This window comes from Rhinopithecus roxellana, chromosome 6 (genome assembly GCF_007565055.1).
Source record: "Rhinopithecus roxellana isolate Shanxi Qingling chromosome 6, ASM756505v1, whole genome shotgun sequence".
Lineage (NCBI taxonomy): Eukaryota > Metazoa > Chordata > Mammalia > Primates > Cercopithecidae > Rhinopithecus > Rhinopithecus roxellana.
The window spans coordinates 56,915,470-56,987,558 of NC_044554.1; positions in this window are offsets into that span (position 1 = coordinate 56,915,470).

Below are 72,089 nucleotides of genomic sequence, written 5' to 3' on the forward strand. Positions count from 1 at the left end.
AGCAGCATGGAGGCAACCGCCCCTATGATTCAGTTACCTCCCACGGGGTCCCTCCCACTACAGGTGAGTATTATGGGAACTACAACGCAAGATGAGATTTGGATGGGAACACAGCCAAACCATATCAGTAATAAGAGAATGAAAGTGGGAGGGAATGATGAAATGACTGCATTAGAAGAAAATGTGGCACATATACACCATGGAATACTATGCAGCCATAAAAAAGGATGAGTTTGCGTCCTTTGTAGGGACATGGATGCAGCTGGAAACCATCATTCTTAGCAAACTATCACAAGAAGAGAAAACCAAACACCGCATGTTCTCACTCATAGGTGGGAACTGAACAATGAGATCACTTGGACTCGGGAAGGGGAACATCACACACTGGGGCCTATCATGGGGAGGGGGGAGGAGGGAGGGAGTGCATTGGGGAGTTATACATGATATCAATGATGAACTGATGGGTGCTGACGAGTTGATGGGTGCAGCACACCAACATGGCATAAGTTTACATATGTAACAAACCTGCACGTTATGCACATGTACCCTAGAACTTAAAATATAATAAAAAAAAAAAGATTATTTCTAATATACATAAACTTTTCCACTTTGAATTAGGCAAGAGGCATCCACAGCCCAGTTCTTGTGAACTCGCAAGCATTGTAGCTTCACTTAATTAATGAAATCACAGAGACTTTCAGCTTGGTATCTGCCTTCTCAGAAAGATCCTAAAAGGGCACGCCTATGTGAAAATATCCTATACCTACAGTCTAATATTAACGTGTGTACATTTTGTTCCAAATACTTTCAAGTTCCGTTTTCCATCTACTTATAGATAAGAACACACTTAAAACGTCTTAGGCATCTTTGACAGGGTATTATGCTTTTGTCATTCATAAAGAATATGCAAAAACAAATTTTAAAGGCAGGTTCTGTCATTAAAACTCTATGGTTAAGAACTGTTTCCACTGGAGTCTTTAGGACTTTTCCTGAAGTTACAGTTAGTCTTATGAATTCACTCTTCCACTTGAAACAAACCAGATATTTAACTAGGCAAGCCCAATCAAGTCCTCTGCCCTTTCCTGGTCATTCTAGGTATGGTTGATATCTCCAGGATACTCTCTCAATTAGGAGATTATTGCATTATTACCTAATTTTATTCAACCATGAACAAAAAGAATTTGTTGCTTCTAAGACATTTCCCCTACAGAGAGTTGTTCCCCATAGAATTGCTAATAGAATTTTCTGTCTAAAGAGTTGATCTTCCAAATATCACATAGGTTTTTTGTTTGGTTTGGTTTTTGGAGCACTGCCTGTCAACAGTGCACCATTTCACTAATATTTTTATTACCTTATTTACATTCATGACCTTCTTGTTGGTGGCATGATGCCAAAATACCCTCATTCTCAGCTTGTCTTTGAAATTGCTCTCTTGTTGACAGTTAACCCCCACAATGAGAATACAAAGAATGAGGCTGGTGGCCCTCTCTCACATTCCAACTTAAACCTTCTAACGATCTAACAATCAGTTCTGCTGTCAGGGATTTTTAAATTGTTATGCTACTACCTCAGTGAGAATACACTCTAGAACCTACACCCTGTTTTCCTTTAATTTTCTTTTAAATTTCATGACAATATTTCTGCAATAGATAGAGCAGTCTCAGATATCCTCACACCAACTCATGCTCATATGCATCAAAAGCCCACATAAAGACACATATTTTAGTCTTTTTGCTCCCTGCCCTAACTCCACCTCACTTCCTGCCAGCCTTCCAATGAAGGGTTCCTGTAACCTTCTGAGAGCCATCATGAGCCATCGCCAAAAGTGCACTTGTGTCACCTTTCCTCTGATATAGCCCTTCTGTTTTCTCTCTTCATATCAAAAACTCTTCTGAATTTATCCTGGAGAGTTGGGCAAGCTATCTGAACAGGCATCTTCTTTAAAGTGCTACTTTGCTCCAGGACAAGCAAATCTGGCACTCACATCCTTTAAGTACCTACTTAAATATCCCCTGATCAAAGAGGCCTCCCCTGAACATTCTTTAAAAACAGCATATGCACATAATATGGTTTGGCTCTGTGTACTCACCCAAATCTCTCTTGAATTGTAGCTCCCATAATTCTCAGGTGTAATGGGAGGGATCTAGTGGAAGGTAATTGAATCATGGAGTGGATTTTTCCCATGCTGTTTTCGTGACAATGAATAAGTCTCATGAGATCTGATGGTTTTATAAAGGGAAGTTCCCCTGCACATGCTCTCCTTGCCTGCCGCCATGTAAGATGTGACTTTACCCCTCCTTTACCTTCCACCATGATTGTGAGGCCTCCCCAGCCATGTGGAACTGTGAGTCAATTAAACCTCTTTCCTTCATAAATTACCCAGTCTCAGGTATATCTTTATTAGTAGTGTGAGAACAGACTAATACAGCACACACACACACAAAGCACTAACACATGTGTCTGCTTCCTCTCTTTACTTTCACCTTGTTTTATTTTTGTCTTAGGACATGTTACCACTGCTATTTTGTTTGTTTGTTGTCTGCCTTATCTACTAGAACGTAAGCTACAAAAGAGCATGAATTGGTTCTGTTCTGTTCATTGCTGTATCTCAGGAACTACCTGTCAGGTAACCATATCTGACAAACTGGTGGCCCTCGATAAGCATTGTAAATGAATGAAGGGTGAATGAACGAATGATGCAACTCAGCTTGGGCATCTGGAAAATGAAAGCGTTTGAGTGAATGATCTATGAGGTATTTTTTTAGCTCTAACACTCTGAAATTTTAATCTATTGATGAATTATCCAATTGACATTTAAATTGTCTATGTCTCACTTCAAAAAAAGATTTAAAGTAGCTGTATTCTCTAAGCTTCTAGATTCTACACTTCTTTTTTTTTTTTTATTATTATACTTTAAGTTCTAGGGTACATGTGCATAACGTGCAGGTTTGTTACATATGTATACTTATGCCATGTTGGTGTGCTGCACCCATCAACTCGTCAGCACCCATCAATTCATCATTTATATCATGTATAACTCCCCAATGCAATCCCTCCCTCCTCCCCCCTCCCCCCTCCCCATGATAGACCCCAGTGTGTGATGTTCCCCTTCCCGAGTCCAAGTGATCTCATTGTTCAGTTCCCACCTATGAGTGAGAACATGCGGTGTTTGGTTTTCTCTTCTTGTGATAGTTTGCTAAGAATGATGGTTTCCAGCTGCATCCATGTCCCTACAAAGGACGCAAACTCATCCTTTTTATGGCTGCATAGTATTCCATGGTGTATATGTGCCACATTTTCTTAATCCAGTCTGTCACAGATGGACATTTGGGTTGATTCCAAGTCTTTGCTATTGTGAATAGTGCCGCAATAAACATACGTGTACATGTGTCTTTGTAGTAGACTAATTTATAATCCTTTGGGTATATACCCAGTAGTGGGATGGCTGGGTCATATGGTACATCTAGTTCTAGATCCTTGAGGAATTGCCATACTGTTTTCCATAATGGTTGAACTAGTTTACGATCCCACCAACAGTGTAAAAGTGTTCCTATTTCTCCACATCCTCTCCAACACCTGTTGTTTCCTGACTTCTTAATGATTGCCATTCTAACTGGTGTGAGATGGTATCTCATTGTGGTTTTGATTTGCATTTCTCTGATGGCCAGTGATGATGAGCATTTTTTCATGTGTCTGTTGGCTGTATGAATATCTTCTTTTGAGAAATGTCTGTTCATATCCTTTCCCCACTTTTTGATGGGGTTGTTTGTTTTTTTCTCGTATATTTGTTTGAGTTCTTTGTAGATTCTGGATATTAGCCCTTTGTCAGATGAGTAGGTTGCAAAAATTTTCTCCCATTCTGTAGGTTGCCTGTTCACTCTGATGGTAGTTTCTTTTGCTGTGCAAAAGCTCTTTAGTTTAATTAGATCCCATTTGTCAATTTTGGCTTTTGCTGCCGTTGCTTTTGGTGTTTTAGACATGAAGTCCTTGCCCATGCCTATGTCCTGAATGGTACTACCTAGATTTTCTTCTAGGGTTTTTATGGTATTAGGTCTAACATTTAAGTCTCTAATCCATCTTGAATTAATCTTCGTATAAGGGGTAAGGAAAGGATCCAGTTTCAGCTTTCTACTTATGGCTAGCCAATTTTCCCAGCACCATTTATTAAATAGGGAATCATTTCCCCATTTCTTGTTTCTCTCAGGTTTGTCAAAGATCAGATGGCTGTAGATGTGCGGTATTATTTCTGAGGACTCTGTTCTGTTCCATTGGTCTATATCTCTGTTTTGGTACCAGTACCATGCTGTTTTGGTTACTGTAGCCTTGTAGTATAGTTTGAAGTCAGGTAGCGTGACGCCTCCAGCTTTGTCCTTTTGACTTAGGATTGTCTTGGCAATGCGGGCTCTTTTTTGGTTCCATATGAACTTTAAAGCAGTTTTTTCCAATTCTGTGAAGAAAGTCATTGGTAGCTTGATGGGGATGGCATTGAATCTATAAATAACCTTAGGGAGTATGGCCATTTTCACGATATTGATTCTTCCTATCCATGAGCATGGTATGTTCTTCCATTTGTTTGTGTCCTCTTTGATTTCACTGAGCAGTGGTTTGTAGTTCTCCTTGAAGAGGTCCTTTACATCCCTTGTAAGCTGGATTCCTAGGTATTTTATTCTCTTTGAAGCAATTGTGAATGGAAGTTCATTCCTGATTTGGCTCTCTGCTTGTCTGTTACTGGTGTATAAGAATGCTTGTGATTTTTGCACATTAATTTTGTATCCTGAGACTTTGCTGAAGTTGCTTATCAGCTTAAGGAGATTTTGGGCTGAGACAATGGGGTTTTCTAAATATACAATCATGTCATCTGCAAACAGGGACAATTTGACTTCTTCTTTTCCTAACTGGATACCCTTGATTTCTTTCTCTTGCCTGATTGCCCTAGCCAGAACTTCCAACACTATGTTGAATAGGAGTGGTGAGAGAGGGCATCCCTGTCTTGTGCCAGTTTTCAAAGGGAATTTTTCCAGTTTTTGCCCATTCAGTATGATATTAGCTGTGGGTTTGTCATAAATAGCTCTTATTATTTTGAGGTATGTTCCATCAATACCGAATTTATTGAGCGTTTTTAGCATGAAGGGCTGTTGAATTTTGTCAAAAGCCTTTTCTGCATCTATTGAGACAATCATGTGGTTCTTGTCTTTGGTTCTGTTTATATGCTGGATTACGTTTATTGATTTGCGAATGTTGAACCAGCCTTGCATCCCAGGGATGAAGCCCACTTGATCATGGTGGATAAGCTTTTTGATGTGCTGCTGAATCCGGTTTGCCAGTATTTTATTGAGGATTTTTGCATCAATGTTCATCAGGGATATTGGTCTAAAATTCTCTTTTTTTGTTGTGTCTCTGCCAGGCTTTGGTATCAGGATGATGTTGGCCTCATAAAATGAGTTAGGGAGGATTCCCTCTTTTTCTATTGATTGGAATAGTTTCAGAAGGAATGGTACCAGCTCCTCCTTGTACCTCTGGTAGAATTCAGCTGTGAATCCATCTGGTCCTGGACTTTTTTTGGTGGGTAGGCTATTAATTGTTGCCTCAATTTCAGAGCCTGCTATTGGTCTATTCAGGGATTCAACTTCTTCCTGGTTTAGCCTTGGGAGAGTGTAAGTGTCCAGGAAATTATCCATTTCTTCTAGATTTTCTAGTTGATTTGCGTAGAGGCGTTTATAGTATTCTCTGATGGTAGTTTGTATTTCTGTGGGGTCAGTGGTGATATCCCCTTTATCATTTTTTATTGCATCTATTTGATTCCTCTCTCTTTTTTTCTTTATTAGCCTTGCTAGCGGTCTGTCAATTTTGTTGATCTTTTCAAAAAACCAACTCCTGGATTCACTGATTTTTTGGAGGGTTTTTTGTGTCTCTATCTCCTTCAGTTCTGCTCTGATCTTAGTTATTTCTTGCCTTCTGCTAGCTTTTGAATGTGATTGCTCTTGCCTCTCTAGTTCTTTTAATTGTGATGTTAGAGTGTCAATTTTAGATCTTTCCTGCTTTCTCTTGTGGGCATTTAGTGCTATAAATTTCCCTCTACACACTGCTTTAAATGTGTCCCAGAGATTCTGGTATGTTGTATCTTTGTTCTCATTGGTTTCAAAGAACATCTTTATTTCCGCTTTCATTTCGTTATGTACCCAGTAGTCATTCAGGAGCAGGTTGTTCAGTTTCCATGTAGTTGAGCGGTTTTGATTGAGTTTCTTAGTCCTGAGTTCTAGTTTGATTGCACTGTGGTCTGAGAGACAGTTTGTTATAATTTCTGTTCTTTTACATTTGCTGAGGAGTACTTTACTTCCAATTATGTGGTCAATTTTGGAATAAGTGCGATGTGGTGCTGAGAAGAATGTATATTCTGTTGATTTGGGGTGGAGAGTTCTATAGATGTCTATTAGGTCCGCTTGGTGCAGAGATGAGTTCAATTCCTGGATATCCTTGTTAACTTTCTGTCTCGTTGATCTGTCTAATGTTGACAGCGGAGTGTTGAAGTCTCCCATTATTATTGTATGGGAGTCTAAGTCTCTTTGTAAGTCTCTAAGGACTTGCTTTATGAATCTGGGTGCTCCTGTATTGGGTGCATATATATTTAGGAGAGTTAGCTCTTCCTGTTGAATTGATCCCTTTACCATTATGTAATGGCCTTCTTTGTCTCTTTTGATCTTTGATGGTTTAAAGTCTGTTTTATCAGAGACTAGGATTGCAACCCCTGCTTTTTTTTGTTCTCCATTTGCTTGGTAGATCTTCCTCCATCCCTTTATTTTGAGCCTATGTATGTCTCTGCATGTGAGATGGGTCTCCTGAATACAGCAGACTGATGGGTCTTGACTCTTTATCCAGTTTGCCAGTCTGTGTCTTTTAATTGGAGCATTTAGTCCATTAACATTTAAGGTTAATATTGTTATGTGTGAACTTGATCCTGCCATTATGATATTAACTGGTTATTTTGCTCGTTAGTTGATGCAGTTTCTTCCTAGCCTCGATGGTCTTTACATTTTGCCAAGTTTTTGCGATGGCTGGTACCGGTTGTTCCTTTCCATGTTTAGGGCTTCCTTCAGGGTCTCTTGTAAGGCAGGCCTGGTGGTGACAAAATCTCTAAGCATTTGCTTATCTGTAAAGGATTTTATTTCTCCTTCACTTATGAAACTTAGTTTGGCTGGATATGAAATTCTGGGTTTAAAATTCTTTTCTTTAAGAACGTTGAATATTGGCCCCCACTCTCTTCTGGCTTGTAGAGTTTCTGCCGAGAGATCTGCTGTTAGTCTGATGGGCTTCCCTTTGTGGGTGACCCGACCTTTCTCTCTGGCTGCCCTTAAGATTTTTTCCTTCATTTCAACTTTGGTGAATCTGGCAATTATGTGTCTTGGAGTTGCTCTTCTGGAGGAGTATCTTTGTGGCGTTCTCTGTATTTCCTGAATTTGAATGTTGGCCTGCCCTACTAGGTTGGGGAAGTTCTCCTGGATGATATCCTGAAGAGTGTTTTCCAACTTGGTTCCATTTTCCCCCTCACTTTCAGGCACCCCAATCAGACGTAGATTTGGTCTTTTTACGTAATCCCATACTTCTTGCAGGCTTTGCTCATTTCTTTTTCTTCTTTTTTCTTTTGGTTTCTCTTCTCGCTTCATTTCATTCATTTGATCTTCAATCGCTGATACTCTTTCTTCCAGTTGATCGAGTCGGTTACTGAAGCTTGTGCATTTGTCACGTATTTCTCGTGTCATGGTTTTCATCTCTGTCATTTCGTTTATGATCTTCTCTGCATTAATGAGTCTAGCTGTCAATTCTTCCACTCTTTTTTCAAGATTTTTAGTTTCTTTGCGCTGGGTACGTAATTCCTCCTTTAGCTCTGATAAGTTTGATGGACTGAAGCCTTCTTCTCTCCTCTCGTCCAAGTCATTCTCTGACCAGCTTTGATCCGTTGCTGGTGATGGGCTGCGCTCCTTTGCAGGGGGAGATGCGCTCTTATTTTTTGAATTTCCAGCTTTTCTGCCCTGCTTCTTCCCCATCTTTGTGGTTTTATCTGTCTCTGGTCTTTGATGGTGGTGACGAACTGATGGGGTTTTGGTATAGGTGTCCTTCCTGTTTGATAGTTTTCCTTCTGACAGTCAGAAGGACTCTCTGTTGGTCTGTTGGAGATTGCTTGAGGTCCACTCCAGACCCTGTTTGCCTGGGTATCAGCAGCAGAGGTTGCCGAAGATAGAATATTGCTGAACAGCGAGTGTACCTGTCTGATTCTTCCTTTGGAAGTGTCCTCTCAGGGGTGTACTCCACCCTGTGAGGTGTGGGGTGTCAGACTGCCCCTAGTGGGGGATTTCTCCCAGCTAGGCTACTCAGGGGTCAGGGACACACCTGAGCAGGCAGTCTGTCCGTTCTCAGATCTCAACCTCCGCGTTGGGAGATCCGCGGCTCTCCCCAAAGCTGTCAGACAGAGTCGTTCGCGTCTGCACCGGCTCCCGCTACTTCCCCTGTTGGTCTTCAGCTGTGCGCTGTCCCCAGAGGTGGAGACTACAGAGACAGGCAGGCTTCCTTGAGCTGCTGTGAGCTCCACCCAGTTCGAGCTTCCCAGCGGCTTTGTTTACCTACTTAAGCCTCAGCAATGGCGGGCGCCCCTCCCCCAGCCTCGCTGCTGCCTTGTGGATAGATCGCGGCAGACTGCTGTGTTAGCAGTGAGGGAGGCTTCGTGGGCGTGGGACCCTCCCGGCCAGGTGTGGGATATATTCTCCTGGAATGCCTGTATGCTTACAGCGCAGTATTGGGGTGGGAGTTACCCGATTTTCCAGGTGTTGTGTGTCTCAGTTCCCCTGGCTAGGAAAACGGATCCCCTTCCCCCTTGCGCTTCCAGGTGAGGCGATGCCTCGCCCTGCTTCAGCTCTCGCTGGTCAGGCTGCAGCAGCTGACCAGCACCGATTGTCCGGCACTCCCTAGTGAGATGACCCCAGTACCTCAGTTGAAAATGCAGAAATCACCGGTCTTCTGTGTCGCTCGCGCTGGGAGTTGGAGACTGGAGTTGTTCCTATTCGGCCATCTTGCTCCGCCCCGATTCTACACTTCTTAACAGTGTCTTCTGTTTTGAAGGATTCTCCCTAAAATCAAATAGGTGCTCAAAAAATTGTAACAATTTTTCAATAAGTCAATCATTGTAGAAAAAGATGAAGGATTAATCTTCATTGCTTTTAACTTCTAACATTTCTAACTTCAATCCTAACTTCTGTTGATCAGGCTATCATCAATTCCAAAAAAAAAAGTCAACACTGACTAATTAACTAAGTATATGAAATATTTATTCTCACAACCACTCTGTGAGGCACTTACTGTTATTAATCCCATTTTACTATTTTACATATTAACAAGCAGAGCCAGAAACTGGCAGAGCGAAACTTGAAACCATAAACTAATGACTTTAAAGTTGGTTTTCTAATGCTATTCCTTGAACCTGCGATTCCATTCATTCCTCTCCTTCTTTTAATTTATGTATTTATTTTGAGAGGGTGTCTAGCTCTGTTGCCAGGCTGGAGTGCAGTGGTGCAATCTCGACTCACTGCAACCTCCGCCTCCCAGGTTCAAGCGATTCTCCTGCCTCAGCCTCCTGAGTAGCCGGGATTAGAAGCACACACCACCACATCCGGCTAATTTTTGTTATTTTTAGTGTAGATGGGGTTTCACCATGTTGGCCAGGAGGGTCTCAATCTCCTGACCTTGTGATCTGTTCGCCTCCTCTTCTTATTCTTAATTTTAGCTTGAAACTCCCCTGTTGCCATTTTTCACCAGGAAGTATAGTATAAGTACTTCTTTGTACCTTTTTCTTTCTTTCTTCATCAGTTCTCTCTTCTCATCTTATCTGACAGCAGTAAGCTTTGATTTTTCAGGAGGATATTCAAAAGACTTGCGCCAAGCCCCAGCCACACCAAACAGGGAGAGAATTTTAATGGAAATAAATGACATTAGGAAATGGAAGTGAATTGGTGGTGTGATTGAGCATAGACAAGTGAACATGCACTGCACCTCATACTGTGGGTGTCTACAGTCGATGAGGCTCAGATCAACACAGGAGGGGACTGGCTCAACTCCTCAATAGCAGTTTGCCTTCAATCTTGAGTGCTAGAGAAATAGAACTAGGGACATATGCCTGCTCTACAGTGTAAGCTGCACTACAAAGGCTCTGCTTTCCTCTGCTTTTACCCATCACCTGGCCCACAATGTGTGCCCTGATGACCAGAGCCTTGGCCAACTCCTTTTTCCCCCTCCTTTTCTCCTCTCACTTTGCAGTAACCATGGCTCTTTTCCAAAAGGCTTGTGTGGTTGTCCAGAGCATCATTATGTTTATATTTTGGAAGGTAGTTATGGCATCAGTGAAGAGAAAATGCTGCAATAAAAAAATAAACTATAAGGCAGGGGTTCCAGTTAGGAAAATAAGAGGCAGATTTGAAAACAAGCTGAACTGAACTTGAGCAATGGCAGTGGAAGTAGACAGGTAGGTTCAATTTTGAGATTCAATAGCAGGGCAGAATAGACACTGCCACCGGTAAAGGCCTCTGTGTCAATGGACAGCAACATGGCTGCCTAACTCAGCCTTCATTCTCAGCCTTGACCCTGTCAGCAGGGCATGTCATCTCTCATCTGTCATTTTGTGTAACTCCTCCCTTTCATTCTCACAACCATGTTCTTCCATTCTTACTCATAACTCAGCTCCCTCTTTTATTCTTTTTAAGAGATGGGGTCTTGCTGTGTTGCCCTCAAACTCCTGGGCTCAAGAATTCCTCCCACCTCAGCCTCCCAAGTAGCTGAGACTAGTTAAAGAGCTGGGCACATGCCACCACACCTGGTTCTCCTTCTCTTTTAAACTCACCTTTATAACTGTCATCAAGCCCTTATGAGGCATCTTGATCACAGCAGGAACAAATGTCTAAGATTTTTGCAAAAGTTTATAATCCAGAATCAATGTGAATCAGAAATATCGTCATTTTGTGTCTTGAGTTTCTTCAATTCATTGTAACCTTCTCTGAATGAGATCTATTTTAAAATCTATGTAGAATCAACTCAAATGCCCATCAATGATAGACTGGATAAAGAAAATGTGGCACATATATACCATGGAATACTATGCAACCATTAAAAAAGAATTAGTTCATGTCCTTTGCAGAAACATAGATGGAACTGGAAGCTATTATCCTCAGCAAACTAACGCAGGAACAGAAAACCAGACACTGTGTGTTCTCATTTACAAGTGGGAGCTGAACAATGAGAATGCATAGACACAGGAGAGGAACAACACACACTGGGGCTTGTTGTGGGGGTGGAGGGAGGGAAGGCTTAGGGTAAACAGCTACGTCCTGCACTTGTATTCCAGAACTTTAAATTAAATTGTAAAACTTCTATGTAAATGTTAGTAATCACAAACTTGTGAATAACTACAATTTTATTAAGAACAGAGTTTTATTGAAAATTATATTGTCATTGAACCATAAGTGTTTATTAAATGTGTAATCTCAGCTGACTCAGGCAGGAATATCAGTCCTGACTCCTCACCTGTTAGTGGCTAATGGAAATAAAAGCTTTGTATTTCTCCACTAGGTCAGGTCCACGGGAGATCCTGAGGATTAAATAAAAAGAAAAGACATTCTTGATCCAATAAGTTTAGGAAATGTTGCATGCCATAATCCCTTCTTAAAGCACCTTTGATATTCACATTAACATCTCAAAGACTCTGGGAAGTCTTATATTAATTACAACTATTTAACAGAGCATTTCCCAAATATTGAGGCCATTAAGGCACTGTTTAAACTTAGAAAATCTATTTAACCTAGCCGTTTCACTACTTTCCTAAGATGGAACCATTTGCCTTATTTTCAACAGAAAATGGTAGAAAAAGCCAATGAGCACAGTTACAAGTTACTCAGTAAAAGAGAATTGTTGCCCCTTAAAAACATGAGAAATATCAAGCCTGTGCCATACATAGATCATTGTTCCATTGATCTATGGCCTTCTGTTGGGAAAAAGCTGAGTGTTGGGAAAAATACTGAGGCAGGGCTTGCATGTCTGACATAATGTCCTCTGAATGTGTCTAGACTTGCTGGCTCCTTGCTCCTTGCTCGCCCAGGATTGATTGTATCTTGGGTTAAAAGAACCTGCTCTCCATTTTCTCAAGTAGCAGAACATGTTCCTTATAAATGCTAAACCACCACAGCTGTAGATCATGCACCTGCCCTTTTGGCCTCCACAGTCTCACTACCTGTTTCTCTGTTGGATTACCAATAAATAGCATGGGGTCCCAGAGCTCGGGGACTTTGCAGCCTCCACAGTCTCACTACCTGTTTCTCTGTTGGATTACCAATAAATAGCATGGGGTCCCAGAGCTCGGGGACTTTGCAGCCTCCACAATCGCGATGGCCCCCTAGTCCCACTTTTCTCTTTCAAACTGTCTTTTTCTCAATCCTTTGACTCTGCTGGACTTTGTTGCCCCCACGACCTGGTGTTGGGTCTGATCACCCCAACATTCCTGGCAGCCCAACGTGGGGTGACAAAGACCCTGGTGAAGGAACACTAGAGTGTGTGAAACCAGAGGACGCTTTATCAAAGGACACCCGAGGACATCTGAAATGAAGCTTGGCAGGAAAGCTGAGCACTCAGAAGAAGCAGGGTAACAATGGGACAAAGTGAAAGCAGACATTCTGCTTATTTAAATTTCTTAAGGCATTTATTACAAAGAGGGGGAGCAAAAGTTAGTACTCAGAATTTGTTATCACTCTTTAGTGCAGTAACGCAGTTTTGCCCATGGTTCCCAGAACAAGGGACTGTGGAGTTGGATGAATGGAGAGAATTGGCAGAGATTTTTAAAAAGCATATAAAGATGGAGCAAAAATTCCAGTCTTGGTTTGGTCAATGTGGGTGCTAATACAAGCAGCTCTTGAGCCATTTCAAACAGATGACAACGCAGATTCAGATGAGGAAGAGGAGGATGAGTATAAAAAACTAACTTCAGATTCTGAATATGAGGAACAGAAACCGGAAGAAATTAAATACAAAAAGGGAAACTGAAAAAAGTATGTTTTACTATCCCCTTGGCTCCACCTGCTGAATTAAGTGAATGGCCACCTCCTCTCTCTCCCCTTAATGGGCGAGAAAATGAATTAGCTACAAAACTTACCACTCCTGTAGTTACAACATCAAAACCTGGAGCAATTGGTAGTACTAAGACCCAGTGGAATCTGAGGCTAGTTTATTCAGAGAGCACCTCAATAAACTGAGGCATTTCCAGCACAGCAGTAGCCTTACAAATGTACAACAATTGTTCCCCACCACAGAAGGCAGTGCTGCTGCAGAGCTTTGCAGTACAATTCCCAACTCCTTACTTCGTGGGGAGCCACCAAAAAAGGTCCCTATGGGAGTCAGGGGGCACTTGCCCTCGAGAACAGTCAGTCTATTACTTGGAAGTTCTAGTCTAAATTTGAAAGGTATCACTGTGCATACAGAAATAATTGACTCTGATTATACCAGAGAAATTCAATTAGTTATTAGTTCCTCAACTCCGTGGTCTGCTTCCCTAGGAGAAAGAATTGCTCAGTTGTTGACATAAAGCTGGGAAGCAGCACAGTGAAAAGAACAGGAGGCTTTGGTAGTATTAATCCAACAGGAAAGGCTGTATATTGGGTTAATCAAGTGTCTGACAAAAGACCCATTTGTACAGTAGACCTGCTGTTGGATGCTTACAGACTGACACACAGGCCTGGTGGGCAGTAGTCCCTGGAAAAAATAAATCATGGGCTGCTTTGCATAGGGCAAGTAAAGTCATCCTCAAGCTTCAGTTTCCTGGTTAACCTGCCTCTGCTAGAGAAAAACAGATTTAATGAGCACACTGGCATGATATGGGCTGAATATGTTCATTGTGGTGTTTGTGGCCTTTATGATGGGAAAGTTCAACCTCTACTCCTACTACATTGGTGCAAAACAAAATGAAACCTTCACAACAGAGTTTTAAGACACTGTTCTGGGCTATATTTGGACTTTCTGAAGTACAATCAGTGGTCATCAACTATAACCACAAATTCATTGAAAACATTGGTTATGTTCTTTATGGAGTCTATAATGCTTCAATGGTCATTGTTTTGCTAAATATGTTAATTGCCATGATCAACAATTCATTCCAGGAAATTGAGGATGATGCTGATGTGGAGTGGAAATTTGCAAGGGCCAAACTCTGGTTTTCCTGCTTTGGGGAGGGGAGAGCACTTCCTGTTCCCTTCATTCTGGTGCTGGGCCCGGGGTCCCTGTTTTATCTCTTGCTGAAGCTTAAAGTGTGGCCTTCTGAGCTCTACCCAAGGTCATAAAAAAGGTTTCCAGGAAAGTAAGTAAAGCTAAGTAAGTAGAGCTAAGTAAATAAGTAGAGTTAAGTAAATAAGTAAAGCTAAGTAAGTAAGTAGAGCTAAGTAAGTAGAACAAAGTAAGTAGAACTAAGTAAGTAGAGATAAGGGAGATAAATAGAGATAGAGATAGATATATATATAGAGAGAGAGAGAGAAAGATAGAGATAAATAGAGAGATAGAGATGGAGATAGAGTCAGATAGAGATAGAGATAAATAGAGATAGAGATAAACAGAGATAGAGATAAATAGAGAGATAGAGACTTGCAGGAACTCACAGGAACTAACAGGTACCACAGGGACAGATAGAGATAGATGAAGACTAGCAATATAAGGTCAGTGCCCTAGAGAAGTACTGACCAGTGCCCTAAAGAGGTACAAAAGTAGAGATTAGCAAAGACTACCAGAGATTTGCAGAGACAGACAAGAACATTGTGAACTGCAGAAATTAGCTATGACTCAAAGGGCAAATATAAAAGGAATAGAGGGGAGGGAGGTAAGGATAAAAATACTCTTTCTTTTCTCTCCAACAGGACCTTTTGGTCTTTTAAACATAATCAAAGGGCAGATGCTTTTGTGTCTGCAGCTTTTACTGATGCACAAACATTACATTCTTTAACTCATCTTAATGCCACAGGCCTTAGAAAACGATATGGTCACATACAAAGAGCTAGAAAAAAGGAAAGATAATTACATGGGGAAGAGGATTTGCTTGTGTCTCTCTGGGTGACGATCAGCTGCCTGTGTGGGTGTCCACCAAACATCTGAAGATCTATCATGAGCCACAGCATCTAGCAGACCCACCTGTACAATGAAAATTGAAGGTCTGAAAAGCCTCGATTTGCTTTCCCTGTGCCTTCTGTTAGAAGGGGCCTGTTTTTCAACATCAGTGGCCTCCGTGCTACAGCCACAAAAGTTTTTGCTTCTGTTTCAACAGATTTACTAATGTGGGGGTGACAGTATGCTTGCATTTTTGCAGGAGATGAACAAACCGTGTAGATGCCCTCAAGATGTGTACAACCATGGAACGGGAGACTGGAGGGACCCGTGGATCCCAGCTATGGACTGGGTTCCCCCACTACGAGCCATGATTCATGAGCCATGTATCTGAATGCAAAGATGGAATGAGGACTGACCAGAGTCACGATGCCTAATGGACCAATGCTTTCTGACTCAGCTCTTCTCTTCCCTGAATACAAGAGACCCTAATAGTTAGGCAGGAATATCATCACCCCATTCAGCAAGAAGTTACAGAAGATGGACCTTTATCCTTCTGCAACCCCTAGGATTAAGGGTCCTCTTGTAAAAGAGAAAGGGGAGATATGTGGCGAGCATTCAAAACAGAGCAACTCCAGTTTGCATAAGGGCTAAGAAAAATGAAGATGGATCACCAACCGGCAATTCAGGGCTGCACAGCCTGCAATCCTCTTGCTCAATTAAAAGGTCACCTTTTATGCTAATAATAATGATAGCTAGTAATAAAGATAGTAATAATCATACCTTCTCTTTTACAAAAAAGAGAAGGGGTGCATGTTGGGAAAAAGCTGAGTTTTGGGAAAAATACTGAGGCAGGGCTTGCACGTCTGACATAATGTCCTCTGGAATGTGTCTAAACTTGCTGGCTCCTTGCTTCTGGCCCTCCTAGACTCCTAGATCGATTGTATTACCATTATCTCAAGTAGCAGAACATGTTCCTTATAAATGTTAAACCATCACAGCTATAGATCATGTGCCTGCCCTTTTGACCTCCACATTCTCACCACCTGTTTCTCTGCTGGATTACCAATAAATAGTATGGGCTCCCAGAGCTCTGGGCCTTTGCAGCCCCCACAATCGCAATGGCCCCGGTCCCACTTTTCTCTCTCAAACTGTCTTTTTCTCACTCCTTTGACTCCGCCAGACTTCATCGCCCCACGACCTGGTGTTGGGTCTGATCACCCCAACAGCCTTCCTTTCTCAAAAAAAGCTTGTGTTGTCTATCACATTGAAGGGATGAAATCACTCCCTGGCCATTGCAAAGTGAACTTAAGAGGGGAAAAGGAAGGGAGGGAGAGAGGGAGGGAGGGAGGAGAGAGAGAGAGAAAAAAAGAAAGAAAGAGAAAAAGAGAAAGGAGAGAGAGAGATCTGCCCCCAGAGTGAGGTGTACTATGAGCTTCATGGGTCTTGCACCTTACAGTTTCCCATGAGAAGACCTAGACATGCTTGATACTATCATATAATTTTGCAAATTTCCAAATGAGAGATAGTTAAACTATAGTGGTTTAGACTGCTGTCTCTTTATGCTCTCATTTCCTCTGTCACATTTTCTCCTATGTAGGGTAACTTTGGTGTAATCATGAATCATTTGCGTTTTAGGCTAACAAGAAGCTGAGCTGGGGATATACTGAGTTGGGGTTTAACAGGGCAGGTGTCTGTAACTTCAGGCATTTCTATTAAGTTGTGACCAGCCATTCAGTACAGGAATGACTTCCAGAAATGTTTCTACAGCCCACCCTGTCAACTTACCTGGCATTTTTATCAGAAATGCTTGGCCAGAAGTTATACTATGACATTAGCATGGTCTACAACTTATCCAGCACCAAAACTATGTGGGTTGTGAAGGGGAAATAAGGTTTGAAATGTAGGAAGCCAAGAGCTAATTTGTGTAATGTTTTGCATAGAAGATTCTGTTCTCATTGAAACATGATCAAAATTGAAGTTTCCTCCTGTAAGGAATGAGCTTGATTATGCAACATACACAAATATAAATGCACCACACATTTTCCCCATTTCTATGAGAATACTTTCTTTATGTGAAATTTACCAGAATGTTTGTGTTTGTAAGTCACAAACCTATAGCTGTTACATATTTTATGCATCCCAAGATAGTGGATTGTATCCCCGAATATCCAACACATATTGTTCCGATAAAGTCTAGTAGTTCTAGATGAAATAACACACAATATAATTACCAAGGCAGTGAAATAGACTGAATAAACAAGTGTAAAATATTCATTAATCAGTCACTGTGTGTAGTATAAGATTAATTTGATTACAACACTTTTAGCTGAACAAAATATAGCAGCAATTTTAGATGCACTGAACTACTCTTGTTTATGCATTAATTTCAGATTCATTTCAATTTTTCAGAATTATGGATAATACTAACATTCAAATGTGATATGAAGAAAAAAGCCAAAACTTAAACTGAAAGAGAAGATTGGCAGAAGTTTCAGTATCACCAAAATTCTTATTATATCACGATGGAAACTAACCTTGCAGATCAGTATCGTGAACACGAGAAAAGGAATTACACCAGGACTGTTCCAACTCAAAAATAAAAAAGTAAAAGCAGATGAATGTCTTAGTAAAGAAAAACACAATTTGCATGAGAATGTCGAAAACACTGTTTAATGAGTGTTGTCAGATCAAATAACATTTCAGAATAGATACTGCCTAAGATAACTTAAAATGCCTAAAATATAAATTTTATATATAAAGCAAAGTTTAAAGAGATTTCTTGCGGTTTGACAAGAATCCTAAACATTTGCATAATATTACCAATAGATGGTTTCTTAGCTGAAATAAATGTTGCCAAACCATCAGTAATATAAATCAATTTTGAATCCACCATGATAAAGGAAAGATTATTATCTATTATCTCTATAGAAAATTATATTTAAAATTTTTTCCATTTGAAGAGGCAAAGGGAATGCAACTAAAAATGTAGCAATTATAGAAGTGTATCAGAAAGTTAATAAAATATTTTGTTATTTTTCAGGATTTTGTGATGATTTCATTTCTGTATAGTTTTTAATGCATAACTTGTGATTTCTCATTCTAAATAAATATTCATTTTCATACCAAATGTAGCATATGCAACTTTGTATTCTTCTTCTCAGATAAAGCCCCCAAATCTTAACAGCCTCAGACTCCACACAATCTGGATCTGTTCCTAAGCCATTGTTACTTGAACTTTGGCTAGTTAACGCATTCAAGGAGATTGACCAGTGGTTATTTGATGCCATTTACATACTGACTCAACTACCAGTAAATTTAATCAAAATGGATTCCATACTTAGATATCCCAAGAGAAGCTTCTTCAAGCTCCAATCACATCCTGATATTGAAACAATTATTTAATGTAGAGAAAGCTGGTAGAAATAAACATTGTGCTCTGTTCTGGAATTTTTAAGTTTTATACATTGAAAATGATTCCATATCATGATTTAGACATCAGACTTTTAAAGGTATATTTATAATGTAAGGGCATATACATCTGGTCTATTGCTTATAAAACCCAGTTTCATAAGGGAAGACTACTAGCACTTACTCATGGTCATATTCATAAGCAAGATGATACAAAACTGCTATTTGCCTTGTGTCCTGTTGCCATGATTTTGACAATGGATTAGCAGAGGCAGCTGAAGACACTACAGGGAATCATGGGTCTTTTGCTGCTTAGAGTAATGCTGCAGACTGAGAGAAGCTCCTGGAATATACTACTCTCCCTCTCTGCCAACAACTACACACACAGATCAATAACCCGCCTTCTGTGCAATATTAAATAAGCTATGTGGAGTTTTAGAGATATGGAAACTCATTCTTACTGGACTTTAATTTATTCTAAAGAGTGTTGTCTGTGACTCTTACAGCAATTTAACTGCTTCCTTTCTTTGCTATCACCAGTGTCTTCTCCAACATAACAAAAAATTAAGGAAAAGGGAAAAGTAAAAAAGGCAAACTAAATACCCAATGGTTCAATAAGGATAAAAGAGCAGACTTGTATTTCCAACTCTTCATCCTTCCTCAGTGCTTACAAATTATTAAAAATAGGTACAGGCATCCTATCTGCAAGAGTTAATCTTCATAATTATCTGGTAGTACATGCTACACTCACAGAAAGCTATTAAGAGATGGCGAATCAGCAATGTTATGGTAACCCTTCCATTTTTCATTGTTATGTTGATGAGCAACTGAAATGGCTGTAATTAAGATGATATGCTGTAATTCTATTTTTAGTAGATCTGTTCACTGTCAAAATTAAATATATATGGCAATAAAATAACCTGACATGGTAAATAGCATAAACAGAAAACAGATGATGCTTTCATGGTGCCATTCTATAGTCACATAGAAGAATCTCTGAAAAGTGTATGATATGGCCCATTTTCCAATAAAGTTGTTTAAATTTCCTACTCATTATATAAACTATTTTTTAACAGCTCTGAATTCCTCAGATGACACATGCATCATGCTCTGCAAGTCCTCCTGGACTTAGCAATAAAATCACATTAGCCATGTGGAAGCCTGTAGACCTGAACCTCTGCGGCGGTGTAGGCTGTGAGCCCTAAGACTCAGAGAGATGGTGAGACTAAGAGGGCAAGGTGGAGAGTGGTGCTATTTTGGGGATACCGAGCAGGTGGCCCCCTTTCCCCAATTAGGTGGAAGTGACTGGGAACCCAGCAGTTCAATAGCTACTGTCCAAAACATGCAGAAGAAATGACCCTTGGCATTACAGACCTGATCAGTCATTCTAGACAGGGATCCTGGACCCAAGTCTGAAAGCCATCATCTGTTCCAAACTCCCTCCCTTCAGGCAGGTTAATCTCCAAGCCATCCAAACAGATGGCTGTCTCCTTCTTACCTCCGTCTACAGAGGAACCAGGGGACCACTTGACCCAGCTGAAAGAATCTCATAACAAGACACGCATCGAAGGAAGAAAAGATTCTGCCAGTAGAAGCTAATGTTCCTGTTACAGAAATGATTGTACAAGAACACATCCCAGCCATGGCGATGATCACTATTATACCGTGCCAACACATGTCACAGCACATCTTTATCAATGTCACCTTGGCCTTCGTGTCCTGTTTCCCATAGAGCAGAAGACAATCAGAGTTCTGACAGCCATCTGTCTTGTTCCTTATTTTCCTGTTCTAGCAAGACAGGGAGAAATGATGTCCTTGAAGCATTTATGAGATGTAAGCTACCTCTCCTTTATTTTCTCTCCAAAAAAATGGATACTCCAGATTATGTACCACTTTTTACATCTTTTTTATCAAGTCCTAAGATCTACAAAAAATGTATGATATGATTATAATCATGACTACTAGTATTAACTTCCAGTCAAATCTTTAGATTTTCTCTAGACAGGTTCATATTATCACAAGAGAAAATTTGGTAAACTTATTGAAGACTTGCAACCTACACTATCTGCACTGACTTACTCAATGTTAAAAATTCCCAGCTTCAACTCCTGTAACATATATTTAATTGGATGGAAAGCTACTATGCCTGACTATAGCTTATACTTTACTGAGTTAGGAAAATTACACAATTCACTTTGTGAAAGTGTATTAAGCAAGAAGTAAATGATATCTTACATGCATGGCTATCAGTCCTGAATAAAGAAACAAATGGTCATTAAATTCTACTTACGTCTTTCCAAGAATTTTCAGAGTAGCCACTGGGAGAGCAGCAAGAATATATGAGCCATCCAGTCTTCAGCTTATATTTAAGAGAGTGATGGTGTGACTTTCCCCTCTCTAAGAGGCTCCCACCTATTATACCCATTCAACAACAACAACAACAACAACAACAACAACAACAACAACAACAAAGATTATGCTTCTGTATAGAGGCAGTATAGCACAGTGGCTAAGGCCACAGCTTATTGGCTGTATGTTCCTAGGGAAATAATTTAACTTTTCTGTGCCTGGAGTTTCTCTTCCATCACATGGAGATAATAATAACCCCTACTTCACAGGACTGTTACAAGGTCTAAATGAGTTAACATGTGAAGAATTTAGAACAGTGCCTAATACTTAGTAGCACTCAAAAATACCATTGAGCAAGCAGTTGATGTTCCAGACCAAGAGCCAGCAAACCTTTTCCGTATAGGGCCAGACAGTAAGCATTTTAGGCTTTTCAGGCCATGTGCTTTCTATAGCAAACACCAAACTCTAATATTAGAGTGTGAAAGCAGCCCCAGTCAAATGACAAACAAACAAGTGTGGCTGTCTTTTAATAAAACTTTATGGCTGGGCGCAGTGACTCACACCTATAATCCCAACACTCACGCCTATAATCCTCAGAAGGCTGAGACAGGCAGTTCACCTGAGGTCGGGAGTTTGAGACCAGCCTGGCCAACATGGTGAAACCCCATCTCTACTAAAAATACAAAAATTAGCTGGGCATGGTGGTAGGCACCTGTAATCCCAGCTACTTGGGAGGCTCAGGCAGGAGAATTGCTTGAACCCAGGAGTCGGAGGTTGCAGTGAGCCAAGATCATGGCATTGCACTCCAGCCTGGGCAACAGAGCAAAACTCCATCTCAAAATTAAAAAATAAAACTTTATTTACAAAACTAGGCAGCAGGCTGGATTTGACCTATAAACCATAATTTGGCAACTCTCTTCCAGCCTAATAATGTTCTCTGATTGTTCTGTTGTATAGACCAACAATCTAAAGAAGATTGAGTTTCAGTGTTATTCCTAGACTCAGTTTCCTGCAAGAAAGTTTCCTGATTCTTGACTCAATCCTTGCATGGATTTGCCACTGTCAAGATTTCTACCTGCATTCTTGACCCTGGATATGACCCTGGTTCCTCTGGTGGATTGTGTCATTTACTTCTTCTGCTGATATTCACCACCTTCATTTTGTTTATTAACTTCATGATACCCATATATAGCGTCTTTTAAGCACATTGAACCATCTATTCATCCATCTATCCAAGTCATTATTTCATTAAATCCATTATTCACAAACATTAAAGTAAGTGCTAATTTTGTGTGTGCATGAGTACTGTGCAGGATTCTGGGAATATAAGTATGAATAGGACTGGCCTACATTCCACATTTAAAAGACCCACAGCCAGAAAATTATTATAACAATACAAGGCTTTCACCTACATACATGTTCCAGATACCACATGAGTCCAGGAAAGAAAGCTTCTTCCTCTCTTGGGGTCTTCATATATACTGCTTCCTTTGCCAGAAGGCCATTTTGCCCACTCTCTGCCTGGAGAACTCCTATATAGTCTTTACATTCTGCCTTAAATGGCACTTCTTCAGAGAAGTAGCCTCACTTTCATCATTTCAGGTATGTTTCACCTGTTGGACACTCCCCCTCCAAAGCCCTTAAAATAATGAAAATAAAGTAATTATTTATGATGGTTTGTTTGATGCATATATTGTCCACTAAATTATTGGCTGTCTTCCATACTGTTATATGCCCAGCATGAAGTAAAAGGGAAATGCCACATTTAGGGTGCCTTAAAAGCAAAAAGGATTTCAGCAAAAAAGCAAAAAGGACTTCAGCAAAAAAAGCAAAGAAGAAATAGCATTGCAAAAAGTGGAAAAAGCAAGTGGAATTGAACACCCATGCAGAAGAGCACAACACATTCAGGAAGCGAATTAGTTGATAGTTCCTCATGGCTAGAGCTCAAAAGAAAACACTAGGCAGGTTATAAAACCGGAAAATCAGCTTTCTCTTTGTTTCTATGAGTTTGACTTTTTTAGATTCCACACGGAAGTGAGATGGTGCAGTATTTCTGTTTCTGTATCTGTCCACTGTATATGTATATCCAAACAGCACACTGTACACCTTGAATAGATATTTTTGTCAGTCATACTTCAATAAATCTCAAAAAAAAGAAAAAAAATGGAAAAGTAGGCCAATAATGAAGAGGGTACATGCCAAGGAATTTCAGCATAATCCTGCATGTTCTGGGCAGCCACTGAAGCCCTGAGCAAGTAAGTGAAATGATACATATTTTACAGTGATGGCTCTGGCAGCAGTGAGGGAAAAAAAGAGACTTGGTGCAAGGGGGGTTCCTTATGGAGTTGATTCCTAGTTTTATTCCACTGTGGTCTGAGAAAATGCTTGATATAATTTCAATGTTCTCAAATATATTGAGGCTTGTTTTGTGGCCTATCATATGGTCTTTCCTGGATAAGTTCCATATGTTGCTGAATAGAATGTATATTCCGTGGTTGTTGGGTAGAATGTTCTATATGTATCTGTTAAGTCCATTTGTTCCAGGGTATAGTGTAAATCCACAGTTTCTTTGTTGACTTTCCGTCTTGATGACCTGTTTAGTGCTGTCAGTGGCGTGTTGAAGTCCCCCACTATTATTGTGTTGCTGTCTATCCCAGATCTTAGGTCTATTAGTAATTGTTTTATAAATTTGGGAGCTCCAGAGTTAGGTGCATATATATTTAGGATTGTGATATTTTCCAGTTGGACAAGGTCTTTTACCATTATATAATGTCCCTCTTTGTCTTTTTTAACCACTGTTGCCTTAAAGTTTGTTTTGTCTGATATAAAAATAGCTACTCCTGTTCACTTTTGGTGTCCATTTGCATGGACTGTCTTTCTCTCTCTGGCCTCTACTCTCCAGGCCACCATTCACCATCCTCTGCTGGCTCAGGCATTCACCCTGCAACACCGTTTATCCTGCCCCTCCTTACCCAGGCCTCACCCAACCTTACCAACATCCACACTTTCTCTAAGGAAACCAACCTCCAATTTCAGAAGGTTTCAGGTGAAAGTGGGAGGAAAAAAAGGTAACACTCAAAGCTGCAGAACAATCACAAATAACATGGATGTACTGATGACTGCTGTATTAGTTAGCTTGGGCTCCCATAACAAAATACCACAAACACAAATTTACTGATTCATAGCTCTGGAGTGTAGAAGTCCAAGATCAAGTTGTCAGTTGGTTGCTTCCTTCTCAAGGCTGTGAAGAAGCATCTGTTCATGCCTCTCTGCTTGCTTCTAATGGTTGGCTGGCAAGCTTTGGCAGTCCTTGGCTTGTAGTCACATCACCCGATCTCTGCCTTCATGTTCTTGTGATGTTCTCCCAGTGTGTATGCCTGTGTCCAAATCTCCTCTTTTGATAAGGACTTCAGTCAGACTGGCATTGGTCCCACCCTAATGACTGCATCTCAAGTTAGTTACATCTGCAACAATCCTATTGCCAAATAATGTCACATTGTGAGGTACTAGAGGATAGGATTTCAAAATCTGAATTTTGGGGGAGACAATTTATACCACTACAACTGCTGAACACCATCTTTTTTTTTTTTTTTTTAGTTTATAGAGAAACTCTTTCTTTCAAAAATAATATGTGAAAAGTGCTCTGTGAACTGGAAAATGGTAAAGACACTATCATTATTACCTTTAATAAAGCATTCATCATTTATATAAATTCTATCCCAAAAGTATTGAGGGTTAAGTTATGGGTCCTTAGTAATTCAAATGCCAAATGTTGGACACAATAGGATATAATCACCATGCCAACTTTATAGCCCTTTAAATGCAATGTAAATATGGGATGAGACTTTCAGGGATTACTATTTTTAGTTATGACTGTCTACATAATCACTCCCATGGATTTTGAAAAAGCTTTGTATTAAATGAGTTCATTCGTCTCTGACTAAAGACTTAACTGTTAAGATTGCAGCCATCATTCCCAATGGCTCATCAAGGCACAGGATTTTGCCAGTGCTCCCAACATCATGAAGTCATTGCTTGAGGTCTGCAGCAAAGAAATTTCAGGGGTGCTGTTTCAGAGCTTGTGGTGTGACTGGGCGCAGAGGCATCTCAGGGTATGTGCATAATCCCATATTCCAATGCTAGCCCAATATTCCACACCACTGCTCAATGTTCCCCAATAACTATTTTTAATGAAATCCTGCCTTATGCTTTTTATTGGCTTCAAAGCTTCTTCTCAACATCTTAGAACTGAATTTGTAGATACTGACATACCTCTAAATCCCATTCCCCACCTGAGAAAAGGGATCAAAAGCTTAAGCTTCCTTTTGATCCATATGACACAATGCTATACTCAGAGCCCTCAAGCTGATTATATTTTGCTCTCGTTTCTTTGAGGAAATCTTTGTTCAAAAGAGGTTTTACCAAACAGAATCACAACAAAACCTTTTACTCTTACTGTCCCTTTTCATTTCCTCCTACTTCAAAATGTATACTCGCACATCTAATTTCTCCCTCACAATATAATTATAAATATCTGCATAGTGTGTTACGTAATCCTAGGAGGGATTATAACCTGCTGATCTCATGAGGTAGTTATAACCCCTGTGACCCTCCATCCAACTGACTGGAGAGCCACAGAGAGGGCTTCCAATGGTTAGACATTTCATTTGTTCTTTATTATATTTGGAGGGTCACAAATCAGTTAACTCATAAGCCTTATGTGTTAACCCATTCGTGCATTGCTCTAAAGGAATACCTGGGACTGGGTAATCTGTAAAGAAAAGTGGTTTTAATTTGGCTCACATTTCTGCAGGCTGGTACAGGAAGTGTGGTATTGGCATCTGCGTCTAATGAAGCCTCAGGAAACTTCCAATCATGGTAGATTGTCAATTTGTTCCAGGGTATAGCTTAAATCCATTGTTTCTTTGTTGACTTTCTGTCTTGATGACCTGTCTAGTGCTGTCGGTGGAGTATTGAAATCCCGCAGTATAATTGTGTTGCTGTCTATCTCATTTCTTATGTCTATTAGCAATTGTTTTATAAACTTGGGAGCTCCAGAGTTAGGTGCATATGGAACTCCCATGACAGAAGAAAAGGGGGAGGCAGGTGCATCATGTGGTAAGAGTGGGTGCAAGAGAGTGGGGGGAGGTGTCACAGTCTTTTAAAGAGACAGATCTCACATGAACTCACAGCGAGAACTCACTCATTATTACAAGGACAGTACCAAGCTATTCATGAGGAATCCATCCCCATGACCCAAACACCTCCTACCAGGTCCCACCTCCAACACTGGGGATTACATTTCAACATGAGATTTGGAGGGGACAAACATCCAAACTATATCACCTTAGTATAGCTGGGGTAGAAAACACAAGATTCTTTTGCTCTAATTTAAAATTCTTTCTCTCTTCCTTCTCAAGCCAATTCTAAAGTTCATTTGGACTTTCTGTTTAAAATAGCCATATATCAGAATTGCCAACTTGCTAGACACAACATGGGGACAATAAGTATTTTGGCATAATACCCACTCCTCGACTCAGAGCCAATGATGCTATATTAAATTTTAAGTGCAAAATCCTTAACACTAATTTGCTCCCAAGTCAGAGAGGACATATATTGTGAATCACTGAAGAGAAAAATTACATAGGGTTTGGGTTGGCTGCGTGCAGCTGGGTTGACAGCTATGGGGCAGAGGGAGAAGAGCAAAGAAGTAGAGCTACCGAAATGAAAATCGACTTTCAGAGAAAACAAATCGGTCAGGGACATGCATGAGGGGTGGCAAATGACCCCACAATATCCAGCATGACTTAATAGAGTGAGCCAGGTTTCAGGGCACAGTCAAGGAGACAAACTAGAGAGCAGAATCAAAGATTCCTGGGAGCACAGTGGCTGATTTATGAAGACCATCTGTGAGGTCATCATGTCCTCCAACCAAAAGCCACAGGAAAAAACTCAGGTCCAAAGGCTGACTAGCAGCAAGACAGCCAGCGCCACGAACATGTGACTGGGGAAAACAAAGTAGTGATGATGGGGAGATGCTGGGAGGGACTGTTTAGTGTTTCAAACCAGTCAAGATTCAACAACATTAGAACTTCATCTTTCTCACCTGACCAACTGTTTTTACCTCTCTCTGCTAACATGGCTGCCCATCACCAGCTTCTCATACCTACCTCCACCCAGAGTCACTCATGTCAGGGAGCATCTTTCTGTCTGAGCATCCAATCAGTATAATTATCATCCATTTTTTTGTATCATTCTAATAGAAAATCTGATTTTTCTGTGGATGAAACCAGAATGTAAATAAGAGACTTTTGCTCCTCAAGACTCTTGCAACATGCTATTGACCAGGTCCTTGCCTAGGCCTGAAATTTTCCTGTTCCTTCACTCTGACTTGAACTGTTGGAAATCCCTTTTCAACCACTGTGAGAGAGGAATCAGTAGCATTAGCTGTTCCTCATTTGAACCTTCTCAGAAGATCAATCAAACTAGCAAATGAAGGTGTCCTTGTATAACCCTGGCAGAGGAGCACTTATTTCAAAATGTGAACATAGTCTCATTACTTACCTCTACTCCCTGTAGGATATATACTCAACTCAACGGTAAACATCTAAACTGTAAATTCTAAAGTAATGCCTAGATTTGCACTTGGCCCATTAAAATCTTATCAGTAAAGGAGGTTGGATGAGGATGTTTTCAAAAGCAACAAAAACTCCGAAGGAAAAACTGGCACAGAAGACCCTCTTACAGCAATTCCTTTTACTCCTTTCACAGGACAATGGCAGCCATGTGTCAACGTAAGATCTATTACAATTGGGACAAGAATGCTGCATTGTATTTGGTCTTGTATAGATTAAATAAAGTTGAAATGAATCAGAAAAGAGCAGACAGTAAAAGCCTCCCAACAGAGTCTTACTTTTTTTCTAAATAAAAAAGTACAAAAGGGTTGGTTGCTTGAGCTGCATGGTGCAATATATATATGCCATTGACCAATAAATTAAAAAGATAAAGGATGTCTAGAAAATGCAAAGATAAGCAATCCAACTAGGTCCAGATGAAATTCTGCCAAAGGTGCAGCCAGGCACTGCCTGGCTTCCTGTTCCTTCTGCTTCTCCTATTTCTCCTGCCTGTGGGTTCTGTACTGCCTCATGCTGACTTCATCTTGGTCCAGTGCATACAGCATGACATAGTCCTTTTCAGGCTCACAATACATGTTATCAGGGTCTTTTTTTTTTCTGCAGATTTTCTAATTGAATTTGTTGTCCAGACACTGGGTCTGGTTCTGATTTCTTCTACTGGGCCCTCTTGATCACTTTTTTGACACTTGTTACTCAACTTTACCTATGTATGTGTTTCCCAGGCCTCAGAATTCTTGCTGTCCACCTCTCCAGACTCTAATCTGGCTGAGCTCCTTTGCCCTTTGTTTCTTCTGTGCTCCGCCATCTCCTTGTTAAGATACTAAACCTGGTGTGCTTCCCTTATCCACAGACTTCCTCACTTCTCTCAACCTTGACATCTGTCAGAACCTCTTTTGCCTGGACAATTTTCTGGCCTTACTCACTGGTATCCCTAATCCCTGCACTGATAAACATAAAGAAAAGAATTTATGGTTGTCAAGGGGATCATTTATTACTATGGGCTTATGGCTATTTGCTAAGAGGTAGAGATAGATATAAACATAAATCCATATGACTATTCCATGTTAGGTGATAAAATGATTACCATTAGAAAAATCTGAATAATAATTAAAGTGATTTAAGGTATGAAATAGAAAATGGGTATTAAGCAATCTGAAAACAAGGAATTAATGAGCATCAAGCAGGGTCTGGAAGTAAGATTTTAAAACTTTACTCCAAACAGTTACATACAAATACAAATACAGGTTTTCATATTGCTTTCCATAAATGAAATAAATAAATATAAGTAAATGCAAGAAATAAATCTTTGGAGCAATAAATTCTACAATAAAATCTATGTAAAGGACACACAGAATATTCCCCCATGGTGAAATCATTACTTATGGCTGTAGTCTTTTTTTTCTTTCTTTCTTTTTTTTTTTTCTTTGAGACAGTCTCACTCTGTCACCCAGGCTGGAGTGCAGTGGCACGATCTCGGCTCACTGCAAACTCCGCCTCCTGGGTTCAAGCGATTCTCCTCACTCAGCCTCCTGAGTAACGGGTTGCAGGCACACGACACCACGCCCAGCTAATTTTTGTATTTTTAGTAGAGACAGGGTTTCACCATGTTGGTCAGGCTAGTCTCGAACTCCTGACCTCATGATTCGCCCACCTTGGCCGCCCAAAGTGCTGGGATTACAGGCGTGAGCCACCGCACCCAGCCTGACTGTACTCATTTTAAGCTGTGGTTTTTCCGTCTCAGACACATCAGCCAACCCCACTATCAATAGGCAAGGGCTGTTTAACAGGTTCCATTCTGTTACATTTCATCACTAATCTCATCTCCTCTCTTTTCCTACTTCTAGTTTCTGCTGGTTCTCTTCAGGAACTCAGAGAATAGAGGAATGGGCAGCTATCACCCATTTGAAAATAAACTCAGAACTAGTAACTTATTAGCTCAGAAGTTTTTGCCAGACTGATGAAAATCCTGCTTCTGTCACAGACTGAAAAAATCACCATAAAAGAGAGATTACACAGCTATGCTCAAGGAGTTATCAGGGGACCTGAAAGCTGTATCAGAATATACTTCCTGACATCAGTAAAATTCTTTCAGGCAGGAAACTGCAAACATTATCAAAAGTCCTAATGATAACTGTAGTCATCTAAGGGTGGGTATGCACTGAAAGTTGTGTTCCCGAAACTGACCCTGGAAAAATATTTACATTCAAGTAGTTACAAAATACTTTGCAAATCAACTAATGCACTAGCCTTTTAAAAATGCTGAAGATGCAAACACAGATCTATTTTCCAACTTGCAGGAGAAAAACCCTAAATACAACAAATGATTTGCACCTGTAATTCAAGTCTGAAAAGTATCTCAGCTATCCACTGCCTGTGTAAAAAAGAAGAAAAAAGGGAAAAATAAAAATAAAAAACAAGTCACGGGTGTTTCGTTAACAGGAAACTGGAAAATGACATCCAAAGGTTTAAGACTCCTTTGAGAAGATGAGAGACAGAAGGTAACACTGAGGATTGATCAAGCTCCAAACCAACTAAATGGTAAAGGATGGAAGTATCAGCCCAGGGACCAGCTACTGTCATCAGGCTAATTCCCAGGATTCTGCTGACTGTTATCTGGAGAATATGTTACTCAGTGATAGGTTTCCATGGATGGGGTCCACTGGTAGTTGACCTTCTAAAATTTTAATTAAAAAACAAAACAACAACTACAAAAAAAAAAAAAAAAAAAAAAAAACACACACACAGCTGGGCGTGGTAGCTCACGCCTATAATCCTAGCACTTTGGGAGGCCGAGGCAGGTGGATTGCCTGAGGTCAGAAGTTTGAAACCAGCCTGACCAACAGAGTGAAACCCTGTCTCTATTAAAAATACAAAAAAAAAAAAAAAAAATAGCTAGGCATGGTGGCAGGCACCTGTAATCCCAGCTACTCAGGGGGCTGAGGCAGGAGAATCACTTGAACCCGAGAGGTGGAGGTTGCAGTGAGCTGAGATCACGCCATTGCACTGCAGCCTGGGCAACAAGAGCAAAACTCTGAGAAGGAAAGAAGGAAAGGAAAGGAAAGGAAAGGAAAGGAAAGGAAAGGAAAGGAAAGGAAAGGAAAGGAAAGGAAAGGAAAGGAAAGGAAAGGAAAGGAAAGGAAAGGAAAGGAAAGGAAAGAGGGAGAGAAGGAGGGAGGGAGGGAGGGAATGAAGGAAGGAAGGAAGGAAGGAAGGAAGGAAGGAAGGAAGGAAGGAAGGAAGGAAGGAAGGAAGGAAGGAAGGAAAGAAAGAAAAAGAAAGAAAAAAAAACAGAAATGTTTTCTGGTCAGTGATCCCTTTGAGAATGTGATGAATTTTTGGACTTCCCCCGGAGGAGAAAAATGAAGATAAAATACAGATTTTACAAACCATTCTAGAGGATTCATGGACCAGTGCTTAACTTGTAAATCCACCAGTCATATATTTAAAATCTCTGCATTAGATTAATTGGGGAAAAATGGTTGTAAAGGGAATAATCTGCTCATGACATTTCAAAGGATATAAATAAGAATGGGCGTGGGGACAGGGGGAAGAGACACAGCCCAAATCTGCAAAAGGCTCTTGGCCCAAGTGCTCACATGTCAGATATAATCTTGAAATATTCTTAGTGAATCATCCCCTCACTGCAAAACCTCCTAAGAGAGCCTCTCTAGGTTACTATGTGTTAGCACTTTTTTTTCCCTCTCCATCTCTTCTGTATTCTCTCTTAAGTATTCCTCACTCCTATTTGTTATTTTTTTTACTCATCCTCTACCAACCCCTTTTCTCTCATCTTTTGATTTTTTTTTTTTTCCCTAACCTTTAGTGACTCTACTCGTGACCCATGAAGTATAAGCCAGGAACACATTTCTACACAGCTCTAGGAAACTAAGTACACTAAGCAACCCACACATTAAGCTTCTTGAAAAGTTTCCTCAATGCTGGAAACAATGCTTTTTGAATTTAAAATTGCAAGACAGAGTAACCCATGACAAATATGGGAATGAGACCAAACTACTCAATGCTAAAGCAAATCATTTATTCAGTTGACAACTGCAGAGTTTTCTGTCATAATTTCAATGGGCTGGCAATGCACCAAGAATGGATGACTGCCGTACGATGATCTGGAAAATGGCAGTTGGAAAGAGAAGTAATCAGAAGGCCAGGCAGCAGAGAGTAATCAGAGATAAGATAGCTTTCTGGAACAAATACATCATTTAGAGTATGTTTAAAGTGGAAGAAGACTCTGAAAACAGCAGCAGCCGCCAGGATCCAAAGGACAGTGTCAATGTGGGTAGACATTTGTCTTGCATCAGTCTTCCCAGATATATCCAACACTTCTAGCCAGAAAACATAGGCAACAGGGTGGTCTTGTACCACAAAGCACTAATGCAAATTTTAAAAAGCACCATCAGACTTTTCAAGTAGTTTGAAGAAGCAATAAAAAGTCTTGGTTATTTTATCAATATGCACCATGAAACTAAAAAAGAATGCATCTGAATTGGTTTTTGTTAGGTAGTCAGTGAAGCATTGCAAAGCACCAAGAAGAGAACATAAAAGTCTTCTTTTGAGAAGTGTCTATTCATATCCATCACCCACTTTTTGATGTGGTTGTTTTTTTCTTGTAAATTTGTTTAAATTCCTTGTAGATTCTGGATGTGAGAACTTTGTGAGATGGATAGATTGCAAAAATTTTCTCCCATTTTGTAGGTTTCCTGTTCACTCTGATGATAGTTTCTTTTGCTGTGCAGAAGCTATGTATACCTATGTAACAAACCTGCATGATTAGCACAGGTATCCCAGAACTTAAAGTAAAATAAAATAAAATAAAATAAAATAAAATAAAATAAAATAAAAAGAGGAGAAAATAACAAAGTAAACATGCTAGACTTGGTTTACATGGCTCTCTTGAGTGATGCAGGTTTCAAAATAAACAAAGAACACTTTGAGCAATTACTAAATGCAAGGCAGTGTTTCATGCTATAAACAGTGACTTTCAAAACCAACTGTCCAGAAAAATTTAAAAAGTCAGAATCTTGAGACCCTTCTTAAAACTTTTTAGAATTCCCAAGCTGAGATCCTAAATTCTAGGTTTTTTAAAAGACATCTTGTGATTCTGATGTGGCTAGTTTGGAAACTACTACTACAAGACATGTATTAGATTGAGGCAAAAGTAATTGCCATTTTTGCAATTGAAAGTAATGGCAAAAACCACATTTACTTTCGTACCAACCTAATAGAATTACTAAGACGCCAACCTAATGGAATTAATAAGACATAGTCTCTTTCTCTCATCTTCTTGGAACCAACCCAAATGCCCATCAACGATAGACTGGATAAAGAAAATGTGGCACATATACACCATGGCATACTATACAGACACAAAAAAGAATGAGATCATGTCCTTTGCAGGGACACGGATGAAGCTGGAAACCATCATCCTCAGCTAACTAACACAAGAACAGAAAACCAAACACTGCATGTTCTCACTCATAAGTGGGAGCTGAACAATGAGAACACATGAACATAGGCAGAAGAACATCACACATCAGGGCCTGTGGCAGGGTTGGGAGCAAGAGAAGGGAGAGCATTAGTACAAATATGTAATGCATATGGGGCTTATAACCCAGATGATGGGTTGATAGGTATGCAGCAAATCACCATGGCACACATATTCCTATGTAGCAAACCTACACGTTCTGCACATGTATCCCAGAACTTAAAGTAAAAAAATAAAATAAAATAAAAGACATAGTTTCTGTCCTCATGCACTTTAGAGTATAATTTTTGAGAAAATTCATAACTATAGAAAAAATGTGAATGTATCAAGTGTGAAATAACAGTACAGCAACCCAAGGGGCAGCATGATGCAGTCAAGAATTGTCCATTTTTCATTCTATCATTTGAGCATTGAGAAGTGAAGGTTATGATATAAAGATTGAGCAGAACAAAAAAGCATCATCTTATTTTACTGAATTATTTCAGGTTTTAATCAAAATTTATGTGGTTGTAAAAGTCAAACACTGTGTGATGGAAAAAATATATATAAGTAAATTAAAAGAGGTAGCCATAGGCAAAATGATTTCTCCCAATTTTAAACACGTAAATCTTTCCCCAAACTAACAGTTAACACAGGGCTAATGATTAAACAACATTTATTATAATAATAAAAGCACGTGAGAGGAATGTGCTAACATCTTGTAAATTTTAACAGCCCCTAAAAAATAATTTTCACTTTAATTTGCCTAATCAATTAATTAACTGAATTTGTCTGGCAGGAATCTAAAAATCTAGCTACAAGTTATAAACACATTGCATGGAAATGAAAGGGAAGAAGAAATATAAAAGCATGAAACGTACAACAAAGTAACCAAGTTCCTGGTGAATTATCTATGTTTCATGTCCCAGTTCTGTTCATGGGTCTTTCTGTCTTAGCCTTTACCTGCTCAGATAGCTTCCCGTGTTATCCACAAGTGTGGGCAGGATTTGCTTATTAACCAACCGAGCTGCATGAAATCATTCACAATCAAATCTTGCCTTTTGAGTACCGGCTGCCCTAGAATTCTCAAGAGCCCTGTTAGACATCCTGCTTCTTGATCTTGGACCTCCAAAGACCTCTGGCCTATGGTATACTGTTACTGTACCTATGCCCACAGCCCATGTTAGTCTTTAATCAACATGTATTTCAAAAGGTGGATAATATTTCTAACAAGAATTGCATGTATACTTGAAATGTTGTACCTAATAGCATCTTAGCACATCAAATGGATTATTTTGAGATATTAATAAATTAATCAACTATTTTGCTCTCTTAATATTAGCTTATCATCAATGTGTTAGTTACCTGCAGAATTGCAAAGGAAGTTTAAAATATGTTACCTGTTCTTAGAAAATTTAAAATATAAGAAAATACTATATTTATGCATGAGAAACCATGAGAAGCAATGTAAAACAATATAGAGCAAGTGTATAAGTTGTGATGTGCTCTCCAAATATTAGAGAATTAAAGGAAAAGGAAGTTGCCTACAAGCAGAAGTATAGAAGTAGGCACAATATTGTAGAAAGAACACTGTATTTGAAATTTTTAAGAGTTGAGTTCTAGTCCTGACTCCACTCTGTAACTGGGCAAGAGTCCCTGTCCTCACTGCTGTATGTCTCAGAGGCCATTTGTTTAAAAAAAACAGATCAAATTAAGTCAGTGTTCTTAACTGGAGTAAGGGTAGTCTCAGATCATCACAAAGAATTTCCAGACTCACACCATCCCTCTCATTGCCTGGAAGATTCAGATATTATCCATCCTCCACACCTTCACATGAAGTCTTACAGAATATGGCATCACTGGAAAAAAGCAGTTTGGAAAAGAATCCATGTAATTCTGTTGTCCTTTCACACTTTCCATTTGAAAGCCACTGGACTGGATGGTCTACAAGGACTTTCCTAGTTCTCATTAACTGTTCTCAAAAACGTCAGCACCACGTTGGAAAATCTTGATCTGCAGTCTTGCTCTATAAGATATTAAATAAGCAGAAACGGTCATTCTCAAGGCTTTATATGCATAAAAATTCATTTCATGAGCATTTATTAAACACCTACTCTGAGCCAATGCAGTCCTGAGGTCTCAGTGATAAGCCGACAAACAAACACACACACAACTGAAAGCCTTATTCCCAGACCTCGTGAAGCCTGCCCTCTCTGGCCCTGTCCCAAGAGATTCTGGTTCCAGACCTCTGTAACAATATCGTGAGTCCATACATAGTAACTTAACTGTACACAGGAGTGATTGTAAAGTACATGGATAAATCCCACTGAACTCATTGAATGTATCCTCAATTAAACTTACGAATACCTATTCTAGCACTACCTGTCACCAAAGGAGGTATCACAGAAGGGAAATCAGAAGGGAAAGAGATTCTGGTCCTAATGCAGTTAAAATGTCTCACTTTTACCAACTTTACAAACATGTAACCATGTATCACATTGCTATAGCTATTTGCAGAGACCTGGGAAGGACACAGTCAAAGCAGAGGCCCTAAAATGTAAGCTCCACTGTTTTTCCTGTAAATCCCCCTCTCGTTGGGGCCAAGGGTTGGCAGCCAACAGAGTAAAGCCAGAGGCAAGCATGAAACACTGTCTGTGCGAAGTAGATAGTGTGGATCTGAGTTTAATTCTAGCTCTATCTTAGAAGCTTAATTAATATTTTTGATGAGTTAATGTATCATTAAAACCTCCTGATGTGACTCTTAAGGAAGGAGGAGATAAGAGTTGTTTCAGATTGTCCTTTGGAAGTGGGAATTATGCATAGTAGTTGAAAACTCATATTCAGTGTTTTTTTAAACACAAATTACAGAAGGTCAGATTTGACAAAAATCTTGCTTTGTGGGGATATACAGATCATAGAGTGAGAAAGCACTACAGGACTTGTGGATTTTAAGGAAGTAAACTCCTTCAAGATTATAAGAAGGTAGGAGCACTGCAAACAGCATCTTGGTGGCTAAGGGGCAGGTAAAATGAAGAGACAGAGAAGAGCATGACTGGTCTCCATCTGGCTCAGTTTCCTCATCTTTGTCTTTTCTGGCTCCCTACTGGCAGGTCAGCAATCAATCAAGATGGGAGAGTGGACTATTACATGACCATTGTGAGATCCAGCCCCCTCCAGGGGGACCAGGAAGATTGAAGTCAGATGTGAAGGGGTTTTGATGTTATGCTGAGTTTAGATTTTTATCCTACAATCCATGGGTGCTGATGATGACCACCTTGGTATTTGGTAAAACAACCCTGGTCATGATGGGGAGGTTGGATGGAAACTAGGAAGGCCCAAGGAGAGCCTCCAAAGCAGTCAGGAGTCTGTGGCACTTGTCCCACTGAGAGACAGTGAGGAGCTGACGGAGGACAGTGACCGTGACTGTGAAGACCATGGGACCTGAGGCTGCAGGGAGGGAGGAGGTAGCAGCACCGCTCCCCTCTGGCCCCCTCCTGGATGGCACTCACTCACTACTCTTCTACCACCTACCCTAGATGCTCACATACCACTACTTCTCAAGAACCACAGTTCTATTCTAGCTTCATACACATATCTGTCGAACAAGTCTTGTTTAGTTTGGAGAGAAGGCTGGGAAAGAACATGAAGGACACTATAAGAGGGTAGGGCCATACTGAGGACCTTGCAGTACCCACCTAATTTGTTGTTAATATCTGCAGTACCATCAATATCATGTACCAAATGGATTGCATCTTCCAGGACTGAAGTTTTTCTATGTCCTAACGATATAGAACAATCTAAGCAACTGCAAACTTCAATGCCTACCTTAGCCAAGCCTGTCTGTATTTCTTAGAGTTCCCCCAGGCAATTTCCTGTCAAGCTAGACAAGCTTCAGAATGCTCCTTAATGTACCTGTTAGAGACTCAGAACTGCCTCCTCTGCCTGATTAATTTCCCAAAGGGTCTAAGCTGCTTGTTTCAGAACCATTCTGCTTCAGATCAAGAGCTAAAAAGACCCATCTAGATCGCAAAGGATCAAGGAGCCAGATAGGGCATCCTCTATAGGACACAGGTTAGTGTTTTAAAAAAAGAAAAGTTAAACCTGTCTGGCTGCACCTGCCTTTCATGTAAGTTCTCCACTACTACAAGGAGGATGGGGAAGATGAGGTATTTTCTGACAAAAGAAAAATAGTCATCTATAAAACTTACACAAAAATGCAAAGTAAATCCCTATACTCTTTGTTTTAGGAAAAAAAATGTACCTGTCAATACATACACTATATATACACACATGTGATATATATAGTGTGTGTGTATAGTATATATATATAGTGTGTTTTTATATATATAGCATAGACAGGTACATATATTTTTTATATATGTATATATATTATTTATATATCTCTCTGTGTGTGTATATATATAGAGAGAGAGTATATGCATATGTGTGTATACATATATGTATGTCTTTTTTTGTTTGTTTTTTTGAGACGGAGTCTTGCACTGTTGCCCAGGCTGAAGTACAGTGACACAATCTCAGCTCACTGCAAGCTTGCCTCCCAGGTTCATGCCATTCTCCTGCCTCAGTCTCCCTAGTAGCTGGAACTACAGGCACCCACCACATATAAGTATATGTCGCAATGATGCCCTTCAGAAGAATGACATATCGGTGAGGTTCTAAAGTGATTTTCAACATGCATTCCCTCTGCAACTCATTACTACAAGGCAAATTGTAATGTCATATTATGTCTGATCTTTAGTGTTTAAAGAAGACAGTAAGGTTCAGAGAGGCTGAGTGACTAACTCAAGATCACAGAGCAGGTCAATCAGACATGGAATCCTTATCTTCTTATTCTCAAACCAGTTTTCTATTCAGCTACATCAAGTCACTCCCTTTCACAATGAAGAGAGAGAGAATAAGGAGTGGAGAAGTTCAGAATGACTAGGTTTATATCCCAACTCAGGCTACATGGGACCCCATAGCCAGATAATTTATTTAACATTTCTGTGCCTCATAGTCTAGTCTGAGTACTGGGGAAAAAATCATAGTTACCTACTTTACAAGACTTTTCTGGGAATTACATAAAATATGGTAAGTACTGATATATTGAGATATGCTATAAATATAATATGACCAATATTATCATTATTATTGTTTAATTGAAGTAGTCATGCATATGTGAGCCCTGGGTAGCCTATTTTTCAAAGAATTTGTAGGTTTAAAAACTAATTTAAAAATCTGAAATGGATTTATAGAATAGTACAATCTGCAAACAATTTCCATAATTTTAAGGTTGACACTTAAATGTATGCACTTTCTCTGCATCCTTAGGTGGAACTTCTCTGGTTTCTTCTTAAGTTTACTTTAAGATGCAGGTTTTCCCAAGACTTTTTAGGAGTGTGAGATACAAAACATATGTAGAAATTACTAACTTTAGGTTGCTTCCCAGCTCATATCCCATGCCTATTTATAACATAAATAGCTCAGGTTATTTTCCCAATTTTACTACAGAGTCATCCCTTAGTAATCTCACGGATTGGTTCCAGGACCCCAGAGGATACCAAAATCCAAGTTTGCTGAAGTCCGTAATATGAAATGGTGTAGTATTTGTATTTAGCCTACACACATCTTCCCATATACTTTAAATCATCCCTAGATTACTTTTAATACCTAGCTGAGTATAAATGTTATGTAAATAGTTGTTATACTACACATTGTTTTTATTAGGAATTTTTACTGTTGTATTTTTGTCAGTTTTTTAAAAAATATAATTTTGGTTCACTGTTGTTCGAATCTGTGAATGTGAAACCGCGGATATGGAGGGCCAACTGTGTTAGTAAAATTCTGTGACGCTCCTGTATTTGAACATGGCCAGATAGAACCACTGATCTCTGAACAACAATATCCTTTTCTCTACCAGCCCTCTCAGAATACAGTAACAGTCTCCAAATCAGAATACAGTCATCTTCCTAACTCTTATTTTTGAATTACTGAATTCTTGATTTATGACAGTGGTTTTCAAACTTGGCTGCCCATTGGTATCTCACGTAGAACTTTTAAAAATACAGATGCCTGGGTACCACCCCCAGGGAGTATTAGTTGGTCTGGGCTGTAGTCTAGGCATTGAGGTCTTTCGAAGCTTTCCAGATGATTCTGAAGCCAAGGTCAATACCTTCTGATAGGGGATCCCATGCAGATGAAGAGACCTACAAGGATTAGACCAGAGGAACTCAGCTCAAGCATCTGCTTCTCTGGGTGCCTGTCAGAGCTCCCCAAATGTTGACCACATCTTCCTCTGCCCCCTTAAAGTAGCTTCTCCGCAGCACCTCTCATGCTGATTTGTGTTTATTTGCTTCCATATTCCTCGTCAGTTCTTCACTGTGAGCTCCTGAAAGCAGAGATAATTTTTCTCTCATCCCAAACAGAACATTGAACCACAAACAAACCCTGGCACATAGAAGGTGCCCAGTAAATGTTGGTGGCATCAAACTGACAGTGATTATTCCTTCTAACTCTGACCAAAGTAACCCGGCTAGAGCAACTCTGTCCAGAGAACCAGGACTATGGTGCTGCAAAGTTAACACTTGAAGGATACCCTGAAAGGCATCCCACGACCAAACTAGCTGCTCATCAATAATTAAAAACAAGTGTGTGGCAGCTCTGGTGCTGACAGTTTATGACTTGCAAAGTGTTCTTTCTGGAGACTCCTCAAGTGTGAATATAATTAAAGTCTCTGAATATTACCTCTTCCATTGTGCCTGGTACTAGCCCCGCTTATTGTTCAGATAAGACAAGACTGATGAATGTGAATGTGTCTGAAGTTAAAGTAGGTAGGAGATAATGAAAAAAGGCTGATTAGAAAGTCCTTATCAACTCAAGAGAGTTCTGAGATATACAGAGCATGAGGACACCAGGCATCCCTATCTTCCAAAGTCATGAAGGGGAACTGCAGTTGCTGCAAACTGTGCAAGTTCCTCTCCACTGACACATACAAGTCAGCAGGGCCATTTATGCCCAACTCCAGACAGATGAATATTCTATGGGAATGGTAACCCCTGGATCCTATAACTTGGCAGCCCCCAAATTGCCTGTGGTGGGAAGCTTCACAGCAGATGTAACACAAGGCTACTTCTATTATTAATAAGCTTCAAAAAGATCCAAATCCCTTATGGTAATTTTTGCTACTGTTCACAACATTGTCCCGGATCTCCCTCTGAAATTGACCCAACAGTCTCATAGGCAGTCCCATAGACTCTCATCCCATCCCATTGCTGTCATGACAGAGGACAGCTCTATCTTTAATGTATCAGTTCTTTCCTAGAACAAACTGTCTATGGGATAAACATAGACATTGACCCTTCTGTTGTTAAAGCTGGAAACTTGCATTTGTTTCATCTGAGTTCCTTCCTGATATCGTTTGGCTGTGTCTTCACCCAAAATCTCATCTTGAATTGTAACCCCCATAATTCCCATAATCCCCACATACCAAGGAAGAGACCACGTGAAGATGATTGAATCATGGGGGCAGTTTCCTTCATGCGGTTCTCATGATAGTGAGTTCTCACTAGATTTGATGGTTTTATAAGTGTTTGGTAGTTCATTCTCCTTCCTGTCACCTTGTGAAGAAGGTGTCTTGCTGCCCCTTCACCTTCTGCCATGACTGTAATTTTCCTGAGGCCTCCCCAGCCATGCTGAACTGTGAGTCAATTAAACTTCTTTCCTTTATAAATTAACCATCTCAGGCGGTTCTTCACACCAGCATGAAAACAGACTAATACACTTCCTCAGGAAAAGACCTTAAGGCCGCTCAAAAAAAGTATCAAAGAACTAACACTCACCAGATCGCCACACCAGATGCCTCCTTCTGCACCCCTGGCACCCAGTTCCTGTTTTTTTTTTTTTTTTTTTTTTTTACATATTGTTACATTTCTTCCCTGCTATATAAAGCCCTAGTTTAGTCAGTCAGGGAGCTGAATTTGAGACTGAGCTCCCATCTCCTTGGCTACAGCACCTGATTAAAGTCTTTTTCCTTGGCAATATTTGTCATCTCAGTGATTGGCATTCTGTGCAGCGAGGAGCAGGACCTAGACCAAACCCCTGCTTTTCAGTAACACCTCTTGGACTCTACCTTTCCATTCTGATTATAGCACCAATTCCTGAGAACCTCTGGTTCTGAAATCCTGCTCCAAGCTCCCCTCTCCTCTCATCCCCAAGTTCTACTCATTAACCTCGTATCACGCAGATGGTTAAAACTCCCAGAAAATTAGGATGGAGTTCTACACTGCAAATACTGATGGACTGTCTTTGTTCTTTTATGTTGTTGTTACCTTGTTGCAATGAAACAAGGTTTGCTCCTCAACTCTCATCCCACTGCTGCCATGACAGAGGACAGCTCAGTCTTTAATGTATCAGTCCATTCCTAGAACAAACCATTGTCCCACAGTTTCATTGTCCAAAGGCTCTTCCCAAGGCAGCGTGGCACAGTTGCTTACCTTGGAGTTAGCAACCTTGACCGTTGCTAACCATGGAGTTGGATGGTCTGGGCTCAAATCTCATATCCACTACTTATAAGCACTGGCATTTTGGGCCAGTAGTCATGCTTCAATATTCCCACCTAAAAATGTAGATGATAGTAACACTATCTACCTCATAAGGCTGTTTTGAGGATTGATATGGTTTGGATCTGTGTCCTCACACAAATCTCATGTCGAATTGTAATCTTCAATGTTGGAGGTAGGGCCTGGTGAGAGGTGACTGGATCATGGGGGCAGAGTTCTCATGAACGGGTAGCACCATACCCCATTGGTACTGTATAGTGAGTTCTCATGAGAGCTAGTCATTTAAAAATATGTAGCACCTCCCCTCCTCCTCTTTCTTGCTCATGCTCCAGCCATGTAAGACATGCCTGCTTTCTCTTCACCTTCCGTCATGATTGTAAGTTTCTTGAAGCCTCCCAAGAAGCAGAAGCTGGTGTGCTTCCTGTACAGCCTATAGAACCATGAGTCAATTAGACCTCTTTTCTTTAAAAATTACCCAGTCTCAGGTATTTTTTATAGCAGTGCAAGAATGAACTAACACAGGGATTACATATATATCCTATAGGCCAGTGTCTGACACATATCTATCAATATTATTCTCAGGTTGGAGTTTTGCTGTAAGATTAACTTGGCCAGAATTATACTCCTAGAACAAGTGAGCATCTGGTCACCCCTCTTTAGTTCCCAAAATGAGTAAATTCCTTCCTTGTCCCTCTTCCTTTCCCAGCTTATAAGATACATCATTCTAGATAATGCCTTTGTTATTTTCTTTCCCTATTGATTACATTTACTTAAAATTGAAATTATTTCTTAATATTATCTTTCTGTTGTTAAGAATATCCACGGCATTCCTCTGTGGATCTGGGACTGTGGACGCTTTGTCCTTCATCCCCTACTGTGACATTTCTAGTTCACCCTCTCTGCTTCAGTTCTTTTTTCATTGGCTTCGTTTTTCAGTTACAATGTGCCCAACCTACCCCAGCCACCGGCTTTCAACTCCTGCCACAGCCAGGAAATTATCATTTCCCTTTATAATATTTTATTCATCCTTTTGAAATATAGAATTGATTTTTTTAAAACCACCCTTACTATACTTAAAAAAGAACTTGGTACTATCCATTGATATTTTAATCAAGGACTCCAAGTTGTTCCCACTTTTAAAATCACTTTTTAGAATATTAGATAGTTTCTGAAACTGGAAGTAAAAAGATAAAGTTTAGGTAAATTAAGTACTGAAATAAAGAAACCAAACCACATATTGCAACATAAGGACAGGAAGATGAGGACTGTATTTTAGATTCCCTCTAAGATACAGCAAAAGAAAAGTGACATGGACTACAACAAGTTAAAACGTATCAATAAACATTACCTCTGAGGGTCAGTCTGACTCAGATTCTGTTTCTCCCACCAGCATATTATTGGAAGGTATTTTCTCCTGAGTTGTAACTTAAAGGAACATGTTTCTTTGGGAAGAAAAGTATGGAGAAGATGCAATTTGTGGAGAGCATATTATTTCTAAGAACTTTGCAGAGCAATGAGTTGCTTTGATTCACTCATGAATGACTCATCAGTAAAACTCTTTAGATCCCAGAATGTCAAGGTCTGTGGTCTAAAACTGCCCCCAAAGAACATTTTTTCTCCTTCAGCTTCCTCTCATTTGAACTTTTACCCACTGTCTCCCATAGCAGTGTTTTTCAGACATACTTCATCTCTTAATAGGCACATCCCCACTGCCATGCCTTAGTATACCAAACCATGATGACATGGGTTAGGAATGATGAAAACTGCCTGGGAGAACAGCAACCTGGACATGTACCCCAAAACAGATAACAATGCCCTTTAGTCAGTTTGGAAGTATGTTCATACATGACCAATGTATGCCCTTGCCTATTCTCCCCCAGTCCCTACCACTACTTTATAAAGAACTTTTTCATTTTGCAGTAGACTAGGAGTAATCTTGGACCCTAGGTTAGACACCCAGTTCCATCAGGAAATGCTCTCAATGCACCACTTTATTTTTCAATTAATAGAATCTTTCTAAGAGAATGAGATTGAATGGGTAATAAAAAAGATTAGTCTACTTGGGGGGTGAGAGGGAAATATTGGCAAGAGCCAAGGTATACAATAATTGGAATTTGAGACCTGATGGCAAACTTAGAAGGAAATATGAGGAAACATAAATGTGAGAGGCTGGATATTGGTTTGTACTGAGACAGTAATAAACAGAAATTAGGCAAGGATTTCTTTTCTTTTCTTTTTTTTTTTTTTTTTTTTTTTTTGAGACGGAATCTCACTCTGTTGCCCAGACTGGAGTGCAGTGGTGCAATATCAGTGCACTGCAAGCTCTGCCTTCCCAGTTCACGCCATCCTCCTGCCTCAGCCTCCCAAGTAGCTGGGACTACAGGCGCGCATGGATAATTTTTTGTATTTTTGTAGAGACGGGGTTTCACCGTGTTAGCCAGGATGGTCTTGATCTCCTGACCTTGTGCTCCACCTGCCTCGGCCTCCCAAAGTGCTGGGATTACAGGTGTGAGCCACTGTGCCCAACTAAGGATTTCTGAATTAACAAATGAACCTGGAGAACCTGGGCCCTGGTAGACAGTTGAAGGTATAAAGAAGCAAGGGAGCTCTGTGAAGCCATGAGGCAGAATGGAGTGTGAGCAATGTGTAAGATGAGAAGTAAAAATTGAGGACAGACTTTAGCAGCTGCATTAGTTTCCAATTGCTGCTGTAACAAATTACCACCAACTGGGTGGTTTAAAATAACACAAATTTATTCTCTTACAGTCTTGGAGGTCAAAGGACCTAAATGAGTCTCACTGGGCTAAAATCAAGGTGTTGGCTGGGCTGCATTCTTTCTGGAGGTTTCAGGATAGAACACATCTCCTTGCCTTTTCCAGCTCTGGAAGCTATCAGCACTCTTTGACTGTGGCCTTTTCTTCCATTTTCAAGGTCAGCAATGGCCAATTGAGTCTTTCCCACATCATATCATTCTGACAGGTCTCTGCCTTCCTTTTCTACACCTAAGAACCCTTGGTTACCTTGGGTCCTCCAAATTAATCCAGGATAATCTTATTTTAAGGTCAGATAATTAGCAATAATTAATTCCACCTGCCACTTTAATGCTCCCTTTTGCATGTGAAGTAATATATTCACAGGATCTGGAGATTGGGGGTGCATCTTTGGAGGGGGGATCATTATTCTGCCTACCACAATAACCTTTTTAAAAGCATTAAGAGAATGATGATTGAGTGATAGAAGAAAATCCATATGCAGAGAGTAGGGAAATAAAAACCCAAAGTGTAAGTCGAGTCATCTTAAACTAGGAGTTACAAATTTGTATAACTTTTAGGACTAGCTCCACAGAGGAACTGTATCAGAACACACATTATGTTCTAATTCAGAATCATTTTAATGTCCTCCATTGAAGGGAAGACTTGACCTCTTTGGTACCAACCCATTAATTGGGACAAAACTCTTGAACAGAGATTACTAAATCCACTCATCATTCAACGAATAATTCAAGCAGGACCTTCCTTAAGGAAGAAACTCTCCCTACTCCCCAGGCAGAATTAATTTCTCTTCCTTGGATCACTGTCCCCTGTGTTCTCCTTTCTAATGGTACTTATCATTCTGTAATGTAATTTCCTGTTTTTATGCCTGTCTCCCTACTGGATGATGAGGTTCTTTTGAGGACAGGGACCATGACTTACATAACTTTGTATTCTAAGCACCTACCACAGTGACTAACATAAGGAAGATATTCAATGTGTGTATTAAATGAAAACCTGTGGGGTGAATCAAGAGGACTCTAAACTTTAGTCTTAGAAAATAAAACTAGATGACAACAGCTTTCAAATTAGAATAATGCATAATAAACTTCTAGGTTCTGGGGATGCATTTGAGAGAGCCAGGTAACTGGTAGAAACTAAGAAATGAAGAACATTTTCCTCTAATTGACTGCAGATTTTTAAAAAGCAAGGTCAAAACACAGACAAGAAAGTTTACCTGCTATGATTTTATACATTTTCCATCACATTTAGCATATAAATGAGTGGTAACAAAAAAAAAAAAAAACCCACCAAAACTACAGTTCCAGTAAGAGGACTAGGATACTATATAATTTGTAAGCAGACATAACTTTCAATCAATTGATGATATACATTTTAAAAATGTTTTTAGACACAATTTTATATTATACTTTATGAAAAATTTTAACACTCAGTACAGCTGACTAGGAAAGAGAGAACATTACTGAACTGCTTTCATCCTCCCTAAAAACTCAAGATAGATTTTGAAGTTTCATGACTTCCAAGTTATACTTGGGAGAAAAGGAAAACTAAAATTCCAACCTAGTTCTCTGTAAGAGGACACAGAAGGGAGAGGCCAAGTAAAGACAAGAAGATGTAGTCTAATGTGTTTTCAAGTTTATTTTTCCTCACATCAAAATATTTTCACCAAAATCCTTTTCTTTCCATACCCATTATATTAGTCTATTCTCACACTACTATAAATAAATACCTGAAATTGGATAATTTATAAATAAAAGAGGTTTAATCAGCTCTTATGGTTCTGCTGGCTCTACAGCCTTCTGCTTCTGGGGAGGCTTCAGGAAACTTACAATCATGGCGGAAGGTGAAGGGGAAGCAAGCATATCTTCACATGGCCAGCAGGAGAGAGAGGGGACAGAGGGTACTACTCACTTTTAAACGAGCAGATCTTGGGAGAACGGTACAAGACAGCATTAGGGGATGGTACTAAACCTTTAGAAACCACTCCCATGATCCAATCACCTCCCACTAGGCCCCTCCTCCCACACTAGAGATTATAACTCAACATGAGATTTAGGTGGGGACACAAATTCGAACCATATCACCCATCAAGAACATGGTTGTTTTATTCCATATGTACTAGTCATTAAAAGTAGAGAAAAACAAGTGATGTAACAATTAAATAAACCTGAAGGTTAACCCTGGTAAAGACTGATACAGTAATTTGGCAACACAATTCTTTCTCAGTAAAGTTTGTTTCAATCTTTGTTAAGGGTAACTTTATTTCTGATTTCCACTTATGAACCAAGGAAATTACAGTAAAGTTACAGTAGAGAATTAGTAAGCTCATTTTTCTCCTCCTACCTATCATGACATACCATGAGCAACAGCCAGTTAGAAATGGCAAGTGAACGGGGGACCACAGGCAAAACAGGGTGGGGTTCCAGGAGCAGAAAGGTGGTAAAACTATGTGTGGCCAAGAAAGGTATGCAGAATTGGGAAGGAAAAAACAAATGAATGTCACTCAAAACTTTATAGTATTTTAAGGACAGGCAAAGAAAAAGGAGTCCAATAAAGCAATTGATAAGGATAAACTGAAAAGGTGGGAGGACAATTATGAGAACAGTGTCAAGGAAACCCCAAGATAAATATTTCGACGAGCTAGTCAACAGTAGCACCAAATGCTGCAAAGAAAACAACATATGGTAAGTGAAGTAAGTGAAATAGACCAAATATTTCTATTGTCCATAGCACACAAGTAAGAATTAGCTTCTAGAAATATTAGAATCTTTCTCCATAAAGTTTACTTTTTAAGCATAGAATCGTCTCTCAGACTCCTTCCTTATCCCAAATACATACATTCAAAAATACACATGCCTATTGATATTTCACTAAAAATAAACTGGGTCAGTTTTGATAAATGTTCAAATAGGTAAGAGGAAGACAGAAAATGCAACTCTTCTTGTTATTTTCATTTTCATAAAGATCAGTGAACTAATTGGATCCACTGATTTGGAAAGAGAAGCAACTGAAGCATTCAACCACAAAGCTGAGGGTTAGGACATGGTTAACTGACAGCAACCCTGCCGTTTTTAGAGCTAGACAAAAGATTTTACCAGCGAATCAAAGGTAAGTTGTCTTCGTTAGGTAAATCTCATTAAATTTAAGTATCTCAGAATATAACCTTCACTGAGTTTGAAGATCTAAGGCCATGGATTAAAAGTATAGTGCCAAAGGAAAAAAGAAATCAATAGGGAAGATAAAATTAATCATTATTTGTAAAGCATTTTATATTCAATACATGATGAAGTAGAAAAGGCAGGTATTATTATCCTGGTTTTCACATATGGAGATCGTCTCAGAAGTTACATTTACAGAACCACATTATGCTGCCTTGTAAGGAGAGGGATAGAGCTGCAGATGGCATCATGATGACAATAGCAACACAACCAAGAATCTTCGAGGAAGAGCTCTCTATCAGTCAGATTTTCAATGCATATGAATGAATCTGAATTACTGAGGAATTCATAGAGATGGGCATGATTTACAACAAACAACTTAGGAAAAAAGGTGAGTGACACACTGCAGCTGACTCCCACTGGCTGACCAGAGCCTATTGTGAGCTACTCTTCCCAACTCTGTGATCAGTGTCATCATGTTGGTAGTTTGAAACCAGCCATAATGGCGATATTTATATCACAAAAATTAATACACATTACAATAATGGCTACTTTTGGTTTTCAGAGAACCAGTTGTCAAATATCTACTAGTGTAATAACTGGGTATATTCCATTGTTCACACATGATCAAATTTATGTGCTGATAAATATGAAAATTAAAACTTGAATAGTTTGCAATATAATGTACTGCCAACACAATGGCCTAAGTAACTCATAATGCATAGAACATGTATCTCTTTTCAAAAGTGTATGTCATATCATCAAAAAGTGTATATATATATATATATATATATATATATATATATTTTTTTTTTTTTTTTTTTTTTTTTTTTTTTTTTTGAGACGGGGTTTCACTCTTGTTGCCCAGGCTGGAGTGCAATGGCTCACCACAACCTCTACCTCTCAGGTTCAAGTGATTCTCCTGCCTCAACCTCCCAAGTAGCTGGAATTACAGGTATGCACCACCATGCTCGGCTGATTTTGTATTTTTAGTAGAGACCAGGTTTCTCCGTGTTGGTCAGGCTGGTCTCAAACGCCCGACCTCACCTCAGGTGATCTGCCTGCCTTGGCCTCCCAAAGTGCTGGGATTACAGGTGTAAGCCACCATGCTCAACCTGTTCATCAGATACTTATATAATTTTAGAAAGAAAAATATTTTGTATTTGTTCTCAACCCTTCTGTTTACTTTGACAAATTATTTCCAGGTATTATATCACTTTATATTTTTACTTAAACAGAAAAGCATAGGGATTACCATAGATACAGTTTGTGGCGTGTTAGAAAAAGATAAAATGAATCATAGCTGGTTGGGGGGGGCCATCATGTATCTGCAGCTTCATAAGTGTAACATTCGAACAAGTCAGTCTTTCTGGGTCTCAGTTTTTTCATCAATGAAATGAATCACTGACATTTTCAAGTCATGTTCCATTGACCATTAGAGGACTGTGAATTTTTTTCCAAAGAATCCTAAAAAAAAATTGTCTTAAATATCATTATTTAAATAAATCGTAAATGTTTTAAAAACTTTAATTAAAAGGCTAGCACACCCAAATATGTCATACACCAAATTGTAATATATTAGAGAATATCAACTCATTAACTTGTACGGTCAGTTTAACTTGTTTTTTGGCAGACATTAGAATGAATCTCTCTCTGGCATATCTGTGTATACACTTAATCATTGAGGCACCTTTGATTAGGATAATTATAACTCTGCACTGTTTTTGTTTTGTTTTGTTTAATTTAAAACTCTTGAACTCTTGAACCTCCACCACCACCAAAAGAATATACCTGGGCTAGCTTGACTGGAATACAGCCCAGTTACTGCCATGTCCCAGCCAAGGCCAGCCTAGATCAGCCAATAGCCTCCCAACCCTCCATGTGAGCATGCCCAGTCCCATTCAGTAAATCTTCAGCTGACCATAAATACATGAGAAGCCTGGCAGAGACCTGTCTATCCCAGCACAAATCAGCTGAACACAACAGAATCACGAGCCAACTGAATGTTTATTGTTATGTAAACTGTTCTTTAAAAACCTCAAGCTAGTTAATATTTCTGCTTTGATAAAAATTAGACAATTATGCTGCTTTAGCAACTGTGTCATGTTGTTAAGGGATCATGTTATAAATAACACTATGCTGACTGTAAGATTCCGCTTCTTTCATCTAACTTTAATATTTATAATAAGAAATAAGAATCGTAGTAATATATTGATCACAAGTCCACGTAGAAACAAGTTTTTCATCTCAGTCATCTTTCAAATTTCTTTAGTTTCAACATTTTCAAGATTCTTTTGAACTTAAGACATAGACAATCGTATTACCTACATCCATCATCTTTTTTCTTTGTGTTTCTTACTTTTCTTCCCTCCTTCCTTCCTCATTGAAAATCCTCCCACTTCATTTTTTTCTTGTCATATTGCACTGACTCAGATAACTCCTAATTTTATTTTTAAAAATATGGACCTTCAGATACTTTTAATAGCTCTATTTTTATCATAAGCTAAAGCAGTTATAAAGTTGTGATTTCCAATGTTTTTCAAACATTGACATAAAAATAAAACTGTTACACAGCCAACAGATAAATAAACTGTTACACTAATGTACAGTGACATAAGTTAGGAAAGTCAAACAGTGGTACCTTTGGAGAGAGGTTAATGACCATGGGGTATCATGAGGAAGTCTCTTGGCATACTGACTCGATCTGGGTTTTAAAATTATATGGGAGAGTGTTAATTTCATTAAAAGTTATTGATTTGTACACTAAATATTTTTCTTTATTTTTTTTGAGACACAGTCTCACTTTGTTTCCCAGGCTGGAGTGCAATGTCATGATCTCTGCTTACTGCAAAGTCCGCCTCCCGGGTTCTGGCCATTCTCCTGCCTTGCCTCCCAAGTAGCTGAGACTACAGGCACCCGCCCACACCCGGCTAATTTTTTGTACTTTTAGGAGAGACAGGGTTTCATTGTGTTAGCCAGGATGGTCTCCATCTCCTGACCTCGTGATCCACCCGCCTCGGCCTCTCAAAGTCCTGGGATTACAGGCGTGAGCCACCGTGCCCAGCCTGTACATGTAATATTTTTCTACATTATTCTATGTATATTCCTATGTAAAATTTCCAAAAATATTTAACATTATATTTACATAAATATCACCATAATCAATTTAACTGTAAAGTAACTTTCTTAACTGTAGCTAAATGATAGCCACTATCATGCATTTTTTAGCAAATATCTGTTTGCTATTTTAGCAAATATCTATTTGCTATTGCTTTAGTAGTCACAATTCTACATCATTTCTTTTTATTCACGAACTCAAATTTCCAGTTCACTTGCCCTACAACATTTTATCCTGTGTAATATGTTTTCAAGCTTCAAAGTTTTTGTGTATTACCTTGACATACTTCTGTGTGAAAAAAAAATACCTTAAATAAAAATGAATTAAAATTGATAGGCCGGGCACGGTGGCTCAAGCCTGTAATCCCAGCACTTTGGGAGGCCAAGACAGGCGGATCACGAGGTCAGGAGATTGAGACCATCCTGGCTAACACGGTGAAACCCCGTCTCTACTAAAAAATACAAAACCTAGCCGGGCGAGGTGGCGGGCGCCTGTAGTCCCAGCTACTCGGGAGGCTGAGGCAGGAGAATGGCGTAAACCCGGGAGGCGGAGCTTGCAGTGAGCTGAGATCCGGACACTGCACTCCAGTCTGGGTGACAGAGCGAGACTCCGTCTCAAAAAAAAAAAAAAAAATTGATAAACAAAATACAAGTTATTTTATTTCCTATCACCAAACTACTCTAGCTATTAAAGTTTTCTGCTAGGTTTTCTTTGAGTTGTAACTCATTTGTATGAATATAAGCTCAAGAAAACATATTCATATAAGTAAATATATGAAAATAAAAGACATTTTTTAAAATAAAGTTACACAATTCTTTGAAATGTGTATGCCAAAAAAATCTCATAGTGACCTATGGCCTTACATTAATAAACTATTAAATTTGATTTTACATTTGTTTAAAACTAGAAAACACCTGACTTGCAAAAGGATTTATAACCCAGTCAGCTGTGTCATTCGCTTTTCAATTTTTGGAAAGTCAAAAAGGTTTTTATCAAGATTTTTCGAAAGACCACAAATTATAAGTATTTCTCTCTCAAGTTACAGGATTTTGTTTAATTCAATTATAGTCAAACTAGGTTGAAAAATGAAAACATAGTTATTTATAATAACCATTGTCAAAATATTTTTAATAAAATGCTTTTTTTCACTTTTTTATTATACTTTAAGTTCTGGGATATATGTGCAGAACATGCAGGTTTGTTACATAGATATACATGTGCCATGATGGTTTGTTGCACCCATCATCCCATCATCTACATTAGGTATTTCTTTTAATGCTATCCATCCCCTTGCCCCCAACTCCCTGACAGGCCCCAGTGTTTGATGTTCCCCTCCCTGTGGCCATACGTTCTCATTGTTTAACTGCCATTTATGAGTGACCACATGTGGTGTTTGGTTTTCTGTTCCTGTGTTAGTTTTTGAGAATGATGGTTTCCAGCTTCATCCATATCCCTGCAAAGGACATAAACTCATTTCTTTTTTACTGCTGCATAGTGTTCCATGGTATATATGTGCCACATTTTCTTTACCCAGAGTAACACTGATGAACATTTCGGTTGGTTCCAAGTCTTTGCTACTGTGAATAGTGCTGCAATAAACATACATGTGCATGTGCCTTTAGAGTAGAAGAATTTATAATCCTTTGGGTATATACCAAGTAAAGAGATTGCTGGGTCAAATCGTATTTCTTGAGGAATCACCACACTGTCTTCCACAATAGTTGAACTAATTTACACTCCCACCAACAGTGTAAAAGCATTCCTATTTCTCCATATCCTCTCCAGCATCTGCTGTTTCCTGACTTTTTAATGATCACCATTCTAACTAGTGTGAGATGGTATCTCGTTGTGGTTTTCATTTGCACTTTTCTAATGACCAGTGATGATGAGCTTCTTTACATGTTTGTTGAACACATGTATGTCTCCTTTTGAGAAGTGTCTGTTCATATCCTTTGCCCACTTTTTGATGGTTTTTTTTTTTTCTTGTAGATTTGTTTCAGTTCCTTGTAGATGCTAGATATTAGCCCTTTGTCAGATGGATAGATTGCAAACATTTTCTCCCATCCTTACGTTACCTACTCACTCTGATGATAGTTTGTTTTGCTGTGCAGAAGCTCTTTAATTAGATCCCATTTGTCAATTTTGGCTTTTGTTGCCCTTCTTTTTGGTGTTTTACTCATGAAGTCTTTGCCCATGCCTATGTCCTGAATGCTATTGCCTATTGCCTAGTTTTTCTTCTAGGGTTTTTATGGTTTTAGGTCTTCTGTTTAAACCTTTTTTTTTTTTTTTTGAGACGGAGTCTTGCTCTGTTACCTGGGTTGGAGTGCAGTGGCGTGATCTTGGCTCACTGCAAGCTCTGCCTCCTGGGTTCATGCCATTCTCCTGCCTCAGCCTCCCAAGTAGCTGGGACTACAAGCACCTGCCACCACGCTCAGTCAATTTTTTGTATTTTTAGTAGAGACAGGGTTTCACCATGTTAGCCAGGATGGTTTTGATCTCCTGACCTTGTGATCCACCTGCCTTGGCCTCTCAAAGTGCTGGAATTACAGGTGTGAGCCACCGCATCTGGCCCTGTTTAAATCTTTAATCCATTTTGAGTTAATTTTTGTATAAGATGTAAGGAAGGGGCCCAGTTTCAGTTTTCTTCCTATGACTAGCCAGTTTTCCCAACACCATTTATTAAATAGGGAACCCTTTCTCCATTGCTTGTTTTTGTCAGGTTTATCAAAGATCAGGTGGCTGTAGATGTGTGGTGTTATTTCTGATGCCTCTGTTTTGTTGATTTGGTCTATATATCTGTTTTTGTACCAGTACCATGCTATTTTGGTTACTGTAGCTTTGTAGTATAGTTTGAAGTCAGGTAACACAATGCCTCCAGCTTTGTTCTTTTGGCTTAGGATTATCTTGGCTGTATGGCATCTTTTTGGGTTCCATATGAAATTTAAAGAAGTTTTTTTCTAATGTTGTGAGGAAAGTCAATGGTAGCTTGATGGGGATAGCATTGAATCTATAAATTACTTTGGGCAGTATGGCCATTTTCACGATATTGATTCTTCCTATCCATAAGCATGGAATATTTTTCCATTTTTTTGTGTCCTCTCTTATTTCCTTGAGCAGTAGTTTGTAGTTCTCCTTGAAGAGGTCCTTCACATCCCTTGTAAGCTATATTCCTAGGTATTTTACTCTCTTTTTAGCAATTGTGAATGGGAGTGTGCTCATGATTTGCCTCTCTATTATTGGTGTATAGGAATGCTTGTGATTTTTGCACATTGATTTTATATCCTGAGATTTGCTGAGGTTGCTTAGCAGCTTAAGGAGTTCTGGGGCTGATACAATGGGGTTTTCTAAATGTACAATCATGTCATCTGCAAACAGAGATAATTTGACTTCCTCTCTTCTTATTTGAATACTCTTTATTTCTTTCTCTTCCCTGATTGCCCTGGCCAGAACTTCTAATACTATGTTGAATAGGAGTGGTGAGAGAGGGCATCCTTGTCTTGTGCTGGCTTTCAAATGGAATGTTTCCAGCTTTTGCTCACTCAGCGTGATATTAGCTGTGGGTCTGTCATAAATAGCTCTTATTGTTTTGAGATACATTTCATCAATACCTAGTTTAATGAGTGTTTTTAGCATGAAGTGGTGTTGAATTCTGTTAAAGGCCTTTTCTGCATTGAGATAATTATGTGGTTTTTGTCATTGGTTCTGTTTATGTGATGGATTACGTTTATTGAATAGAGTATGTTGAACCAGCCTTGCATCCCAGGGATGAAGCCAACTTGATTGTGGTGGATAAGCTTTTTGATGTGCTGCTGGATTCGGTTTGCTAGTATTTTATTGAGGATTTTCCAACTATGTTTATCAGGGATATTGGCCAGACATTTCTTTTTTTGTGGTGTCTCTTCCAGGTTTTGGTATCAGGATGATGCTGGCCTTATAAAATGAGTTATGGAGGAGTCCCTTTTTTTCTATGGTTTGTAATAGTTTCAGAAGGAATGGTACCAGTTCCTCCTTATACATCTGGTAGAAACTGGCTGTGAATCCATCTGGACCTGGGCTTTTTTTGGTTGGTAGGCTATTAATTACTGCCCTAATTTCAGAACTTGTTATTGGTCTATTCAGGGATTCGACTTCTTCCTAGTTTAGTCTTGGGAAGGTGTATGTGTCCAGGAATTCATCCATTTCTTCTAGATTTTCTAGTTTATTTGCATAGAGGCATTTATAGTATTCTCTGATGGTAGTTTGTATTTCTGTGGGATCAGCGGTGGTCTCCCCTTTATCATTTTTTTATTGTGTCTATTTGATTCTTCTCTCTTTTCTTGTAAATCTTTTCAAAAACCCAGCTTCTGGAGTCATTGATTTTTTGAAGAGTTTTTCGTGTCTATCTCCTTCAGTTCTGCTCTGATCTTAGTTATTTCTTGTCTTCTGCTAGTTTTTGAATTTGTTTACTCTTGCTTCTGTAGTACTTTTAATTGTGATGTTGGGGTGTTAATTTTAGTTCTTTCCTGCTTTCTCCTGTGGGCATTTAGTGCTATAAATTTCCCTCAAAACACTGATTTAGCTGTGTCCCAGAGATTCTGGTATGTTGTGTCTTTGTCTCATTGGTTTCAAAGAACTTATTTATTACTGTCTTCATTTCGTTATTTGCCCAGTTGTCATTCAGGAGCAGGCTGTTCAGTTTCCATGTAGTTGTGCAGTTTTAAGTGAGTTTCTTTCTTTTTTTTTTTTTTTTTTTTTTTGAGACAGAGTCTCACTTTGTTGCCCAGGCTGGAGTGCAGTGGCATGATCTTGGCTCACTGCAAGCTCTGCCTCCCGGGTTCATGCTATTCTCCTGCCTCAGCCTCCCGAGTAGCTGGGATTACAGGTGCCGACCACCATACCTGGCTAAATTTTTGTATTTTTAGTAGAGACGGGGTTTCACCATGTTAGCCAGGATGGTTTCGATCTCCTGACCTCGTGATCTGCCCATGTTGGCCTCCCAAAGTGCTGGGATTACAGGCGGGAGCCACCATTCCTGGCCTAGTGAGTCTCTTAATCCTGACTTCTAATTTCACTGCACTGTGGTCTGAGAGACTACCTGTTAATGATTTTTGTTCTTTTGCATTTGCTGAGGAGTGTTTTGCTTCCAATTATGTGGTCGATTTTAGAATAAGTACTATGTGGTGATGAGAATTAATATTCTCTTGATTATAGGTGGAGAGTTCTGCAGATATCTATTAGGTCCACTTGGTGCAGAGCTGAGTTCAAGTCCTGAATATTCTTGTTAATTTTCTGTCTCCTTGATCTGTCTAATATCGACAGTGGGGTGTTAAAGTCTCCCACTCTTATTGTGTGAGTCTAAGTCTCTTCGTAGGTCTCTAAGAACTTGATTTATGAATCTGGGTGATCCTGTATTAGGTGCATATATATTTAGGATAGTTAGCCTATATTTAGGAAAGTTAGACTTTACCATTATATAATGCCCTTCTTTGTCTTTTTTGATCTTTGTTGGTTTAAAGTCTGGTTTATCAGAGACTAGGATTGCAATCCCTGTTTTTTTGTTTGTTTGTTTGTTTGCTTTCCATTTGCTTGATAAATATTCCTCCATCCCTTTATTTTGAGCCTATGTGTCTCTGCACATGAGATGTGTCTCCTGAATACAGCACACTGCTGGGTCTTAACTCTTTATCTAATTTGCCAGTCTGTGCCTTTTAATTGGGGCATTTAACCCATTTACATTTAAGATTAATATTGTTATGTGTGAATTTGATCCTGTAATTATGATGCTTGCTGTTTATTTTGCCCATTAGTTGATGCAGTTTTTTCATAGTGTCGATGGTCTTTACATTTTTGTTTGTTTTTGCAGTGGCTGGTACTGGCTTTCCTTTCCATATTTAGTGCTTCCTTTAGGGGCTCTTGTAAGGTAGACCTGGTGGTGACAAAAATCCCTCAGGATTTGCTTGTCTGTAAAGGATTTTATTTCTCCTTCACTTATGAAGTTTAGTTTGGCTGGATATGAAATTCTGGGTTGAAAATTATTTTCTTTAAGAATGTTGAATATTGATCCCCACTCTCTTTTGGATTGTAGAGTTTCTGCAGAGAGATCAGCTGTTAGTCTGATGGGCTTCCCTTTGTGGGTAACCCGACCTTTCTCTCTGGCTGCCCTTAACATTTTTTCCTTCATTTCAACCTTGGTGAATCTGACAATTATATGTCTTGTGGTTGCTCTTCCTGAGGAGTATCTTTGTGGTGGTCTCTGTATTTTCCGAATTTGAATGTTGGCTTGTCTTGCTAGGTTGGGGAAGTTCTCCTGGATAATATCCTGAAGTGTGTTTCCCAACTTGGTTCCATTCTCCCCATCACTTTCAGGTACACCAACACCAATCAAACATAGGTTTGGTCTTTTCACATAGTCCCATAATTCTTGGAGGCTTTATTTGTTCTTTTTCATTCTTTTTTCTCTAATCTTGCCTTCATGCTTTATCTCTAATATCCCTTCTTCTGCTTGATCAATTCAGCTATTGATTGATACTTGGGTAAGCTTCACAAAGTTCTCATGCTGTGTTTTTCAGCTCCATCAGGTCATTTATGTTCTTATCTAAACTGATCATTCTAGTTAGCAATTCCTCTAACCTTTTATCATGGTTCTTAGTTTCCTTGCATTGGGTTAGAACATGCTCTTTTAGCTCAGAGGAATTTGTTATTACCCATCTTCTGAAGCCTACTCTGTCATTTCATCAAACTGATTCTCCATCCAGTTTTGTTCCCTTGCTGGTGAGGAGTTGTGATCCTTTGGAGGATAAGAGGCATTCTGTTTTCTGGAATTTTCAGCCTTTTTGCTCTGGTTTTTCCTCATCTTAAAGGATTTATCTATCTTTAGTCTTTGCTGTTGGTGACCTTCAGATGAAGTTTTTGCATGATCATCTTTTTCGTTGATGTTGATGCTATTACTTTTGTTTGTTAGTGTTCCTTCTAACAGTCAGGCCCTTCTTCTGCAGGTCTGCTTGAGTTTGCTGGGATCCACTCCAGACCCTGTTTGCCTGGGTATCACCAGCAGAGGCTGCATAACAGCAAAGATTTCTGCCTGCTCCTTCCTCTGGAAGCTTCGTATCAGAGGGGCACCCACCAGATGCCAGCCAGAGCTCTCCTGTATGAGTTGTCTGTCATTCCCTACTGGGAGCTGTCTCTACATCAGGAGGCACGGGATTCAGGGACCCACTTGAGGAGGCAGTCTGTCCCTTAGCAGAGCTTGAACACTGTACTGGGAGATCCGCTGCTCTTTTCATAGCTGACAGGCAGGAATGTTTAAGTCTGTTGAAGCTGCGCCCACAGCAGCCCCTTTCCCCAGGTGCTCTGTCCCACAAAGATGGGAGATTTATCTATAAGCCCCTGACTGGGGCTGCTGCCTTTCTTTCAGAGATGCCCTGCTCAGAAAGGTGGAATCTAGAGAGGCAGTCTAGCTACAGTGGCTTTGCAGCACTGAGGTGGGCTCTGCCCAGTCCAAACTTCCTAGTGGCTTTGTTTACACTGTGAGGGGAAAAACCACCTACTCAAGCCTCAGTAATGGTGGACGCCCCTCCCCCAACCAAACTCCAGCATCCCAGGTTGACTTCAGATTGCCGCACTGGCAGCGAGAATTTCAAAACAGTGGATCTTAGCTTGCTGGGCCCTGTGGGGGTGTGAGGTGGGATCCGCTGAGCAAGACCACTTGGCTCCCTGGCTTCAACTCCCTTTCCAGGGGAGTGAACAGTTTTGTCTCACTGGTGTTCCAGGTGCCACTGGGGTACAAAAAAAAAAAAAAAAACAACAACTTCTGGAGCTATCTCAGTGTCTGCCCAAACAGCCACCCAGTTTTGTGCTTGAAACACAGGGCCCTTGTGGTGTAGGCACCCAAGGGAATCTCCTGGTCTGTGGGTTGTGAAGGCCGTGGGAAAGCACAGTATCTGGGCCGGATAGCACCGTCCCTTACAGCACAGTCCCTCATGGGCTCCCTTGGTCAGGGAAATTCCCTGACCCCTTGCACTTCCCTGGTGAGGCGATGCCCCACCCTGCTTCTGCTCACCCTCCGTGGGCTGCAGCCACTGGCTAACCAGTCCCAATGAGATAAACTGGGTACCTCAGTTGGAAATGCAGAAATCACCTGCCTTCTGTGTTGGTCTTGCTGGGAGCTGCAGACCGAAGCTGTTCCTATTTGGCCATCTTGCCCAGGAATCTGACAAAATGCTTTTATGTTATCATTTGTTTTAAATATATTTTCTTCAATACCATGGACATACTCATTTAGCTCATTCAATGTATGGAAAATTCCTGCCGTGTCATCTTGTTGCAAAGACTGATTTTGGACTAGGCTGAAACAAGTGAGGTGCTTAGGGTACAAAATTTAAAGAAGCAACACATTCAGGGTGATGTCTTCTTAAATTTTGGGCTCTAGGCACCTCATTTGCCCCTCCCTAGTGCTGACTCTGCCTCATTGTCAAAAGAATGGACCAAATCAAACATACTTTCTATGATAAAATGATTGTCATTTTCAATTTAACTAAATAGTAATACACATTCTTATAGAGAGATAGAAGACAGACTGCCTAAGAATGAGCTTTGTCATAAGTTTGTCACCTGGAGAAAGTAGCCTCAGTATTCCTTCCATGCACTTGCTTTACTTTATTTTCAAAGAACTCTCTTACAATAAAGGGACAAAGAATAATCAGTGCATGAAAAAGTCTTGAATGTTTAACAAGTTTCTATGTTGCTTCTCCAGGCTGGAAAGTCAAACTTTGTAGTTGTGAAGAGAGTGCGCCCTTGCAGGCTCTTGGCCTTATCCAGTTGGACTTGTTTCCAGCTGCTGACCCCGCATGAAAGCTTCAACCTCATCCTTTATGCAATCCTATATCTCATAAACCTCAATGGGCCAGGTTACTACATTCACTTTACCCTTCCCAAATGACTATGATTTCTCTCTAGGTTTTTATTATCTAGGGATTCTATTCTCTCAGTTACATGACTCTTTTATTCAAGCTTTTGGTAGTTTTCCATCATTTCTGTATGTTAGAACCAGGAAGAGGACCAATTCATGTCAGGTAAATCTTCTATGAGGCCAGACATCTCCTCATTGATTTTACAATAATTAAAAGTCAGTGGCAACTTGTTCATTATCTATTGCTACACAGCAAATTAAACCAAATCTTAATGGTTTAAAGCAGCAATAAATATTTATTATCTCTTGTGATTTGTCTGTAGTTTAAAAATTCAGGAGTGGCTTAGCCAAGTGGTCCTGGCTCAAGTTCCTCATGAAGTTGCCCACCCTTAAATTCCTTAGAGTGCCTTTTGTCTCACCACCTGGTTCTCTAATTTCTTCACAGAACATTTTATAGTCACATCCTCAAGTTCATCTTTATACTATGTCTTCCTGAGAGTACCCTGAATTTGATCTTTGTTCAAAAGCCAATTTTTAAAAATTTTAGCATTGTTTGCTATCCAAAGAGGCTGCAAACTTTAAAACCCACCAGGTCCTCACTGCTTTATATAATTTTTCTTTGACTTGTTTCCCTCCTCTTGTATTTTACTAGAAGCAACAAGAGAAGAACAGGAGACACTTTCAATACTCTGCCCAGAAATCTCCTTAACTAGATATGCCCATTGATTAAGGTACCTTTACCATATTACTACAGGTGACAGTGTTGCTAAACTTCCTGCCACAAGTTGGCAAGGGTCCCCTTTCTTCTAGTTTCCAAAAATAATTTTTCTTTCTTTCCTATAAGCCCTTCCCAGAAGCCTCGCTGAGGGCATTCAGATTTCTCTAACAGTCTCTTCAGAGCCCTTCAGGCTTTCCTAACATTCTCAAAAAAGTTTTTTCAGTGTCCACCTACCTGCAGAGCCCAACGCCATTCCCACATGTTTTTAGCTTTTTCTTCTGGCAAGATCCTTGATAAAAACCAGCATTCGTTATCTATTGCAATATAACTCATCACCCCAAAACTTAGTGACCTAAAACAGCAATGATGACTTACTATATTTCACAATGTCTGAGGGTCAGGAATTCAGAAGCAGCTTGACTGGGTGGTTCTGGCCTGACGCCTATCATAAGATTGTAGTCTGATGAGGGCCAGGGCTGCAGTCATTGAAAGCTTGACTGACGCTGAGGGATCTGCTTCCCAGGTGGCTCACTCTCATGGCATGCTGGTGCTGGTTTTCAGCAGGAGGCCTCGGTTTTTCTCCCTATGAAAAACTGTCCCTCCACAAGACTACTTGAGTTTTTTTACAGCGTAGTAACTGGTCTGCCCCAGTGTGGGCAATATAAGAATAAGAGCAACCGGGCAGGAGCTGCATCCTCTCTGCAACCTAACTTTGGAAGAAACATAGCATCATTTTTGCCACATTCTCTGTTGAAAGTGAATCACTAAGTCTGGCCCACATCCAAGGGAAGGAGCATTAAACTCCACTTTTTGAAAGAAGGAGGATGAAAGAATTTGTGACCATATCTTTAAAACCCTAACAAGTAAAGTCTACAATAAACTTCTGCTAATGAAATTACACTTCTTATCAATTTTTATTTGGGAAAAATTGTTATACTTCTTTAAGAATCTAAAAGGCAGAATGACATTAGGAGGTCAGAAGAATTAGGCTGAGTCTCTCCACCTGTATCTGCTGAAGGTCTCTATACACATTTTCTCATAGAGAGAGAAAAAAAAAACCCACAAAAGGTCAAGAGCGAGGATGAGGGGGTGCAGGAGCACCAAAGGACAAATGGTCAATCAACTCACACAAAATACAAATTTGACCCCACACCAAACTTTGCTAATAATTAGCAAAGAGAGCCAAAAAGGAGCTACCACACATATCACATCAATATTTAGGAAGTCCTAAATGCCCATTTCCACACTGGGATGAGATCTGGTTTTGTTCAGCTAGCATGGGGTATAAGCTAACATGGAAACCTTATTCAGTTTGGGACCCTCTAAGCCTTTATACCTCATTGACTAATTTCTGCCTTTAAGTGTAGCTGCATCACGTTAATCCACAAAGTGCAGGTTTACACACACACACAAATCCAGAAATCCCCAAAATATACCTTAGTTTAGTCATCAGTAAATTATAAATCCCTAGTTAAGCTCATTTATCTTCAGGTTTATCAATTCTGTCAGCCAGTGCTCATACAAATTGCCTGCAGTGTCCTGGAGGAAAGAGAACCACTCTTAACCCTTCCTTTCTCAGGGGGAGTTAAGAGAATCCACAGAGTGGAAGTCATCAGACCCCCTTCTTTTGACTTTTTTATTTTCCAATTTCATTTGCCAATTTAATCATTTCAATGCTATAGTTTAAATAAATTCATCTAAAATTCCTTCCAATTTACCTACCCTCCCTTAAAGAATTTTATAGGTAAACTTTATCATATTATTATGGAAATATAAGCATATGTATTTTTCCCTTATTTCCTTTTAAATTTTCTTTTCTGCCTCCCACACCTGCAATTTGCTTTCCATACCCCTAACTTTCATCTCTGCTCTAAAGTTCTTTACGATCAGTTTTAAAGTACTAAAATATTCATGGGAAAATAACTATAATCTCTTTAATACTAAGTAAGTTCTTTGACAATGGCCAGGCTTGGGGAAAACATAATTAACAAGTCAGCTAGAGGAGTTTCTAAGGAAATTAGTTTTAAATAGATGGTAGTAATTAATCAGTAAAAACAAATACCTGATGGAAGGAGGGAGGTTTCCCTGGTGATTCGAAAAGAACAATTAAGGCTGAATTTGGAATCTTGACCTGTGTGCGTGCTGTGGTGGTAATCTCTCCTTTCTGGCCTTTGAGGAGCTAAATGGAGCATAAAGCAATCTTTCCATGGCTCAAATAAGTACAGGGCAAGCATGCTGAATAGAGGGTAGCAGTATAGACAGCTTAGAAAGACTTCCAGTTAGAGGAAAAGTGTATGAGCTTTAACACCTAGAAGGGGTTGCTAGAAGTCTCAGAGCCATGACTGAGCTTCAGACAAGCAAGAAAATATTGAGAGTGCATTGTTAATTAAATTACAGGCCCAGAGCTAGGACCAGATCAGGTAAAAATCTGTTTTTCAGGCTGAACTCAGACTTCTCCACAACCTAAAATGAGATGGAATAGAATAATGTTTAGGTTCTAGACAAAAATAATTGTGGATCAAGGTAAGCTGTTTTCATGTGTTTGGGCAAAAGGAAGGTATCTGTGAATATGTAAGGATTCAGAAAAAAAAAATTTAAAGGATGAAACTGGTATAAAAGGACTGGTAGTGAGCATAAGAACTTAAATGTCAATTTTAATAATGGCACAACAATAGATGCACATACTAAAATGATTTTTAAAAGGGAAAATAGGTAATTTAAAATAATGAGTAAAATCTACCTAAAATCTTATTTCAAATAGGAATTAGACAAAATCAGGAAAAAGTAAGAGGAAGACAAATTCTTTAACTTTTAAAAAATTCTTTTACATTTCATACAAAGAAATATTTGGGGGGCTTACAAAAAATAAAAGTATTCACTGGTAACATTTAAAACAAGATACATAAGCAAGGACTTTTAATTTGATATAAGTAGAAAACAAGTTATGAAAATAAATGTAAATTATTTATATTATTAAGATGCAGACTCTTCTTAATTGGGCCTAAAATAAACTTCAACTTTAGAGTGCTTATAATAAACCCATTAAAAATAAATTACATAGAATCAATAAATTTAAATGATTAGCAAAAGAAACCGCATTCTAGCACAGATAAAATAGGAAAGCAATGCTAGTATCAGTCAACATAGAATTATAGGTTAAAAGTTACATTACAAAGAAATTCACTGTTTAATTAATTGAAAGATAGATATGTATTAAGACCTGATATTTATTGACTTTAAGAGCTTATAACAAAGCATTAAAATATATGAAATAAACACAAAATGCACAAAGTATTAAAAATTTAACTGCATTGGTAGACTACATAATTTTCAGTCTAAGACTTATAAAGTTAGGTTGGAAAAAAAGATGTAAACGGAATAAAACTGAATTATTACATTAGAACATCATCCGTTAGATAACCTAAGTAGCGAATGCACCCAAGCAATTCAATTGTTCTAAAACTGTTTTTTAAACTCTTTGGGACAGCTGATGGCATGTGGTTATCTGGGAGGAGGGTGACCCCTGGCTGACTCCTCTGGAGCTGAGTCCACACAAACCAAATGCCAGGGATGCAGATCCAAAATGGTTATCACAGCAAGGTAACCAGCTACAAACATGGAATGATGTTCTTCATTTACATATTTTTTAGAATTATGAATATTGTAAAGTGGCCACTGAATTAGCTTCAGCATACTACATGAATGAGCATGCATTATCTTACCATTCCTTCAATTCCTCTATAAAACTGAGGTGCGTTTCCTGATTCAGAGGTTGTAACTAAAATGTCCTGTTGGGCAAACAAAAAAGGAAATTTGGATAACAGATGTGTAGCCTCTGACAGTGCAGGTCTGATTCTTACCAAGGATTCTTCTTTCTACAGTACATCACACGAGACACCACAGAAACAAGAACAATAAAATGTTACCCCTGGCTATTGTTAGGTACCTAGATTTGAAAAATGGAGCTTCAAATCATCTTTTCTTTTTTTCTTTTCTTTTCTTTTTTTTTTTTTTTTTTTGAGATGGAGTCTCACTCTGTCACCCAGGCTGGAAGGCAGTGGTGCAATCTTGGTTCACTGCAACCTCTGCCTCCCAGGTTCAAGTGATTCTCCTGCCTCAGCCTCCTAAGTAGCTGGGATTACAGGCACCTGCCACCATGCCCAGCTAATTTTTGTATTTTTAGTACAGATGGGGTTTCACCATGTTGACCAGGCTGGTCTCAAACTCCTGACCTCAAGTGATCTGCCTGCCTCGCCTTCCAAAGTGCTGGGATTACAGGTGTGAGTCATCGAGCCCAGCCCATCTTGATTTCTACAAAGATTTTAATGGAACTACAAAAAGTAATAAATAAGATATTGTTGATCCCTGTCCAAACACAAAGTAAACACTGCTCATTCATTTGGCTTGAATATTTGTCCCCTCCAAAACTCACGTTGCAATTTATCCATGTGACAGTATTGACAGATGGGACCTTCAAGAGGTGATTGGATCATGAGGGCTCTACTCACATGAATGGACTAATGGATGAATGAGTTAATTGACTGATGGGTTATCATGGAAGGAGAACTGGTGGCTTTTTAAGAAGAGGAAGAGGCCGGGCGTGGTGGCTCAAGCCTGTAATCCCAGCACTTTGGGAGGCCGAGACGGGCGGATCACGAGGTCAGGAGATCAAGACCATCCGGGCTAACACGGTGAAACCCCGTCTCTACTAAAAATACAAAAAAAAAAAAAAACTAGCCGGGCAAGGTGGCGGGCGCCTGTAGTCCCAGCTACTCGGGAGGCTGAGGCAGGAGAATGGCGTAAACCCGGTAGGTGGAGCTTGCAGTGAGCTGAGATCCGGCCACTGGACTCCAGCCTGGGTGACAGAGCGAGACTCCGTCTCAAAAAAAAAAAAAAAAAAAAAAGAAGAAGAAGAAGAGGAAGAGAGACTTAAACTAGGATGTTAGCACACTCACACTTAGCCCCCTTGCTATGTGATGGCTTGCAACACCTCAGGACTCTGCAGAGTCTCCACCAGGAAGAATGTCTTCACCAGATGCATCCCATTGACCTTGGACTCCACAGCCTCCAAAACCATAAGAAATAAATTTTATTTCTTATAAGTTACCCACTTCTATGTATTCTGTTACATGCAACAGAAAATGGATCAAGATATTCATCTATTTGCATATTCAGCAGACAGTATATATATACACATATACACACATATTATATATATGCAAATTCCATTCAACTTATAAACTTCCTACCAAAGAAAATTAAAGATCTTGCTGGCTAAATGTCCTGCCTACCTTGTAAACAATACTGTTCAAAAGGATTGTGATTTGCTTCCCTTTCATAATGAAAGTTGTGAGTCACTTTTCAATTTCCTCAAAATGTGCAGAAGCACTTAATAAGATTTTTTTTTTACTTTGTAGAAATGGAAGGAGATAGCCTTCCTAGACATGTGCCTACAAGATGACTATAATTATTGCTTTCCATAGATGTTAAAATATTGGCATGCCCTAAAATCATATTTGCAAAGTATAGGACAAAAAGAGTATCCTTCTCTAATTTGCAAATGTACTGAAGATGAGAATGGAGAGAAGTATGGAAACAGAAATGTATGCACTGTTTCTCCAAAAATGTTTGGTGGTCTATGAAGAGACCATAAGGAACGTAGGAAAGCATGTACTGATTGCACTTGAGCTGTTGAATGTTATGTGGAGGTTGCAACAAAAATACATGCAATGCAAAAAAAAGTTGGGGGTCATTAAAAAAAAATTAAGACTGTTTCAGAAGTAAAAAAACAAAGTCACTAGAAAAGGGAAACCAAGTTAAACAGGACTTTCTCATTTCTTTACTAAAATGGTAACTTACATGAAATCCAACTTCAATTTCACAGGTTCAAGTTACTTCTATACTTCATAACCATTTTCCATGACAAAAAGAGGCTTAACTTATGATAATAATATCCAACCTGTTTTTATCTAAACATGATTGAAATTGTAGACATGGAGGGCCTACCTGATGGATTTACAGATGAAAGGAACTTGATTGACAAACAGCTACCAAAATACACCTGTATATACAAACTGGATGGGCATTTTTAGCGAAGTGGAAACTAAGTTCTATAAATGTAAACATTTGCTGTTACTAGGGAGTAAAATTCTAAGAATTCCATGCTAAAACACTTTTCTTGAGAGAATATTTAGTTCAATGTCATTTCATTTAACTGCCAGTAGGAAATAGTGCAATGTGGTCTTAAAGGAGCAGAGATGCAAGTCAAAATAAATTCTGTATTTCAGTTTGAGTTCTACCACTACATAAAAGAAGAGAAGAGTATCTGGGAGGCTGCTGGCATTTCAGAGAAATATTATTGAAAAGAAAACAGAAATATCAAAAACATCTTAATGGTGTATCACGGAACAATGAAATATGTCATTAATTTTATTAAATATAATATTTGGTTAAATAATCCCAATTTATATACATTCAATTCTTTAAAGGTATTTTATTTACTCAGCTTAAGAATACACAATAACACAACTTACAAAAATAGAATATCCAAAGACTTAAAATCTCTAACAGAAACATTATAAAAATATTGTTACATTTTTGTTGTATATATCAAGTTGTTTAATTAGTCCTATTATTAATTACTAATTTTGACCATTAACTAGTCTTATTTTTTAAATAATATACATGTATTTATATTTACATTTCTTACATGTATGTAATAGAAAAGCAATGCAGAATAATAGATAATTTTAAATCAATGCCTATATTTTATATATTTGCTATAATATATGTGTATCATTATTATATATTATATACTTTTTGGTATGAATGGAATGATTGTGATGATTTTATTGTGACCACCTTCTGACAGTATCTGGGGTGACACTCCTAGAAGTTGATCATACTAAATTCTTCACAACAAAGGAGGGTATATCCTAAGAATGTCAAGATGGTTTATTAAATCTATTAGTGGTCACATGAAAAGATGCTCAAAATCATTCATCAGGGAAAAGTGAATTAAAACTATAATGATACCTCAACACATTCACTATAATGGTTAAAATTTTAAAGGCTGACAACATAAAATGTTGGAGAGGAAGCAGAGTAATTAGAATTCTCAGATATTGTTGATGGGAATGTAAACTAGTAAAACTACATTTAAAAAATGTGTGGCTTTTTTTGAGTGTTAAACATACACTTATCTTATGAATATTCATAAGCTTGTATCAAAAAGAAATAGCACATCAACAAAAAGACGTGCGCATGAATGCTCACAGCAATTTTATTCATAATAGTTACAAACTTGAAACAACCTACATATCCATCAACAAGTGGTTAGAGAAACAAAATATGTGGCATATCCCCACTGTGAACTACTACTCAGCAACAAAAAGGAACAGGATACTGAAGTATGCAACAACATAAATGAATCTTGCTGTGGTTCAAACATCTGTGTTCCTTTAAAATTCATATTAAAACCTCACCCCTCAGCCACCGCACCTACTGAGAAGTGAGGAGCACCTCTGTCCCGCCGCGCAATTGTCTGGGAAGTGAGGAGCGCCTCTCTCTGCCTGGCCGCCCCACTGGGAAGTGCGGAGCGCCTCTGCCCGGCTACCCTGCAACTCTCCAAGTGTGAAGTGGCAGCCTTGTGTGTGATCTTTCTGCCCTCCCCAAGTCTGCATTTTCAACAGTAAAGTTTACTTTTAAATTAAAAGATTAAAAACAAAACAAAACACCTCATCTCCATTGTGGAGTACTAAGAGGTGGGCCCATTAGGAGGTGATTAGGTCATGAGGGCTCTTCCTTCATGAATGAAATTGGTATTCTTATCAAAGAAAAAGTTTTCACCCCTTCCGCCATGTGAAGATGTAGCAACGAGGTGCCATCTTTGAGGCAGAAAACCAGCCCTTATCAGACATCAGATCTGCCGGTGCCTTGATCTTGGACTTCCCAGGCTCTGGAACTGCGAGAAATTTCTGTTGTTTATAAATTACCCAATCTAAGTTATTTTGGATTATAGCAGCATGAGTGAGCTAAGACAAATCTCAAACTCATTCTGCTAAGTGAAAGAAACTAGAGATAACAGTTGCTTTGATTCCATATATATAAAATTCTAGAAAATGTAAATTAATCTATATTGATAAAAACAAAACAGTGACTGGCTGGAGCCTGGAACAGACAGATTTTCTGAAGGGGGTCACAAATAATCTATTAGGGATGATGGGAATACATTGCAGCTGTGTTTTTACAGAGAAATACATCTGTCAAAATTTATCAAATTGTGTGGTTTTTATTTAAATGATGCATTTTATTATACATAAATTATAACTCAAAGTTTAGTTAAAAATGAAATTTCAATGAAGACAAAATAAGTAACTCTATCAACATAGGTTGATAGAGAGAAACGGCATGATCATGTTAATAAGCCCTGAAGGCATTTGGAAAAACTCAGTAGCAATTCTTGATTTTTTTTTTAAAAAAGGAAAGTATAGCAACTACCTAATAAGACACATCTAAAGTCAACATTCAGCAATAATCTCAATTATGGACACTACACACATTCTCTCAGAAGTTAGTGGCAAGAGTGGCCATCATACCTACATTAGTAGTCATTGTATATCTACTGAAAACAGAGAATTAGAACAAAACAAAGCAATGAACATGAATCCAACAAAAAATTATACAGCTTTCAAAATAATTGGATAAAAACTAAGACCATAAGAATAAAGTTTTACATGTCAACAATAGCCAGCTTAAAAAAAAAAAAGAAAATGGAAGATAAATCCTGCTTTTGGTAGCCCAAAACATAAAATACTAAGGAGCAACCTTACAATGTAAAGTATAACACACTTACAAAGAAAAGTAAAAACATAGAGACACAAAAGCAGTTTTGAAAAACTGTACAGATATTCCAAGTTCTTAGATAAGACAGAAATAAATTCTCCATGAATTAATTTATTGTTTTAATTTAGTGCCAATCAAAATCCACTCTGGTAAAATAAAAAAGAGATCCTAAGTTAATCTAGAAGATAAATGGATTATACTACCCAAGAAGAAGATTCTAAAATTACAGTATAACAAAGAATTTTCCATAACACCTGGGAAAATAATACATCTACAATAATAAAAAACATGTAAACAGAAACTGAACAGTTTAGCCAAAAACACACCCTAGTATATATCAGAACCTAATATACAATAAATGTGCCATCAAAATAAATGTGAAGACCAAATGATGCCAAAGCATCAGTTAACTATTTTTAAAAGATTTTAAATTAGGTAAAAATCTCATGTCACACACTAAAAGCAATTACAATGAATTAACAAGTTAAAGGTTTATTATTTTAAAAAAAAACTAAAGCTTAAACAACTATTTTAAAATATAAGTGAATACAGGTAACTTCTAATGGGAGAGTACTAATTATTAAAACAATGGGGAAAGTTAACTAGGAAATAATTATAGGTTTAAATACATATTTTAAATTATCCTTTAATTGTGAAATTGCAAAAGTGACACATACTGTGAGTACAATTTTATAAAGTAGAAAGCACTCATTTTCCCTTGCCCATGCCAATCTATCACACCTCCCGGAACTAAAATCTATTATTAATTAGGTGTGTATCTTCCTAAGTTTTTTCCTACATTACACGAATATTTTTAATGTGAATAAACAGTATTTTTTAAATTTTTATTCTGAAATAATTATAGACTCACAGGAAGATACTAAGAAATGTACAGGGAGGTCCTGTGTACACTTAACACAGCCTCCCCTACATAGGTAACATCTTGCATCAATATAGTGTAATTATCAAAACCAGGAAACTGACATTGGTACAAAGCACAGAGCTAATTCAGATTTCACCAGTGTGGTGAGTAGGTCTATGCAATTTTATCACATATGTAAATCTATATAACAACCACCACAGTCAAGAAATGTGAGCATTCCATTTCCACAGGCTCCCTCGTACTCTCCTTTTATCCACATCCACATCCTCCTCCTCCCATTCCTAATACCCAGTGACCAACAATCCATTCTCCCTATATAGAGTTTCATAACATATGAATGTTTTGTAAACAGAATCATGCAATATGTATCCTACTGAGATTGGCTTTTTTCACTTAGCATAACTACCTTCATGTTCTTTCAAGTCACTGTATGTATCAATAGTTTTCCTTTTATTGCTGAGTAGTATCCCATGGTATAGACATATGAAAATTTATTTAACCATTCACCCTTTAAAAGAAATTTGGGTAATTTCCAGTTTTCTGCTATTAAAAACAAAACTTCCATGAACATTCATGTACAAGTTTCCATATAAAATGTTTCTCTATTAAGTTAAAACCTTCTTAAGTTTTAAATTCCCAATAATGCAATTGTTAGGTCATATGGTAATTATACTTTTTTTGGAGGGGGGAATTGCTAAACTCTTTTTCCAGAAAAGCTGTAACATTTTACATTTCTACTAACAATATGTGAGTAATCCAATTTCCCTGCATCCTCACCAACATTTGATGTTATTATTCTTTATTTTAGCCATTCTGATAGTATGTAGTGATAGCTTATTGTGGTTTTAATTTGTATTTCCCTGATGGCTCATGATGTTGAACATCTTCTCATGTGCTTATTTACCATCTCTATTTCCCCTTTGGTTATATGTACATTCATGTCTTTTGCCCATTTTCTGATTGAATTGTTGGTTTTTACTGTTGAGTTTTCAGAGTTCTTTCTATAGGTATTATGCATTGTAGATACTAGCTCTATGTCAGATATGTGGTTCTCCCACTCTTTAGGTTATCTTTTCATCCTCTTCACTGGGCCTTTCACCAAGCCAGTATTTTCAATGTGATGGGATTCAATTTATCAGTTTTTCCTTTTATAGACTCTGCTTTTGGTTGCAAGTCTAAAAGCTCTTTTCCTAGTTCTAGGTCGCAAAGATTGTCTGCTATGTTTGTTTCTAAAAGTTTTATCATATTATGATCTACATGATTTATTTTATGAGGCTTTTTGTATAAGATGTGAGATTTAATTGAAGTCCTTTTTTCTTTCTGGTTGATGGAGGTCCAAGCGCTCTACACCACTTCTTGAAAATGCTTTCTCTCTCCCACTGAATCACCTTTGCTTCCTGACCAAAATTAATTGGTTATATTCATGTGGGTTTGTTTGTTTTGAGACAGAGTCTTGCTGTGTCGCCCAGGCTGGAGTGCAATGGTGCGATTTCGGCTCACTGCAACCTCTGTCTCCCAGGTTCAAGCAATTCTCCTGCCTCAGCCTCCTGAGTAGCTGGGATTACAGGTGCCCGCCACCATGCCCAGCTAATTTTTGTATTTTTAGTAGAGACGGGGTTTCACCATGTTGGCCAGGCTGGTCTCAAACTCCTGACCTCAAGTGATCCGCCAACCTCGACCTCCCAAAGTGCTGGGATTACAGGTATGAGCCACCGCACTCGGCCAGGTTTAATTTTTATTTCTCTATTTTGTTCCACTGGTGTATGTTCTACCCTTTACCAAAACTACAGTCTTGATTGTAGCTTTCTAATAGGCCTTAACACTAGGAAGAGTGATTTATCCTACTTTTTCCTTCTCTTTCAAAATTATTTTGACTATCCTATGGTCTTTTCCTAAAATACACATTTTAGGACTATCTTGTATATCTCAACAAGAAATCTTGCAGTGATTTTGATAGGAGTTATGTTAATCCTATAGATCTACATAGGGGGAATGGATATCTTTGCTATTTTCCATCTGAATACATGCATCTTTAAAACATCAACTCGGCCAGGTGCGGTGGTTCACGCCTGTAATCCCAGTACTTTGGGAGGCCAAGGCGGGCGGATCACAAGGTCAGGAGATCGACACCATCCTGGCTAACACAGTGAAACCCCGTCTCTACTAAAAA